The following is a 72,089-nucleotide window of genomic DNA, read 5'->3' on the forward strand; positions in this document are numbered from 1 at the left end:
ACAAATTTCATTCAGCATTCGTTTTGCAACTCATTTTTACATACCAAACGTGATATATGGTTACTCATCAATACGAATTTTCATGTAAGTACATATATAGTATGTAGCTGGAATAAAATCACTTTTGTTTCGTTTGAAATCGCAGTTGTAAAACAAAGAGACCACGCAGGAATATCATGTTCGCATAAAGCATCTACTAATATCAATATTGTACTCGTAAATATATACGTATTATTTATTCGATTTCTTTAACGTGTTGCACGCAACGCGCACGATTTATTCGTAGAGTTTTAACAAAATTGTATTTAACGAAATCTTACCGGTTGTGTCTATGAAAACATGATTATACATATTTTCTTCTATAAAAAAATTAAAAAAATAAAATACAATTTATATATAAATGTGATGAAAACTTATACGTTACTAATAATATTACAGTCGGCGCACTATGATTGGAGTGGTGGTAGTATATATACGCTAATAATGTTACCGACAAGCGGCCGTAAGGTTACGGAACATTAAAAAAAAAAGCCTTTTTGTAATTTAATGAGATCCCATCTCGCTTCGCTCCGATTAGAATGTAAAAAAAAAATATGGATGTATTAGTTGACAATACACTGTTGTGAGTAAACACTACAGTATATGCACAAACCCAATAATTATTTATGTAATAAATTACCACGGTTATATGTATATCGACAGATACGGCCTACTTCCTCCGCCGGTTGTCTGCTGCAGCGGTTCAACACCGTATAATAATATGAGTAATAATAGTACAATACGTGCGGCACGCGTGTACAACGAATCCAGACACCCTAACGCGAGATGGGTTGTAAAACATAATCAAATCGATTTTCAAATCGACATTACTCGTGTGTTGCATTAGGCCCCCACACACGAACGGATTTAATGACGGATCTGGTCTGACGGACTAAGTCCTAAGTTGTGTCAACTAACGTGAAAACAAAAATCCGCTATATTTCGCGAATCGAATCCACCAGCGGACTAAATCCGCTAGTTAGTAACGGAAATCCGTTGACTTTTATGCTAAGGACCAAGTCCTTTGGTCTTTCAAGATGTACTAAAATACCTGTGGATTTATACGATGGAATACAATTGCCTTATCAGTTATTATAGTTATGTTATTAATTTGTGTTAAGTAAATTCTATTTTGTACTTATATATTCTAAATATATAATTGATATTTAATAATATGAATAAACATAAAAATAATAATATGCCTTCGGGAAAAAAAAAATTGATAGCTGCTGCAGGAATGATGGTCATGTACCATTATACCTCGAAAAGAAAAAAGAAGGTTAAGATTATGTGGGTCAAAAACTGGCTCACTAGAAGGGACTTGTTTGGTCATATGTCATTATTAAAAGAGTTGGACGAAATGTAAAGTATTATTCTTTAAAAAAAGAAAATTCAATCAAAAACACTGAGATTTACAAATTAATAAATTTAAAAAAAAATCTTAAACTAATCGTTGATAAGTAAACAGATGATGTATCAATGATAAGGATAAAAGAAAAATTATTATCAATAAATATAAACATTATATTGATGTCCGCCGGACCCGATCTTTTTAATTAGTGGAGAAGCAAGAGACTTAATCCGTCGGAATAAATCTCCCGGATTTTCAGTTTTCAAGGACTCAATCGTTAGAACACCATACACGGTAGGATGCTTTAGAAGATTTAATCCGTCACAGACCAAATCCGTCATAAAATCCGTTCGTGTGTGGCGGGCTATTGTTATCCAAATGAATCTTTGTTTCGGGCGATCAGAAAAATCACTTACATTGCCGTGAACAATGTACGCGATGAATCGATTCGACCGTCGAACCCTCCGCGAAGGGTAACGATGACCGCGGTGCCGCGGGCCCGGTCGCGCCTTGCGGTATTTCGCCGTATTTCGCCCCGTAATCCGCGTTGAAATGTGTGGGCAGACTTGCTCAACACGTTCAAGCTAACCGCGGACAAGCGAATCGCGAACGAATTCGGTCCACGTTTGTTTCCATAATGACGAACGACGACAAACAGGACTATGGCAGGGGCGTATTTTAGGGGGGTGAAGAGGCGATCACATCCCCCCCTGAATCCGTATTTAAGGAATCGATGTGAGATACACATTTCACATTTCTTTTAATGAGGATCATTTTATAACGAAATCAAATCACGCGTGGCTGTGAATACTGAATTAGACTTTTTGTCGGGTCCATACTTAGTTCAAATAAAACACAAGCGTAACTTTCAAAACACAGACAGGTGTTGAAAAAGAACTACACAAAAGTCGATTCTAAATGGATCCGGGCATTAGATTAAAAAAAAAAAAACCACAATTATTAAGGATTCACCAGTTTGAAATATTAACAAAAATTTTCTTGTAAATTTTGAGCCCGAGTTAAAGAAAAATTTGAGTCGGCCCCACCTAGAAGCAAGTCTAAATACGCCCTTGGACTACGGTTTGGCCGCGGGTACGCGCGTGCAGTTTCGACGGTAGGCCCCGGCATTATCTCCGCACAACTTGGCCTGGGCCAAAAGTCGCGTCCTCTTCGAAGAAGACCAAACTACACTCCGAGTGAATCGACGGTTGCACAAACGTCACGACTCACGTGTTCGGTGAAATCGAGATATTAGTAAAAACGTGTATACCGGTCATGCGTTTTTACTAATATCATTCGATTTCGTAAGGCAATGTGACGGACATCGGATACGGGGGTATATCATCACCGGGAGGAAATGCGCGGGTGGACATAACGAGAGGAGCTTTTTCTCGTTAGCACGACCAAATGACTCCGCGATACTCTTGCGCGCGCAACGCAAACGATTCGAACGACCCTGCTCCCGTGGTCCGCCATAAGGAGACGTCACGTAACGTGTGTGTTCACGATAATACCACGAGACTCAGCACGTCGATCGCGAGAAAGAGTCCCGTGTCCGTACCGTCTATTTCGCACGGGCGATAAATCTTCTCGCGGGATCGCGTACAACGCGTCGAAACCGCGCGCATGCGAATCCGTCGGGCGCGCGCAGGTCACGAAATTCATCGAATCTTAATTAATCGTTTAACCAGCACACCGCCCGTTTTCGTAGTCAACTGCAGCACCGACGGTCAAGGGCACCGCGACTCCGAGTTTAGAAGCATATCCACACACACACACACACACACACACACACCGTGGACGAAATTACTATTTTTAAACTTATTCGATACAATACTATATAATAATAATAGTACAATACGCAACGCGCTGTTGTTTCGTCGACTATTCATGTTTGCAACACCCCGTAGCGTATCGTATCGTTGTTGTATGGTATTTCGAATTAGATTTGCGTTGGTTCGGTTTCGGGTCGCAGGGAGAAAACCGACGGTTTTCGTGCACGCGTCTTCTTCCCGGCGGAAAAACGGGGTCGCCGCCATTCGATAGCTATGCACTGTTGGGATCTTATGTTTATAGTTTTGCAATCGACGCATTTTCAAACGACACCGTACCTTGGCACTCAATACCCGCAGAACTAGCACGTCGCGTTATGTGGATATGTACACAATGATACGTACAATAACGAAGAACGCGCGTAAACGTACAGCGGTTATGTACTTCTCTGGGTAATCCGCGCAGTGTTAATGATTTTATAAATTTGGACGAAAACGCAAGCACGGGTGACGGTGGCGTGAACGTTTTAATTTACGATCAATCGGATTCTGAAGGTAACGAAGAGGACAAGTGGAATAAATTATGCTGAAAACCAATTGAAAAAACGCACTTACTCGTATTCGTATCAAGAATCTGGAACGATTTTCGATGAATAAATGTGACAGTTAATTATTGGAAAACGATATTATGGGCAGAAATGCGATTAGGGATAAAACGTTGTTAAAGAAAAAAACGTAACACGTATTTTTCAATTTTGTCATTGTACTTTAACTGTCCGCTTTATTTTGTCATATTATTGTTTTATTATTACCTACTAAACATGTTCTTCGAGTTCTAATTAATTATTATTTTAAAATATATGATTAATACATGCTATTTACTAAAAATTAAAACGAATTGTAGCCTACGATATTTATTAATTAGTCGTGCGAAAAATTGTAACTCTACAACACGGAATTTTCCTTATTATTCAGTTACCTGTATGGAAATCTGCCTGAAACGGAAATCATTATTGATCGCATGGAATTCCGCACAAGGCGGGTTTTACTGTACATACGGTTTTATATCAAATTAAATTCGATATTTTGATTAGTCATACTGAAACAAATCGGCCCAGCGATGTTACCGTGAATCGCTAATTGCGAGATTCATGGTTGCCGCGATTGCCTTCCGAGCTCGGTCGATCAATTGCAGCACTGCTCGGTCGTAAACGTCATAGGAAACACACCGAGCAAACAGATTTTAATTTAATTAAACAGCTGGTGATCGTGAAGCGGACGAAAAATGATTGGCAATTTACGGACACGCGAATATCTCTACGGCGTACGGTGTACCAACACACATTGTATTACACGCACAAACGACGTTGGATGTCAATCGTTCGACGTCCGTATTGAATACACGGCTCGATCAGCAGTCGCATTGCACAGCGTTCGAACACCGACAAAGACCGATCGGACAAAGCGTCTCTGCAACAAACACGCGTGTAAAATACTATTTAATTTCAACATCGATTGCATAAACTCCGCGTTCACCACACTTTTACCGGGACAGTTTTAATTAAAGTCCGTTGCGGTCGCATTACGTTCGTAACCCATGAGTCGAGAAATCCGTTTAAAACCGTACACTTATTGGAAACGGTCAATCGTGTTGTTGACCGTCGAAAACAAGAAGATAAACGTTCTGGCGTACCAACGTGTAAGTCACGTTATACAATACACGGGTTAGTGCACGTCTCGAGTGCGAACTGCAAACGGACACTGCGTCGGTCGTTTGGGCCGCGGCCGCCGGGCGGGCCGTAATCCAAGACCCGCGTACGTAATATTACGTGTAATTGCACTCGTACGCTGACGGGAGGCGCGTGTGAACGGGTCGAAACGCTTGTGCGGCAGCGTGTGGGCCCGTGTAGTATATTATTTCGTACCGGTCGCGATTATCCGACTGTAGTCGGTATTATTTTTTTTTTTAGCCAAGGAAGTTAATATAATTTTGATTATGAAAATTCAAAAGGTTTACGTGTAACGGCTACGGATCGCACTAGATATAATTTTCACAAGTATTTTTTTTTTTCCGACGATAAAATCGCACGAACCGAAATCGTTTAATTTTGCATGTAAATATGTTTGTATCCTGCATGAGCTTGTACATGAGCTTTGAACGGTGCACTTTAGGTATGGGTGTTCTAAACCTCCGTGCATGTACCGTACAAACGTACGGAATTTATGGTCACATTCATGATAGGTATATCTGACTCGTATAGATGTAAACGGCTACAATCCGGAGTACCTTGAAATCGCATTTCTTGTCCAACCATAAGTACGTGAGTAAGTGTAAAACTTTTTAAGATTACCATGAAGTCGGTCCTCCTGACTTGACCGATCGACTTCCGAACACCGTCAAATTATTGCAAATTAATCGCAAAATATTGCAAATCGTGTTTCACTAATAGCAAATCGATCTAAGTATTTTTTAACAATTTTTGGAAATGAGAATCATGCTTCTCTAACTTTGAAGTCAATAATCTTATCAAAAAAAAAAAGATAATAATATAAATAAAGTATAAGATAATAAGTATACACCTAAGTATATACCGATAAAAAGATGTTCAAGCTATCTGAGTTTTCATTAGAACTTACAGTTGAAAAATAAAAGTGAGTTAATTCCCTATTATTAAATATCATGCAAACTGTGATCATATAGCTCTTCTTATTGTATAACGTGTTACCTGTTATATTATGGACAATTTAGTGCATACAATTTACGACAACTAATACGAATGTTTGATTGTTTCAATTATATGCTCTTTTGTGTAATAGAGAATGGTTATGATGGTCGTTATGTTTCACATATCAGAAGGTTTAACTCGGTATGGGAGGCACACAAAGATTTACAAAAAAAAAAAAAAATAAATAAAATAAAAACTCAAATAAATCCTAAGGATACTGATAATAATGCTCATTTTCTGGTATTTCTTCTAAAAGAATAATAAAAAAATCTACATGTTATTTATTATAAATATAATATTCATGTAGGTATAAAAGCTTCATTTCAATAATAATTTTGATTTTTAATTAAAGTTTTTTTAGAACATAAATTAAAACATTAAATAAAACACACATTTTATAATAGGTACATTAAGTTTGTAAATATAAGTTAATATAAGTTAAATATAAATTAGAGACCGTTTTCAATTATTATTAAGATAATGATTTATTTATGGTTTTTATTTCAAAAATATAAGTCGAATCTTTCATTATAAATAATTTATGAAATACATAAAATATATTTCTGTTTATTAGTTTTAAGTAACCATCTACATCTGCGTTAAAGTTAGTATTGTAAAAATTGGTTTATTTTAATTTTTTGCTATTAGTGAAACACTATTTGCAATTTGCAATTATTTGACGGTATTTGAAAGTCAATCGGTCAAGTTAGTGGGCCAACTTTATAGACATTTTTCGAAGGGAGTTCGAACCCTCCCTTACCCCTTGTCGATTAGCGAACGAACTCGATTACCGAGTCGGTATGATGGTCCTCGTACTACTGCATGATAATAATAATAATTATTGCAACAATATTATTATCATTATTATCCGTTATCGTCGTAAAATAAATTGCCGTGCGTATTATAATGACGGATTATAAGCGGGGTTCTCGGTAATAATCGACGATTATCACTGTGAAATTTTCTCCGCTACATTACATACCTATAACAACTATTATGACGGCAGGTATATACGTATATTTTATATATCTTCCCTTGCCTGCAGATGATTACGTTTTTTTTTTTTTAGAAAATTTTATTTTATTTTTTATCGACAGATACGTACGTGCGCATAATATTTTATTATTCCTCTTGCCGTCTTCTTCTGCATCTCTAAATTACCTTACTTCGACGGTAGATTTTACCTAAAAAAAAAAAAAAAAAAGTGTCTCGGCCGTTAAACTTAATACTTATCCGCACACGCACATATATATATATATATGTAATGGTATATTAAATGTATAGCAGAGAACATAAAAAGAACGGTACACGAAGAACGGGAAACGTTCACACGATCGACTATAGTGCAGGGTTCTGCGCTAAAATTAAATATTACGTCACCTCTTTAAAAATATATATGTTTAAAGTTTTTAGTTTTTATTTTTTCAAACCGTCTCCTACACATCCACGGTATATTCATTTGACCTTTAGCATCAGGTGTTTTGTTCGTGCCACCCGATCAGCCGCATTTATTATGATTGTACATTCCATCGATACCTACACGTCTTCCTGGTAGCAATCCGTCCATCGGATTCGTATCGATTTAATCGCAAAGAGAATTATTATAATGTGTGTTGGGACCTGCAGATAACGAGAAGATAATTTATCTGGACAAGATGTTTTTCAATTCGAATCGTAAACATCCACGCTGATGTATGACAAATAAAATGTTTGTCGAAAACGAATACGCGGATACGTACATTGTACCTACGTAGTAGGTCTTAGAGACAGGTTATCCGCATACAATCTGTGTTCATCTGCTATGCGTGGCATAAACTTTAGCGTTCGTGTGCGCCTAGTACGCTGAACGTATACTGAGGTATAAACGATCATTTGATAAAAAAAAAAAAAAACTACTTCAACGTACCTAACGTATAATATGATCTATATTATGTACAATAAAATATATGTTCAATTTCGCTGCAGCTTTCGAAGCAATACGTGTTATGCAATCGGTGTGCGCATTCAAAGTTTTTGAAGTCATATAAGTGCAACCTTTACGCCGTAAAACATGTTTTATGAAATGTTTCCGATCGGAATAAAAATGTATCATTCGTTCCCTCGTGTCCATGCATTTCGCGGGGACTCGAACCACGATTCGAAATTTTGTGCGCCAGAGCCCGTAAATAAATTTTTACAATACGGTACCCGTCTTTTTTGTCGAATCCGGAATCGCCGATGATTTGTTTTCCCGAAAGAAATTATCGTTCACTAATTTTATCATGATACCGAGTTTTTTTGATATCATGTCATTATGAATATGCTATAAGCCAGCGATTATTCTACAAAGCAGAATTACTCTGTTTTATTGGTATTGAGCAAATTTTAGAACTACACAATTATTGTGAGAAGAAAATTATTTTCATTTCAGGAACAAAAATTGTCTGAAAGAATATTTTGAGTTAATGGTCTTTCGGAAAAATTACAATTCAAAAATTTGGATTCGGAAAAAAAAAATGATCTTTTAAAAGAGGGTGATCTTAAGTGCGATCTCTCCTGCCAAACAAACGAAAGCGCGTTTTTTTTTCATACTCAAACGAAATATCAAATGAATATACGTTACCATATGTTAACGGTTAACCGGCCAATCATCAATATATATAAACATATTAGACTGTAAAAAACCTGTGAATAAACTGTGCCTGCATGTGTGGCATCACATAGCACAGGTTTTCGAAAGAGTATAGCAACGTTTAAAAAATTTGATACTTGTAAAATCCGCTGATCGTCTGCCAGGCGTGCCTTTTAATAGTCTGCGTACCCTGTGATTCAAACAGTCTGGTACATAGGCAGTTATCACATGGAGTTACAAACACCGTTAAAATACTGCTCAGAATCTGCCGATTGTATGTCCTAAATATGCGACAGTTCTCTGCGTGTAGTCCGTGAGTTCATTGTTGAATATACTGTCCCGAGTTGTATGATATTAATATGTAACAACCAGTGCCGCAACTACACATTATGGGGCTGGTATGCAAATCTGAATTTGGGGCCTAAATATTTTTTTCAAAAAAGTATTTACCTACTATAAATAAAATATGTTAACTGGTGTTTATATTATGGAAGGTAGTCTGGTGGATCTTTAATTATAAATGACCTGCATTAATGTAGACATCCATTATTTTCTGCTATTTCTGTTCTAAGAATTAATATTAACATAAGATTATAAATACTTTAGTAATATTATAGTATTTATAATAAATGGTATTGCAATTGGTCATTAGCAACTAGTTAGAAGTTGGGTATGTTATTTGATTATAAATATTTAATAATATGATAAATCGGTTTTTTAAATTTATCAATTGACTTCAGTTAAAATATCTATAATAATCCATCGTGTGGGGCCTTTAACGGTTTGGGGGCCGATGTGCAATGCACACTTTGCACACCCGGTAGTTGCGGCACTGGTAAAAACTCTTACACGCACTTCATGTGTACAAACCATTCTATAATCGCAGCGCCATAGACCCGAATTCGGAAATCTTGGTTGTCCGGTCGTGGGAAACTGTTCGATAATAATAAGGCGATAATAATACGTACCTACATAAAACACTGTACACATATTCATATGACGACAATAATAAACAATTCGTATGAACAGAGGCAGTGACGATCGCACTGTGCGGCATTGCAATACATGGGTTAGCAACGTCGTTGTGTGTGTGTGTGTGTATGTATGTGTGGGTATAAAAAAACTTTTCAAAATTACGTATTCTAAAACCGTTTACGGACATGACGAGAAGGAATTGACCGTACGAATTGCATTCGATTGCACACGTCCGTCGGATATAGGACAAACACGGTTGTACGCGACTATGTGCCACTATACGTTGTGTATACACGACGAGGGGGAAAGCCATGTACGGTCCCATAACGTATGTAATTACTATTATATATTCATTATTTGTTTTAACGCAACTTTACTTTTCTCGAGACATTAAGGCGGATCGCATCTTGTCATTATATATATATATATACTTATATGCTAACACCTAAGCGCGTGCACGTATACATTTGCGATTTTAGTCGGTACTAATATTGCATTTTGTAGGAGTAGTATAAACCTTAATATAACTACACATAAGGTATATACCTCGATTAGAGCGTGGGTATACACCTTACGTTGCGTGTAAGTACAGGTGTAATAGATTATAAATTACGCAATCCGCGAATTCGTTGACGTGTCCATTGTATAATAATAATAATAATAATAATATATGTTTTACAATTAAAATGGTCTGTATCGTTTTCGTACTCGGACCAACCATATACATATATATATATATATATATTACGACCATCATTACCGTCGGGATTGAATCGAATGGCCGCAAAGTGTAGGTACACATAAAACGCAGTAATTTATTTTACTTCTAATGGTGGTTTGTGTGTGCGTGAAAATGTGTAAACATACATATTTACCTTGGAAAATTAACGGACATTTCGACACCGGGTGTGTGCGATCGAAACTCGAACTATTACAATGCCGTTTCCTCGAGATTTGTTGTGATGCGATTCCCGCCGTCTGCCAAAATCAAATCTCGCGTTTTAGTAATGAAAACAACATTAAAGGCGTGCTGCAGCAATTATTATATTATTATTTTTTAATTGTTATATTATTATAATTATACGTTTCGTCTGTTGCTGTAAAATTAACAAGTATAAAACATCAAAACGTACTCGCAGCAGAAGATACATGTATATATTGATATACAACGGACTTAAGATAAATATTTCTTCTTTCTACATTCGTATATATTTAGATCTGTTTCCTTTGGTAGGTCAAAAACGAATGGATCACATAAAATGTGTATTTCTTTTTTATCACTATTCGTTTCCGCTACGGTAGTGCTCTCGCTTTTTCAGGTATTAACGGGATCGTACGAGTTTTTATGGTCATATACCTAATGGTTAAAAACGTACCATCGGGAAACTATTTCCCGATAAACACACAAAACGCACCATATTTAATTATGAATTAATGTGCACACCACGCTTGTTACGAGCGTTCTACATATCCGTTTAGACGCGTTTGCATCGTTGATTAAACGATTAGATCGAAACCGTACACAGGTAGTACAAGATCATTCCATGAATTCCCAACATACCGACTCGAATCCAAGTCGAACGAATTCAGTTCGATAGCGGTTTGTTATTGTCGACGTGAATTTATTTTTCATTCGTCTCACGTTACGAAATTGTCAGTGCGTACCTACTTATACGTGTACGGTGTACAAGTGGATAAAAAATGGATTGAAACAAATTGTCTTGAGAATATTTATAAGTCATGTTTATGTATTTACGTATATATTACGTAAAAAAAAAAAAAAGATGGAACATACGTCGAGTGTTGCAGGTATCGATTTTTGCGCTGAACCCGCGTTTCGTATACGGATCTAAGTATTCCATGTACGCGTCGGCACACATCGTATTACGTACTTTTAACACGAGCGTTATTCGCGAACGAACGAAAAATTATTGGTTCGTTTTAGAAAGCGTTTCAATCGTCGTAGAATCGAATAATATTTTATCGCAAACGTTTACGCGGGGTGCTACACGTAATGTACATTATTATTTTACCATAACGAACATTGTCGGAGTGCGAAACGTATCGTAAACTAATCGATAGATCGAAAGTCGCGTACGTCGTCTCCACATATTTATTTATGTACACGGCGCTTTTGTGAATTTTCATGTGCGAACACAATGGGACGACTTTTGCCGGCCAAAATAAGATATATAGTTCACGTGCGATCCACGCGATCATCCGGTAGACCGTTTTATCCGCTATTGTAAAAATGACGTCAAAACGAGCGACATCGTGCAGCCGGGTTCATGTGTTTCTTAATCGTACACAATTATAATTACCACATGATATTATTACGAAGGTAATGCTCATCGTTAAAAACAGCAACGCGCACATCGAAAATAGTGTACTTCAGGTATGTGGTTCTCAAACTGTGAGCACCCCTCCCCTCCAATAGTGCTTCACCAAAATAATCCAATGGATTCTTGGACGTACTTGAATGAAGTCAAAATCAAACATTGTTATAAGTTCGAATGTTACATATAGTTATATTTATATTATTATTAGAACCGTAGCACCGTTAAAGAATACGAGTTTAAAGCGTCGATAATACTCTTACGGTTAACCCATACGTAGTACGTATGTACGTATTACGTACCGTATGAAGACATGGCAAAATTACAAGATCTAACCATCGTCGTGGTTCGATATCGGCATTTTTGTTTTTGTCTTTTTTCTTTGTGGTACCCACTCTGTGGATTCGATTTTTGATTTTTAGTATTTTTACTCCACGAAAAATTTCGATAAAACCGCAGGTCAAACGCATTGTACGTATTATTCGATAATATTAAAACGGTGGGCAACAAAACGTGCACGGCATATACAGCACGTCATGATAACATTGTAATTATTGCGATATTACGAATCATCATCATAATTATTATTATTATTATTACTGTGATGTCCCTAGGGCCGTCCAAAATTTTTCGGGGTCAAGGGCAAATTAATTTAGAGACCCTTCGACCATAACAATAAGACACGAAAAACAAAATACTCACTGTGAATGACAAAATGCTTGCAAACGTACATCAAAACTTTATGGGGGCCCCCTAAAAAATACTCCAACGATGGTGCCCAGGGAAAAATGGCTCCTTTGCCCGCCCCTCTGAACGGCCCTGGACATCCCTGTCCACGAGCGAACCCGGTCGGGGACGCGCGGCGTGTTAGGTTGTTCCGGAGGGATTTCTACGAGATCTGTTTTCGTCCCGTTTAGCGGTTTCGCGCGCGTTTCGGGTGATTTTCGTGCAAGCGACGGTTTCGTTTCGGATGGCTCCCGAGGAGGTGGGGCAGGCGGTGACCTTGTTCGAAAGAGATAGTGACGGTTCCCGACTACCGCGTCGGTCATCCGTTGGACGCGTGCGCGCACAACCGCCGTAGGGTCCGTGCACGTACGTTACCGTGTTTCTCTTACCGACGAGCGATCTCTGTTTACCGCGTACCGTCCGTGGACGGTCTTCGAATCTCAAAAACACTCGGACAACGTAAACCCGCCAGATTCGATCGTGTCACCGCGCACGGCAAACGGACATCGAATCGTAACAACAGTTATATCTCTTAACAGCATCATCCGCTGGAACGTTTTCGTTTCCCATCCTTACCTCGAATCCAAAAAGACTCCGCGATACAGCCGAAAATCTTGACGACCTTATCGATCGGTTACCGTAGGGTTCAACGTGGTTCGCTAGCGCGGTAAATCAGCGTGGAACGGACTACTCATTGAAAATATATTCTTATTAAAAGAACGTTCTGGATAAGCTCGATAACTTTTATCTATACATACATATCAAAATTGGGTTTGTTAAAAAACTATTGTATTTCATTTTCGTTCGACCGATAACAAACGATGATATGACTCTGTCGGACGTCAGTTCCATCGGACACTATTTCGATCCGTGGTGTTATTGCTGATCTACTTTTTCCGTCGTCTGTTAACATTCTCAAACGTTTGACCAACAGCTCTCGCTGAATATACGGCTTACGGTTACAAAACATTGGTTTACGGCCTAATGTGGTCTTAATCTCACTTATCCCAACTGCTTTATATTTCGGATTTTCCAGGCCCGGTTTTCGTGACCAAAAACAGTACAATAATACAACCGTTCCCCGTGCCGATCGGGTACGCGCACCCGTCGGCCACGATCTCGCGGCCCATCAGTCGTATTCGATACTTTGATACTTCGGCATGGGAGTCCATTTAGAAAACAGCCTAAGTCACCTATTTTTGGAAGTCCATGTCGCCCAATAAGATTTATCACGCGGTACACGTGGAAAGTTTACAAAGTCACTACGGGACATTGTATACCTACGGGACGAGATTTTTAAATTCCTACGGAACACGTGACATCCGTTACTGCATAGGATACACTGGCTCGGTATTCGTTGACCGACCCGCTCGACGCGAGAATTTATATCTGTTTAAAGCACCCGCGAGTTTTTGTGCATCGCGAGTAGTTCACAAGTTGCCGCTACTCCGACAGGCCTGCAGCAACGCATTCCTGTTGAAATGGAAACCTAGACAAGAGAACGGACAAACGTACGAGTCGTTTGCAAAAATTAAAAATCACTCGAAGCAATCGAAAATAAACGGCGAAACTGGACGTAGAAAACGTGCCGTAGTAGTGCGACGACGAAAAAAAAATGTTTATCGCGTTACGTATTCAAAATAACGGTCAAAACACATCGTCTCTGATGATCCGAAACCGCGCGCATACGAATAATTAACGAACAACACGCGTACTTGTATATGTAATCCCTTGCCCGTACGCATAAACCACTTACGGCGGACGGTAGTGCGAGTGAGATGGGAAATTGTTATTACCGACGGATTTATATGTATATCGGCAGAACCGGTGACCGGTCGACGGAGGAGTGTACAGTGCCGGCCGGGTAGGAGAAATTCTGAACGACGAATGACCTACAAACGGGTTGTAGAACCGATGCGCCGCGGCTGCGTACGGCTGCAGCAGAGGACGACGCGCGATCGAAATTTCTACCCGCGTGCCGCTCGCACGTCTCTCCGGTGGCGATCGTTTCCCCGTGGTACGACGACACACCCGCTGAACCGGCCGGCGCAAACATTATCACGATAACGGGTTCAACGCGAAAAAGAGAATAGACGGTGTATTTTATATATTTTTTTTTTTATAAATCATTCCGTCGCCCGCGGTTCAACCTTTCGTCACGTGTCGGTGAAATACCGGTGAACACAGTACTCGTAACCCTTTACGTACGCTTCGAATCAAAAACATAACTGACTAACACTCTTGAAAACATCCCTATCCGTTCGGCGCCGTTCCCGTATTCGCGTCAGCCCCGGTAATGTCGTGCCCGTCACTAGACGCAGGTGTGTTTTCACTGCGTCGACGTGCACAGCGCGCGGTGTTTTTCGACCCCGTTAGCAGTCGCACGTTTACGGCCGTCAGTGATCATTGTTTAAACGCGGTACATTTTATGCACCGGTATGACGCGTCGACGTTTTTCCGACACGTTATCGACTACAAACGGTCTCGAATTCCTTCATCTCCATCGGTCGGTACCCATCCGTGCGTTGATCGTCTTGTCGCACCCGACCGCGATGCAACGTGGCCTCAAGTCGGTGTAGTCGTTGTTTACGTCGACGAGACGGAACGTTTAGAAACGTACACCGGGTTCGTGAAATACGTGAATCGATTTACTCGTCCGGACGGTTGACGCAATACGAAATATTATGTACCGATCAAGTTTAAACGTTGACATTTTATTCGGGAACCAGTTTTGTATTCCGTTCATCGGGCAACGATCAAATAATCGAAAACTCGCGAAAATATAAAATATACTGTTTACCGTTGCGATTATCATTCCGATTTGTTTCGACCGTCCATCACGGGCGCGCTCTGATTGGTTACGATTTTCGACGTTTCGACTCTGAGTTTTTTATTTTCACGACGTTATCGCGATTGAAAAATACATCATTCAAACATAACTACACTAATGTTATAGTAAAAATTCGCTTGAGCCGAATTGTACTTTAAACTTTAATCTAAACTGCTACATCGCAACCATCATCACCTTTACTACATAAAAAAAATTTCAGTCGTAAAATTTAAAACATTGTAAAATGCTATAAACGTTTATGTGCGCATTTAAAAATAACATTTGACTTTCCAGTTTTCAGCACAGTCATGCGATACGCCCGTTACCTTGTACACGCGAACCGCAGTAGTAAAAATGTTTAATAATTTAATACACTAAAATATTATACACTGTACATAACCTGTTTCGTTCAGGCCATAAATATTTACCGTTAATTAGTACAAAAGCAAAATATGAAAAAAAATCATTTCATTTTATTGTTCTATCACGACGGAGATATGATATTATGCGATTGTTACGTTGTAAAAAAAAATGTCACCTCGTAATAAGTATTTATAACACATATATTATTACAATCGCACGCGAACGCTGCAATAGTTACAACCGGTCATCTCGAATAATGCATACGTAATACAAATATAATAGAAAATCCAACCCGACAACAAGAACGAGCTTTGTACGTTTGATTTTTTTATCATTACTGTTTTAAAGCTTTAATGCATTTCGGACTTCTAACCTTGCTGATATGTAAATCACAGTGTAGTAGACTGTATTTTTACAGGATCGCTATTTCCAAAAAAAAAAAAAAAATAATGTATGTGCATTAAATTACTGGACGGTCGATTAAATTATAATTGAAATGTAAATCTTAACTAAGTGATAATGTGTTTCAATATGAAAGTTTAACTACGACAGGTTTTTTTTCGTTCAAGAAGTTTATCGTGAAGGCGAGCGTGTTTGAATTGGATTACGATTTTAAAAGATTCGTCTGAATGATTACGAATCGTTATGCTAAATATTTCGGGAAATAATTTGTTCGGATAATTTTATTAGAAAATAATTAATACATTAACATTATGAATGTATAATAATACAATCGATTAACATTTAGAATGTTTATGATGCACGTTTTTACATATTTCAGGATTTGTAGAGCGTATTTTTAATGCATATCGTTCCGACGGAAATTAACACGCATGGATATTTTTAATCGTTTTTAGTGCACTGAATGCACAGCCTCGATGGTGTACATACCTCTGTTTCCGCGTAAAACATTAATCATTTTAACACCGTTTATGCGGATCATGAATATCGTGACGAATGAATGACGAATGACTACTACTTACAAAACGTATATTATATACAACGCAATTTCCATATTTCGGTCGTTGTCCTGTGCGCGCGCGCGCGCGCGCTATGTTTACAATTGTTTTCAGCCTAAGTAGTTCACGATCTGTGAATTAATCTCAAATGAAAACGAAATGGATTTTTTTTCTTTCCCGAACGTGTTTCCGCTTCGCGTGGTCGACGCACACAATACCGCGTACCAATTGCAAATGAAATTGCAATATATAATATAATTAATGCATCGCGGGCCAACAACCGACGGGCACGCGTCGCATACGATTGCTCTGGTAACGCGGTAGCGGTACGAGTAACCGAGCGCGGTATCGGCTTGTTCGTCCAACAATACGGATCACGCGTTTACCCATCTGTTCAATATGCATACAAACGGCATAACTGAGCAATAGTAATTACCGAGAAAATGCAATTAAAGATTTTAAGAATTTTCAAAACGGTCTGACAATATCATTTTTCGTGATATTTTGACTTTTTTAGTTGTCGTTAATCGTTGTTTTCTATTTCCATAGGAGTTTAAGGAATTACCTAATACTCAACACCACAAAAAAAAAAAAATAATTAAATAAATTAAAAATTTAATAATATAAAATCACAAATAGAAAAACAAATTTTTTTTTATATATATTTTTATCACATTCTACTTTGAATTAATCTTAGAATAAGATAGAAAAAAAAAAGATAAGCGCAAATAATAGATATTTATCGCGGGATATCAGCAGTGATGCAAACTCAAAATCAACATTTTTTGAGTTATGCCATTTGTATTTTAGGGGTGCGAATCGTTATCGATAGCATTTCGCCGCGAAACGGTATGTTGACATTACTATTGCTATAAAACTGAAAAATATCGAATCCACTCGATCACATCTAAGGCAGGGGTTTTCAACCATTTTATCATCGAGTACTATCAGATACTTTTATAATCAATACGTGTATAGCTTTAATTCTTAAACTTAATTAGGAGTCAACAATTTTTAAAGTATATTTTTATTACTCATTAATTTATTAATATTTTTTATTATTTGAAATTTATGAAAGTAAAAAAATCTCAATTTTTAGTTAAATCTTAATATTTAAAATACAATAATATTTTTTAAATTTAATGTGATATTTGTTGTTGTTTATTTTGTACAAAAACATTAATATCAGGCTGAATGAATAATTATAAAAATAAATTGCTACAATTACAAAACCGATGTTATCGATATTTATAAGATTAAATCATATCAAATAAACTAAACTAAATAATATTGAATGCAAATAGTAATAAAAATAATTATACCAAAACATTTCTTCGCGTACCACCTACGAGCCTTCCACGTACCACGGGTTGGGAACCCCTGTTCTAAGACATGAGACACGTTATACCTATAGTAATCGTATTTCTGTAGTAAAAAAAAAAAGAAGAAAAATGTGCCTAAGCGCTTTGGGGCCTCTCGATATGCGAGGCGTGTGTACACTAGTCGTTATTTAGTGGGCCGAAAACGTTTTTTTTTTTTTTTTTTTAATACGTCTGCACGTACACACATTAACAATAATCGCGCGTTTAAACAAAACGACATACTTATGATTACTGCATGAAATTGCGCCATTTGTACACTATGTATATTATTACATTCCATCAGTGTTCGCATTGGCGTCATTGAAACGAAAACATAAATTAATTGATAATACTATAGGCTCGTTAAATGATAATTTGCAACCCAAACTGAAATTTCAATATTTGCGGTTGTTCCTTTATGAAACGACACGGTCAAAGTGTTAGAATTCTTTATTTTATATCGTGCATCAAAGCTCATGATGGTTAAATGTAATGTTTGAAACTGTTTTGTTGATAAAAGTTTAAAATTCATGGTTTTGACCAATACACATCCATATAAACTTCTTATGCACGTATTTATCTATACTTTATGGTTATAAGGTTCAGTAGTGTGTTTTTATAGCATTGGGGTGCAGGGCTGCACATGATTGGTAATTTTTGCATCCAATTTTTGACATCACGTTCTTATTACGCAACCACAGGTTGTTTCTGTACGCGAGCATATTACCGAACCGCAGTCGTCTACACGTCGTCCCTGTGTGTTTACGAACGTCATTGTTTCGTGGGTTTTTTTCATCTCTCTCTAATTACCGATGTTGCAATACGTATGTGGTGCCTACACGTGAACACGAATCAAAACGGACCGGTGCAATTAGAAAATAATAAAGCGGGCGGCGGAGGCGACGACGATGTGTTTGCGTTCACCAGCGGTGCGGCCTCGTAATAATAACACAACGATCATTGGCGCACGATTACCATACACGTCGCCCGTGATGCAAGTGTACACCGAAAACGTTTATCCTTTCGAGGATCGAATAAAAGCTCCTGGCCGTTGATTTCAAACGGTCTCGCACTGCTCGTGGTGCACACAAACCAAGCGCCATCGCCAAACACAGTGCTTGTACCGGTCGTGTTCCGCCGCCAATCGATGACAATTTACTGTTATTCCGCCCACACAATATGCGCAACAATACGGATTGTATACGCGCGTACAGCAAAAGGGATGTGCAAATGTTCAAATGTACATCGAAGTACACCCCGAGGGATCCATTTATTTTCGGTTCGTAACGCAATTGATACACGTATATGTACACGGACGGTCGGTAACCCGACCCATCGCAAGTGACTATGTTGTCAGAACAAGGTGGAGGAAACGGGAGAAAAAAAACATTAAGTAGATCGAAAACCAATTTTAAATAGCTATACTTATGTTTTAAGTAACCGCAGCGATATTTTTCCTTAGTCATCGTTTATAGGCAAATTTATTAGTATTGGGTATATTAAAACGCTGAACTTGGTACGAATGTTTATTGATTATACGTGAAAAAACAATGTATCGATAAACACTGGTCACATGACGGTTTTTCGCATGTTCTCATTCCTCGCAAAAAAATTATCAACGATATGTTAAAATATTGTACTACATTTTTCGTATATTATTTTTTATCTGAATAATTCCAAAAGTACTGGCTCAAATGTTGACCGCATGATGTAACATCGAAAAATTTAATCGACATACGTTTATGAATGAAATCTAATAGTGTTCGCATTTAAAAAAACACAATTTGATAATATTACTCCCGAAGAGACATAAAAAATGTATGTATTGGAATATATGGGTTTTTAGTACGATTTCCTAAAATCAGAATTCAAAAAGTGCATAATTTAACAATAAAAAAACAGATTAAGCATAATCAACGAATCACTCTGTGTAGACATGTATATTTATAACATAATATATGATCGCACTTTTACTTTTCATTTGTACGTACGCGCACATTCGACATGATGAAGCCACTACACATATGTATATGGCCACAAGATATCAATACAAAATGTATTGTTTCCGACGGATCATTCCAGTCGATTCGATTTTAAAAATATTACTTTGAATCAAACACACACACACATACGTTTAATTAACGAATCGAATAGTGTATTCAATCGGACTAGTGTATATGTTGATGAGTATAGTTCGTGCGGATGCAATAACAAAAACATTTGACAATTTCGAAAACTGCAGAGCCCAGGCATTCTATTCTCTGTCTCTCTCTCTCTCTGCATAAAATCGATCGAACGATTCCACGTATTATAATTTATTCTCGTTCATGTACACATAAAATACATATTTACAATATAAATATTTCATAAGCTGCAGCGAATAGTACGGCCAGTGTATAATATTAGGTGCTTAAAGTGCGTTGAATAATATTTCGTTTTTTATGTGTGAAGTCCGATCGCCATAAATTAACACGGATATTAACAAAATCTTTTAGCGAAACGAGTCCGGGCTGTATTATTTGTATAATATATACGGTACACGTGATCGTTTTACAGTGTCCGTAAAGCTAGCGACGTTACTAGAATATTATTTACATGTAGATTATCGTTGTTAAGACCAGGAAGTCGTGGATTGCGGAGACGTCCTGAATAAAAGACACCGTCTTTTATGATTGGAGTCGCAGACGAATACGAAAAAAAAAAAATAATAAAATAAAGATAATTACGTAATGTTACATTTTTACGTTATCAAATTGTTACCTTGAATTTTTATTATTTATCCCGGAAGATTTTTTTTTTTCACTCAGTGGTCGCTTTTGCAGTCGTACAATGTCATAGCAGCGCTTTATTTTCACGCCCATACATGCCCGTATCGGCTGTTATCGGTAGGTGGATAAAAATCAACAAAACGAGTCACGTATATACGGTGAAATATACCTTCTTCGCCGTACGAGAATAAAGCGGTAACGATAAAAATAATAAAAACGTTTACGATTCGGTAAAATCGATAGTTTCCTATCTGAATATACACATGTATACTTGTTTCTACGTACAATACGTACTTTAATAACAATAAAATTATGTAGATATATCTTTGCGCGTCGGATACTTCGGACACTCGGGAAGTCGAATCACGCGAGTTATGAACGGTGCAGACGGGCGGCGGCGAAGCGTCGAGTCTAAGGAGATTCAGTATGTACGTAACCATGTGCGCTGGCGTCAAAGTCTCCAGCGACTTATTTTTCGCCTCGCATGACGTGGCGTTTATAATATTATTGTGTTCGTGTTGCGCGTACAGAGATACTTTACGGACGCGATTTCGACTCCGTAAGCCATTCGGTATCCATAGGCACACACACACGCGCGTGCGCACAGAACTTCCGCAACGTATTAAGGCAATTGTTCGACACTTGTTACTATCGTATTGTATACCATTGTATGCGTTGTGTATACTGCACATACATTTGTACGTGTAACGTTATAACCTATAAAACGTGAATATCATCGTCTAGAAGACCCATTCACCGACGCATTATTATATATTATTTCTATATTTCCGTTATTATCATTATTATTATTATTATTATTATCATTATTATTATTATTATTCTTTATTTATTAGCGCGTCTTGAAGATGCCCCAATTGTTACCAAACTCTCCGGGTTTCCGTACACCTTTCTCCGGTGAAATTATAGCTTTCGTTGTTTTACACACGCGCGCTCGCACGCATGCACGCACGCACTCCGTACAAATCCAAGCGCCCGACGGAAACGACCGTGACGACGAATCGTTGTCAGAAAATAATAACTCAACGCTAATCCATTAACCGGCCACCAACTGTATGGTGTTCGCCGGTCGGTACGCAGAATCGATATTCGGATTCGCATGTACCCGTGTACGTCTCATCAGGTATTTTCGTTGCGTAGCGGGTATACGGGTTTAAACGTGTGTTTTCATACGGCAATCGTTATGCGTTCCTCTAGTCTTACCGCGGTGTCTCTAAACTCTTACCGTACGGCTGTGTGCGATGGTGTAGGGACCTCGTGTTCGTGGACGTTGTCGCCCATCGGAATTCCGAACGCCGGAAAGAGCTGTGAAGAGGAAGTGATAATGATGACCGTTTTATATAACGTTTATCTCTATACCCGAGCGCATGTGATACGCCTATACTGTCAAACCGAACGCGCACCATTTATTTTAGAATTTCGTAATGTTGTACCTGATCAGCACTCGTTTCGACTTACGTTTGTGTACCGCACTTATCTGATCGAATCGATTATTTTTTTTTTTTTTTTTTTACTTTTGCCACTAAAAATCAATAACGTTCATATCTACCGGTTTCTAAACGTATACGTGTAGCTTATTTATTCGATTAGATGTAACGAAGTAGTCTTTTTTTAACCCAGAAAAAACAACAATACGCACTTTTTCTTTTCGATTATATCATATTACGTATACATTGAATACTGCAAGTAAAGCCTTACTTTTGAAACTGGATTTATTGTTTCGTCATAAAACATTAACCAGATTAACCGGACTAACGTGCATATTATATTAATATTCCATTGTTATTACTATTATTATTATTATTATTCTTTAATTGTTTTTTATTTTATTTATTTTTTTTGTAATGCGTTTAAATTTATTTTAGTGTTGGCTCAACTATTTTAGTGTTTTATGAACCGTACGATTCTTTATATAATATTACTAATGTAAAATTCCAAGACAGGAGATTAAAATGAAATTGATTTTATTTAGATCTGTCCAATTGCCTAATTACCGTTGATGTAACGTTCAATGTTCATTAAAATGCCGTCAACCTTTCTTTACGATATTATTACATATTTTATGTAATTTTTTTTTTTTTTTAGTTTTTTCTAAATTCGTAGCCTAGCAACGGTGAGTGATATTTTATGAATGTACATTTTTTCATTGGGCGACTTCCTGCACGTATAATACGTTACATCGTACGTTTTCAGACAATCTCGTCAAGAGATCTGCATTTATTTTTTACGATCTTCACTAAAGACTAGCTCATATGCAAACATGTACAGACCTTCGTAGTCGGTTGATGTAATAATCCGGTTGTTAACAGATCGACATTTTTTACTGGCGGACGTGGTTCGCATGACATTGTACGAAAAAAAAAAAAAGGGGGAAAAAAAAGGAAAAATCTAGTGTCGGTTCGGATACTCGCACCGAAAAATGTAATAAAAATCTCACAATGACTGGTATAATGGTTGTATATTTATTTATATATATTTTAGTATTTACACGGCACAACAGCATGCCCGTTAAGTTTTATAAATAAAATAAAAACAATATCGGTCCCGAAAAACACGTGCAAATACAGCAGCGGTGTCGTCCCCTAAATAATATATAAAAAAAAAAAAAAGAAAAAAAAGTTATAATAACGTGATCGATAGATATGATAAGGAAATTAAGTTACTTATGGTCTACAATGATTATGTTGTTTATATAAGTTAACTTAATGTACAATTCAATACGCGTAAATAACAATATAACTAGGAAAAAAAAAAGAGAAAAAAAAGGTAAATAATTTTCGTTTAATGAGCAACAATCTGAAAAGCTTCACTAGAATATAACGTGAACGAATGCCTAACGGGTAAGAGGGCGTAGTGCTCGTGGACGGCTTGTCGATAAATAATAGTAATTGATCGATCACACTGCCGAAACTAGAACACAACACTGACGTAACAACAGTAACCTATATAATACAATTTACCAGACGTACGCACTGTTGTGTCGAGGCAGTTTGAATTTTTATTGGACCTTATTTAATTTTTATTTAACCTGTCGTTTCGGTGCGTTTACTATCTTCCAGTCGAAGATAAAACGATGAAACGATGTTCCAAACGAAAGGAAATCAAGTAAGCGTGTTCAATAATCGGACTGTGCGACGCGTCGTGTCGGTCCCGTAGTTTACAAATGCCTTCAGCGACGAAGACACGAACTCGACCTCCCGAAAACGAAAAAAAAATGCGACGTGAAATCATAACGGAAATCAGATAAAAGCATTGTTGGGTTCACGAGAAGCACGTGTTCGGAGACACGGAACGGGGTAAAAACGAGAGGGCTAAGTACCGGAAGCTTGATTGTTTCCTCGTCCCGCAGCAGTCGATAACACTACGCCCTGTTGCCCGGCAGGCGGTTCACGCGACCAGTTTAAACCTATTTGGTAACACGATGACGACGACGGACGCGAAAACGTTGAGCGACATCATTGTATGGTACGAAGAATTGAGGGGCGCAGGAGCGAAAAGGGACCACACCCTCGGCGCTAGTCGACCACCTGAACGGTGGCGTAAGCGCTGAACGTGACCTTTTTCGGCTCGTCGTATGCGTTTTGATAGGGTTGGCTCTTGTTGTTCTTTTTGATCACCGACTTGAGGTTGCCGCCGTTTTTCGCCTGTTGCCTCTGCTGCTGCTGCTGCTGCTGCTGCATGTGCATATAATGCTGCTGCTGGTATTGGTTGTGATGGTGGTGCTGCTGGTGGTGGTTGTGGTGGTGCTGATGGCCGAAGTACTGATAAAAGTTTGCGGTGACGGACTCACCGACGCTGTTACGACGCCGGAACGTCACCGGCTGCAAGTCCTGGAGCGGCGGCGACTGGTTGCCCGAAGTGATCTCGCGCAGTTTGCCAAAGAACCGCGTGCCGAACGTGGACAGCGGCTGCTGCTGTTGGTCGACGTTCTGATACCGGGTAAACGCCACCGGTGGAGGGTGCTGCGGTGCCGCGGCCGTCAGCTGCTGTTGCCGACGACCCGGTCCCGTGCTCCTGCTCCGGGTCCGACTGCTGGACCGCGAAGAACTCCGGTGCTGCTCGTACCGCCCGTCCAGCCTGTCGTAGTCGGCCGTCGACCACAGTCGGTCGGAACCGGAAGCGTTGGAAGTGGCCAGGGATGCGGCCGGTTTCCCTGACTTTTCCTGGTGCTGCGTGCGCTTCCGTTCCGGCTCCGGACTTACCGGTGGCACAACTGCGCAATGGTTCACGTTCACCCGGATGAACTGTCCTCTTACCACTTTCTGCTGCCGCCTGAAGTCTTCGGCAGCAACGCCACCGCTACCGCTACTACCGGTTTCCGGTTTCGGCTGCTTGTACTTCCTCCGTTCCGGTCTCTGCGGAGGTGACGACTCTCCACCGCCGTCGTCGTCCGTGTCACCATACACCACTCGCAAGCCCTTGGTCATCGGTCTCGGCGACTCGGGTGTGCTAATGCTTATGATGCTGGACGGCGACTCGTCCCTGCCGGTAGCTCTTTCCGTCACCGACGCCACCACCGGTCCCGCGGTCACTTCGATGTGCGTCACGCCGTCCGTGTCGGTCCGCTGCACCAGGTTGTATCGGTTGACCTCGGGCGTAGCCGTGAGGGTGACCCCACCGCTCTGATTGACCGCTTTGCGCCGCGTCGACGACCCGCCGCTGTTATTGACCTGACCCGTCCACGGTTTTGGCTCCAACTTCAGTCGCTTGCTGTGCTCCTGGTACGCTCTACACACGTCCTGCAGCCTGTTGTCCCGGCTCCGGACCACAATGGCCTCCAAGCCCGCGGCCGAAGTTCTCCGCGTCTTTATCACCCACACGGCTATGCCGGGCAGCGTGGCCGCGTCCGTGTGACAGAATGCCACGTCGGCCAGCCCGTACGCCTCACGGCCGCTCCCGTCCGACGTCTCCGCGGCCGCCGGCGCCTGTTCCCTCAGCGAGGCCGCGTCCGCGTCGTCGCTGTCCTCGGACACGCCGCTGCTGTTCGCGCTGTCCGACCCGGCGCCGGCCGCCACCGACGCGGCGGCCAGCGTTCCCGTTTTCCTCTTAGTCGGGTCCTCGTACGAGCCCAGCGATGCCAGGTCTTCGTCTGATTCGAATCCTTCGTCGTCCGGCCGCTTCCGCTGGTACGGCACGATTTCCAGACCGCCGTCCCGGCTACATGTCACTGTGCACCGGCGACCCGGCAACCGGCCGCGTTGTTGCTGCTTGCACAAATGCCTGACCAACGCGGCCAGGCTGTCCGAGTCGGCGGACCCCTGGACGGGCCCGCGGCCCAGTAGCTCGCATTCGGCTGTCGTCGCGCTCATTGTGTCACCTGGAACAAACGCAATCACGCGGACTTTTAATAATCGTATTTGCACATTCGAATGTTACACGCCCTGCCAAAGTGCGTGTTGTATAATCGTGCGTATGTTTTGATGGGCAAGGAGGACGAGGGAAGGATGTGTTACATACCAATCAGTTTGATACCGTTACCGTTTTAAAATTATGACCCTACACGTTCCGCGAGAATTAGTCGTAAGTGTATATTTCTCTTAGATGATTTTTAATTTTCTGACGAGCGCCCGTGCTCAAACTAATCGTTGACATTGTTTTAATTATTGTTAACAGCTCTACCACGAATGCAAGGGAACCGCATTCGATTCGTACCGACGACGGTTTAATAAAGATTGATTTACGGGTCGGTCCTCGGCGGTTAACGAGTGTTTTGTATTCGACAAGAATAAAAGACAGTGTTGCCGTGATATGTAAATAACCTTCGGGTGGGTGATTAATCGGCGAGAAAGCGCTTCGCCAACGAAAAGGACCGTGAAACGAACAACGACCCGCAGACAACAGTTCGTCCGATCGGGCGGGGTTATCTTCTCGTGCCCGCGAAGGATATTGACACTGGAAACTGGCACTGTTTTCCAGTGACCCAGAACAACATAGAGCAATTTGTAAGGCATTTATATTGTCAGTAATGATTTCTTTTAATTTAAGAATGTTTGAAATTCCAAATCGTACCTTAATTGTTATGGTCAACGGATAATTTATGAGTTACGAATGTAAAAGGATGGAATGACCTAGAAATTATAGACAAAACCAATCCCCTTAATGTTAACTATTTAATTGTTTAACGTGCTTGTATAAAAAGCATATAATTATATGCGAACAATAATTCTATTGTGATCATGTTGTGTACATGATTAAATGTTTAATGATTTAGTTTTAATTTATGGATACTATATGGTTAAGATGATTTAGTATTATTAGTTATGATTCCGAGCGCATACATTGTCCTATAGCTAGATTTTTCGTTTTGATTAACGAATACATGTATTTCTTGTGATTAAATCAGAGAGAAAATCGAATCTTATGAATTCATTTTGTAACACTTGAATCAACACTGAGCAATTTGAAAAAAAACCCATAAATTAAACACTCAAATTGCCCACAGCCGATTGTCACGAGAAACAAAGATAAAAATAATTACATATGCAATAAAACTGCGTATTGCAATTATTGAAATGTTTAGATCTTCCTGCACCGTGTTTACTGGTGTTTATATATTTACAAGATTATCGTAGTATGGTTTGATTTACAAATATAATATCTCGATTTCTGGATTTATAATATTTTGATATGATTAAATATGAATTACTTGAAATATTATTAGATTATTTTCAGGTTACCGGTCAAGAGTGCCAACTCATTGAAAACTAACACGTTTGAAATAGATCACGTGGGGACCTGGATCAAAGCAACGGTATCGACTTGAACTTAAAACCCATTGCACCACCGTATATGGGAATAACAGCAATTTGACGATAGGTCACAAAAACGAGTAGATACATTTAGACAACACACACATACGCGGTTATCCTTTTCGGTAGGTACTACTAGCACATCTTCCCGTCCGGTTGACATTTTTACTTCTGTAACTCGGACGGTTTTGTAGTTGTTGTCGTTAAAACGATTTGAAAAAAATAGAATAGATGTAATAGAAAAAACGTGTTTCGAAACACTCGTCGTTGACCGGACGACAGTTTAATTACCGTTTAAGTCGGAACGTTATGCAACGCCGCGGTGGTAGAAAAAAAAAACCAGAACGGACTGATATATCACTCTCTCTCTCTCTCTCTCTCTCTCTCTCTCACGCGCACTCACTCTCTTTCTCTCCGTCTTCGATCGGTCTTCGATCAGTCTTCGTTCGTTTGCAACCCCGACCTAATGTGAACTATCGGTGACTGATGGACACATATCGCCGAAAATCGTTTTACGCGCGTAAACTTCAGACGCGCGCCGACGACGAACGAAAATCGTCGTCAGATGTCAATTATAATATTGCGTACTGCAGTTGCCGCGCGCGCGGGCGGATAACATGTGCACCGCAACCGCTTGATCTAAATATTTCATTTTCGAACACGATCGGAAAGCGCCGTGCACACGGCCACTTGTGTGTGAACCGCCGGAGAAAGTCTACGTGTAACACACGTACGTACCGTGTACACAATCACCGCGGGTTTTCAATTAACGAGCAAAATTGTTTTTGCGCGCGAGAGCAGATAAGTTTTTCGGATGTTGTGCGCGCGCATACTTTCACGGGTTTGGTGTTAACCGTGTTCACACGTGCACGTTCGTTGGTTTTCGGGTGGTCCCCGAAAGTGACGCGAGAAAAAAAAAAAATGAAAAAATGTGAAAGAAATAAAACTATTTTCAATCGCGCACGTTATTCGCTGCGGATCCCGATTCGTCCACTTCACCACGGGCCGCGGTACCCAAAGAGATACACAACGCGGTGCGCGCCTGTGCATGTCGATAGGACGTGGACATTTGTGGCGGCGCACGCGCGCGAATCCAACGCAAAAATCGTCCACCCGCGGAGGTCGATAAACGTATGTAATCTCTCGTCAGATTAAACAAAACGATCCGATCAGGACTCGTACGCCACTTGTTCGCCTGTGCGCTTTCCGTTCGAAAACCCCATTTGTTGCGATAACGCTTCCTTACAAATCATTTCGGGGCACCGATGATGGAGGTCGTACGCTACTTTTGAATGAAAAAAAAAAAAAAAAATCAATCGAAAATCGTGATCACATTTAAATCGGTTACAATAATGCACACCGTTTGTTCGTTAAATAAACGTGTGAAGTATGACATTGGTAACAAACGCATCAGTTCCAGGACACTCCTCGGAGTGCGTTAAGAACGATTACAACGACCGAATGGCGCGATTCGCCGGCAAAAAGCCCGTAGATGATAATATTGTGAGAACGCTGCGCGTAAAATAATTGCCAAACAAATCCGCATTGCCGAGCGGTCGTGTTCCGCACGCGATTCGTACGCAGAACAACACCGCGTAAACGGTGTCGATAATTTTCCAATTGTAAACAATAAAACGCAAACGGATTCCGAGTAATTCGATGACGAAGTGATTATAACGTACACGTTACAGGTGTATCGATAAATAGCGTCCAGTTGATACGGATTTCGAAACGTAAATAACAATCGTTTTTAATTAGAACGGTGAACCGAAAATCGATAAACCGACTGTATACACGCACGTACAAGAACAAAATGTTAAATGATTCAACGTAGTGTTAAAAGCCGTCTGCGGGACTGCTTGTTTTGTTGCTTTATCGACTGTTATTATAAACGCTCGGATAATTCGACGAGATTTCGACACGCCGTACGTGTATATCTTCTTCTTCTCCTCCTTACGTCGTTGCGTCGTGATCCATCCGCTTTCATCGTGTCATCAACCAAATGGATGTCTTCGGAGTGACGTTATACAACGTTACCGGCTGTGTTCTCGTTTTTTATTTTTACTTTTATTATTCCGAGTAATAAATGACCCGTGAACACAGTGCTCACGAAATCGTCACACACACACACACACACACACACACACACACACACACACACTATAGTCCGAAGGTTCGTAAATTACTCATATTATTTATTTATATATTATGTTTTTTTTTTTTTTTTTTCACTCGCAATACGCACACAAAACAGTATCTATAAAAGGCTTATGCGTGTTGTAACGCCGTCGCCGTGTTAGAACATACGTAATTAACCGCCATAATTGTTCGTCGCCCACCCATGTTACGCCATCTGAATAATTACGCGTCGAAAGCCGGCCGATTCGTCGTGTGATAATCTGTAAACGTCACTCGAAACGGGTCGATGACACACGTGCGACTTCCCTCCTGGACTCGTACAATCAATAATATCGATATCCGTGCGTACGCACGTCATTGCACTGCTATAACGTACGTACCAACGGGTTCGAGCGAAAACAATGATTTCGCGGTCCGCTGTGCGTCTCCGTACGAGATTGATTATAATTAACGGGCCGAAATTCGAAGTCGAAAAGTTTATGTCGCAATAATAGATTTTCATCAACTATAATTTTTCCTGGACCATTAAAATATCGAAACGATTGTTACCAGTGCAAACGAGTAACAGATTTTGTTCGACAGTATATGGCCGAGGAACGGAATAATTCCAAAAGTTACTTGCGCTGGAAAGCACATAACGTTTATACAGCGTATTTAAATCCATTTCGATTGTCTTATATTTTTTTTATTTTTTTTTTTTTTTTTTGTGCCGCGGTACGTACAAGTGTACAGACAGCAACTACGATCGAAATAATTACAGTAGGTAAACATTTTACGTAGACGGGAAACAATATATAGTGATAAATTAAAAACTCGTATTCGGAACGGACGATTTAAAAAAAGGCACGGATATAACGTTTTATGTTCGAACACTCGTGTAAACGATATAACAATTGGTTTTGTTAGGTTTGGTAGGATGTAAAAAAAAAATTAGCTACAAGCCCTGAATGGTGTAAAAATGGCAGTAGAAAGTACTACCGATGTCAAAACTAATATAAATAATCACTCGTTGTCAAAGATTCATCAAGATTATTGTGAAATCCGTGCGACTGTGTAGCATATGCATGTGTCGTTTGCCTACGGCTTTTGTACAGCCTTTTACGTACACAATCGTAAACCAATCACGTGAGTTTTATGCATTTTAAATCTATAGTTTATGCACAGTTTCACATTCACGTCCATATAAGCGCATGGATATAAATAAGTTATAAATTAAATATATTATTTATATGATTTATCAATATATACGTGCACACTAAATGCCTTGAACATTCCTTTAGAGTCCTACGTTACCATATATATACAAACAAATCGATCAATTTATGTATATAGGGCGCGTAAAATATAAATGAGTTTACGCTCTCGACAAAGATAATCATTACGAATTCGATTTTAACATAAAATATTTTTATGACTTCGATCGAAAAATGCTCATACAACTGTACGTTCTGTTTTTGAACTTTGCCATTTGTCATTGATTATGGTCACTTTTATTATTCATCAATATTAAATCGATATTATATACAAAATATTTTGACATGTTCAACAAACATCATCTGACTCTATGTTTTTTGTTTTTTTTTCTTTTCAATCATCATAATTGTTTGTAGTACATATTATAATGTTTCTTTTTTTCTTCTACGACTCACTTAAAGTCTTTATGAAATCGAAATATTATATAACATTCCAAGTAGAATTTTTGGCAATGAAATTTACCTTATGAAATACCTCGTTTATTCCTGTTTGAGAAGAAATTTGATCACTAGGCCATGCTCATTACTTGATTTCAACGCTCATCGTTCCGACGTATTCTTTTTTTTTTTCTTGTTGTTATATGCAACGTTGCCGAGATACTACGTCGAATATAATTTGACAACAACACTCGTTTATTCGCATATATTATATACTTTCTGCATGAGCAATCCGTTTTTCGCGTACACAATATTATAATTAAACAAGTGTCTGTATGAAGGAACCGATGACCACCAATACTTTTGCCGTAAACATTTGTTCATCGTAATTGTTCAAATTGTACGTAGAAAAAGAGAAAACAATAAGAAGTTTCAACGAAAATTAGAAATATACGTGTATTGTGAAAGTTCTTTAAAAGTGCTTTTAGTACACGGGCGACCGGCGGCGTGACTGTATACCATATACGTTTACGATACACACGTTTACGATCGAAACGATACCGCAGAGCTTTATTTATTTTTCTTTTACTTCGCCAGTTTATCACAATAATATCGAATGGTTTTCGCGTTTTACGGTTATAACCACCATTTTCGCGACACAGCGAGATATTGTAGATTTATATTACACATAGTATTGTGTGCGTTGTAAATAAAAGATAAACGTCCATCAACACCTGATGTAGTACTAACAACGCACATAAACGTGTACGCGCATAATTGTGTATAAAACGAATTGGGAATTTTCCGCTGAACCGGAAACAATGCGTAGAGTTAATCGTAGTCGCACGCCCAGACCTACATTTCAGGATATACTTTTAAGCCCTATCTTAACAGAAAAGGTATATTTAATAAACTATAATGGATAAATAATTGAATGAACGTAACTTTAATTTTTTATTTGACATTGTGGCGTTTAAGTCCCATAGCTTATGTTTTCCTAGAACCTCGTCTATTTTTCTCACGTAACTTAAATTTATTACGATTTTTTGGTTGTATTTTTTTCTACTACGAAACATCGTTAATTTTTTACCGAATATTTTAAAATGAATTACATTTGATGGGAGCAACACCGGTTAGAACGCGGAACCCTTACTCTCGGACTTACATCGCAGGGCCTAGTTTCGCGGGCGCACCCAGCACTCGCCGTGCTCACGCCAACGGAGTCGATCCCGACCAATTCAGGACGACGTGCGTTTCCGGAGCAAATAACGTGAACGCTGGTAGGTAACAAACAGGTACGGGCAACATGTCGCGCGTCGCCGAAACGGTTTACGACGATCCGTCCGGCACGACCTTGTACCGGTTTCACGGTCGACGAACACACCGCGTCGTCGCGACCGGAAAAGAGGATCCGATGGTCTTCGACGCACAACCTTCGTCGTCGTGTCGTCCGTCTGCGCTGACGCTGACGCACGCGCAGGGACCGACGGTACGGACCGGCCGTAGAAACTTGCCGGAGCGACACGACGGGGTACGGCGACTGGCTCTGTAATTTTTTTTAGTTCACGTTTTCGATCCGCAATCCAGCCTCATCGTAATAAGTCTCATACATCGCCTGAGTCGACTTTGCGGGTTGAAAAAATCGATCGGAAAATTAATTTCTACGTAACATTCGCTCTTGACCGGTCGCACGAAGAGCCCACCCAGACCTTTGGACCGCGGCATCGGTTGTTTTCCCCGTGCGAACGTATTAGGGATATGGTGATTTCCCACACGAAAAAAAAAATTCAATTCGATACATAAATCCCTGCACGAACCAAAGTTTACGTTTCACGGTATGAAAAACCAAATAATAACCAAACAAACGAACTTTGCGGTTCGTTCAGTGACTAATTACATGGAAGAAAATAATACTTTCCCATCTAATTTTTAGCCTAGTTCAACCATGTTTAGTGCTAGTTCTTGTCTTATTACAAATGCTTGTGAAAGTTTTCACTCCGAACTCAAATCTTTCTTATCATCATCATCATCCTAATACATTCAAAATAATAGAGCCTTAGAAATGTTTCAAACGAATACATTTATTAAAATAACAATATCAGATAATAATAGGCCTCAAAAAATAAGCAAAATAAACAAAATTATATAAACAACAAAACTTTAGAATAAAACTTAAAACATACAACGCAGTACGATTACATTAAAATGTTGAGCTTCCGTAATAAGCCACACAAAATTGAATTCATATTATTATTATTATTATAGTTACTATCGTTATAATTATATATACTATTATCGTATTAATTAGGTATATAATATGTAGATGGCCATTATTATTTATATATACGGACAAGATTCAATTAAAAATTCGATTAGATTATTTTTTTTTCACAAAACAAACGAATTTTAATCGCACCGATCACGTGTTCAGTCCTAAGTCTGCTATTTATAATTTTTATCCGTGCAAGAACTTACATAGACATTTAACCAAAAGGTTAAAATCTTCACCCGAACTTACATTCCCCCGTTCCATACACGTATTAAAAAATATTACGATCGCGTCGATTTCGTTTTCAAGTTGTCCACCGCGTGCTACAAGCTTACAAACAATCGCAGAACCGTAGAAAATTGCCATTACCACACGTTTTCTCGGTTGACGCGTCAGTTTTTTAGTAACGCGTCCTTCCCCCGTGAAATAGGACACTCTCTTCGTCGCAGCCCGTTCAGCGCAACTGTTCGAACGTGCACATGCATTTATCTAGCCAATGTTTGAACAACGCATATGTGTTGTGCGCGTTGCACATTATATCTGTTTTGCACTGTTTTACCCGTGTACACGTTTTGTAAAACAATACGCACTTGTTGAAGCGCATGTTTTTATATCGAAGAATTCTATAATACGAACGATATGATGAGATAATGGTAGGACCGTAATTGCACGACGAGACAACGACAGGATAAAAAATGTGCTGTTTTTATGATTCCTTCGCTTCCGTTTTCAAACCATCGTGACCGTTGATGATTCCGTATATTATTTATGCTAACGTTAATAACTTTATACAGCTGTGCCATAAATTTTACATAGAAAGTCACTGCACCCGTAAATACGGCAACTGATAATGGTATATTCTTCTGTAGAATTCAAATTAAAAAAAATGCGCCAAGACCGTACGCAATGTTCTCAGTTTGTATTATTGTGGTGAACACGTTAACAGGTTTATGTATACTTTCTACGAGATTAAACATTTGGTGATAGCTTTTGGTAAAAAACGACTACGTTTCTAGTTTCAATTTTCAACAATGATCTTTGTTTTTTCCATAAATTCGTTAAAACTATTAAAATTACGTTAACGCACTGCTCTGGTGTGAATATTACTGTATTTTACAATACATATATATATATATTAAACTCACAAGGTGTTATCCACCAACGTATAATAACATTAATAACTACTATTGTCCGAGTGATACGCCTATTATTGTGCTCATACGTCAAACAATGGAATACACACAATGGTAGCACAACAATTTGAAAATCAGTATAAAGTTATTCGAAGTAATATTTTTAATTGTTTTAGTTAACAAGGTAATAATTTGCGCTACAAGAACCATAATTGTACGTTTTGAAACAATACAATAGGTAAAAATCACAATCTAAATTATATTATTTCAAACGTTTTGGTGAGATTTGGCCTGTAGTAGTGAAAATAACAACAACAGTTTACATAGAAAAATCCATTGATGCTTCAATTGTCTTATGATGTATTATCCGGTGGAAGCACTGTAGTTGTCAACAATAATTTTATAATGGATTTTTGTGATTTCTGATGTTTGACCGTAATCCACTGAAAAAACGTCGCTCTTGTATTACAGTTTCGATTCATTTGTACCGTGTACAGACAATAAGTATATTGTGTACTGCAGACGATTTACAAGTATATATATGATAATGTCTGGGTCGTCCGTGATTGTTGAATTCCTCGTCATGAAATAAAAATGTTATTAAATTTAATCTTAAGAAAACTACAGTGTTATAAGGATATTTTAAAAAACGAGTGTCAACGTATGACCGAAAAAAAAATTTTTAAATAAATCAGAGCATTAGGAAAAAAAAATAGTTACCGAATTTCGTAAGTACATTTTTTTATTATCAGAACTACATGAATATAAATTACGATGGTGTATAAAAGTATAAGTTAACCATTTTTAAGTTAAAATATGTTAAATTATAATCATCTAATCGAATAAAACATAGATACGCGAAAGTACAGAACCAGTTACTTTGCAAGTTAACTAAATTGAAAACCTTAAACGACTTCCAGTCATAAAAGTAATTAAATATAATATATAAACATGTAGGTTAAGTACGTCTTCTCACAACTAATACGTATTTGAAAATAAAAAAAATGCCATCAATGTAATGCTGTTGTCTCAAACGGTTTTGAAAAGTGTTTCATACGATAACGATTTCGACCGTAAGATGAGAGAACTATTGTTTTGACACTGTATACGGGTATATTACTATTACGTAGCAATGGTATTGAACGGTATTACCAGTATTTCCAGTACAAGACATACAACGACCGATGGTACAGAAAAAACCTATAAAGATAGTACTAAGATCTGATTATCTAATGCTGGATTATTAGCTATTATTATTGTTCAATTTTTTTCAATTGTTTCGATGTTTTTATTTTTTACTTCCGTGGACATGACTGAAACAAGTTATATCTTTTACTCATATTTTATAACAATCAATGAATGTATTTGAAGTCAAATATATATCCAATCGTATACATGGTATTCGCGTGTTGAATAGTGTGAGATTTTATAGATTTGAGCGAGATAATAGTCGTGTCATAAATCATCATGTTTCAATTATCGGTGGTCCCCTTTTAGAAACAAAATTCTCTATTTCCTGTTGACGAAAACGCATTATAATTAAAAAACAACCTATCCGGTGTGTTCTTATTTACGAAACCAGAATGTCCGTTGATCGTTTGACATCGATTGATAGATATTCTATTACGAGTACGTATAGGTTTCTAGGACGTCTGGAACCGATTAACGTTTGATTCTTTTTCAGCGTTACAGGAAGACATTATCTGGTTTTCGTCTTGGTCGCACTAATTGCCATATAAAACTAATTTAATTTAAATAAAAAAAGTACCCCAGTAGCATTATATGTATTTTCAATTGAGTCAAATATGCAATGAAATTATTTAATGAACGACTAATATCGTATCAATACCAATACTTCATATTATTATTGCCTTAAATATACGAAAAATAGCGTGTTTTCAGAAAGTGTACCACATTTCTTATGTGAATATAGATGATATTTAAATTATAAATGTAAATGATGATATAGTTATTTGGTGTCACTAGTTTGACCGTTTCTCAGATAACGTCCAATGACATTATTTTAATTTATTTACAGTGAAATTAGACAAAATTGAAAGTGTATGTTCAATGTCTTGAATATGCATTATTTTAAGAACTACGAATATAATAAATAACTAAATAAATACGCGTACAAATCAGAAATTAATTTTAAAATTATCACGCATCGGTTTTATTTCTTTAAAACATGTTTGGTTAAGGAATCACTGATATTATATTAATGTATTCTTATGTCAGTATATATGATTTTTTTTCGAATAATATTAAATTTTTTCTAATTTTAGCCTGATTAATCAATCGTTTGAAAGTTTTATAATGTACAACTATACACGCTTGTCAACATTATTCTTTTAAAAAATAAGCATTCACTTGCATGTAATTTTATCGTTCAGAAAATAATAAAAGCTTAAACCCAAATTTCGCGATATTATCATACAAACATTTTAATGAGTAATCGTTTGAAAATACTATTCCATTCGGTCGTTCTAATTGGGACTTGTTCTAACTTTTAAAAAATGAACTAATGATTTTATATCGAACAAGTTTTTTTTTTATTGTACTTGACCTGTCAATAGCGTTAACATAGTTTGATCGCAATTGGTTTACGACAATATCCTGACGAACTGTGAATCAGAGGATAATTATATGTATATACTTGTTTTGTGAGTGTTTTGAGTATTAAAATTTTATAATATACCGTACATTTTTTTTATTTAGTGCGTACTTATTATTACAATTTGGTGTATAACAATAATAAAATATATAGAACAGTGTTATTTGTCACGGACCGTTAAAGCATGAGGATTAAGCTGTAATAGAATTTTGGAAAATTATATTGCATACGAAAACATAAAATTTTTCCTTTAAAGTCTTAATGGTGCTCTATAATTGAAGCAATCCGTTTGGATATTATTAATAAATAAACGAGAACTGCTACGGCAAAAAATGAAAGTGACGAATAATTTCTCTCTTGATTACAGAACATCCGTCACGATCAAAGCACTCGTAGTCGTACACGTGTTCAAACAAAAATAGGTCGAGCTAAAGTTCTTTTACGAGTCCTAGTAAAAAAAACAGTATAGATGGATAGCTTTCAGCACCGTTCCTTAGTTACAGGACTTTTGGAACACGGGAAGTCGGTTATATGTTGTATAACTATATTCATTACGTACGTGAAGTTGCCGTACGTGAAATTCAATGAGTAGAAACTTTTTGTTTTTGTGGGGAGTTATAATTTATAATTTTTTTTGATAAATCGTTGTGCTTTTCCTATTGTCCGTTTAAACGTTGAATATCACTCACATAATGTTTGTTACTAAAATCTACAATTCCATTAGATTTATATCAATATAACAAAATAAAAAAAATCATATTTTAAGTTGAAATTATTATGCAATAATAAATTTAAATCTTATGTTTAATTTTTAATATTAATCGTTATTGGAAAATTGGCCATCTCGAATGCACATTTGGATTTTGATTTTCCGATTTCCCTGAAGATTTACAAATACTAAAATTGCATTTATAATTATTTGTCTGAAACCGATAGGACAAAATGGGAGGGGGGAACTTTACGTACGTATATTTATCACGCATATTTTCAACGCATGATGTATTATTATTTACAGAGTCGTCGTGGCCGATTGATAGTATTGATAATGGGAAATGAGAAAAATAAATGAACTACACGTATGTACTCAAGTGACCAACTATGATTATTACGAAACAGAGGTTAAAAAACCGTAGTCTTTGCCCTGCAGTTCGAGATACAGCGATTGCGGGATCGTTCCTCAATAATAATTTTTTTTCGAATGGGAATATACCATAAAACAAAACACTGGACACGACGAGTATATCGAGAGGGAGTTTTCTCAAATGAATCAGGATTAAGGGACGAAGGGTGGTCAGTGGAATCGAAAAAGAGGTGTACGCGAAAGGGAATTAGGTGTTCGAACGATACACTACGGTTGTTCGAAAATCGCGCGTATCGAGTGCTCGGCGTACATAATACAGGTATTGTAATACAATGTAATTCGAGCGCGCGGAACGGTGTAAGGAAAATCAAATACGTGTTGTTGGCAAGCGCAGCAGTGGAAATTTAATATCGTTCTGTTACCATACGAATTGGCCGTGGACGTCGTGTGTTTAGCGATGCGTTTGTGGTGCGTTTCAAAAAGTGAATACGGCAACGGCGGCCGGAAGGAGGCCAGTATGTCCGAAGCCTACATACCGACGACGACGACGACGTAGATCGGCTGCGGCGGCGGTCATTCACCAGAGGCGCATTTTATTTGTTAATTTTTTTTCCCCCGTTTCGTTTTCGTAAAAAATACGTTGCCAGTGAGAGGCTTTTTTTTTGAACTCGGTAATGTGTTTATTATCGCACGACGTGCGCCAAGACCGCTGTCGCCGAATCGTCGGTTAGTTTTTCTTTGGCCGCACACAAGTTTACTATCCGTACGCTATACGTTGTTGTATTCGTGACGTTTCGCCCGTTTTGTTATCAATATTTGCAGTTGAATACATACACACACGCGCGCGCGCACGTATTTGTTAAGACTCGAATCGTTTATTTGTTTATAGGACGTATGCTGTTGGTACAACCAGGGGTGAAAGCAGGAAAAAATTTCGGGAAGGTTTATGAAAAAATGTAATATGTTGATAGAAAGCATGTTTTATTCTTCTTCTTCTTCTTCTTCTTCGCCTTTTTTTCGAATATTTGGGTTCGGTCACACTTGTCCTAAACCTTCACTCGTCTCAATGTTCTACATCCCCTACGCGCACACCAACGACCATCATATCATTGTCAGTCTTATCTAGCCGTCTTTTTTTTTTTTTGGTCCTTCTCCTTCCTTTTTTCCTTTCGACGATCATATTAATAACAAAAAGAATGCTTTATCACTCATTATAATAAATATATATACCATACAAATAAATAAATATAATACATTTATATATTTTATTTGCAAGTCTCACGGGAACTTTGAAATAACTATTAAATTTGTGGGTCAGGTGATTTTTTATAAAACATTTTTGCTGATATTTCGGAGGAGAGGGGTGGTTGAACCGCTTGTCTCCGTGCGTTTGCACGTTGGCATACTCAATAGGGTGCCTTAGCACCCCCGTATTTACGCTTCTTTCAATCAGACACGGGCGTGTTTATGCGCGTACGTGCTATCAGCCGTACGGTAGTGTAGAAAAATGCATTATATACCGTGCACATGAAGTTGCATTTTGAATCGTAATAAATAATAAATAACACGACCGTCCTACTTAACACCGCTGCACTTATTAAGTCGCGGTTTCGAGTGCGCCATTCGATAATCAACCGTGATTGGAATAGTTTGTCATTGTTTATTTTTTTCCGAATAATCGTTGTGCACATCGTTCGATTAACAAAAACGACGTGTTAACAACTAATTAGTGAAAGGCTTATACGAAACATACCTTGAAATTATTTTTGAAAACATTCGTCCTTCGTCAATTCAAATAGTTATCGTTGAAATGTCATGTGAACACCGCGCGTGCAGTACAAACAGTCGATGAAACATAAAATATATAATTGCCAAAATACCGTAATCATCTGCTCATCGTGTGTATCATTGTGTATCTTCGAATGATTACGGTTTGTACAATGTGACATAAAAAAAATTATTTGTTTTTTATCGTGATTCGTGTACAATGACGTAGGCAGTACATTTATACGCAGTGACGGTTAAACGTTTACATTGTCATGTACACATCGTACGAGGGTTTAGTTGGACATTTTAAGTGGGTCGGATTATAATATACGTATATAATTTTCAATATTACTTTTTATTAATCAAACGCGAGGTTGAAATTTATACGTAAAATCTTGTACGAATGATTTACGTAACGCGTCACATTATTATTCATCATATTGCTAAATAGCTTAATTTCAAGCAAACCGATCGGAGGCTGTCGAAAACGAAATTATGAAATGCTGTTATGTTGTTTTGAAAAAATATATATATTATTTAGATATTACCCGTATAATTCATGATGAGCGTTAGATGTATTATTGTTGGGATCAAGTTATGTACTTTTTCGATATTGGCTATGTTAAAATTGTGTGTAGATTATATTAATTAAATTGGTTTTAGCCAGAGGCAAATCGTACGCTCACACCGTTCGTTTCTCCATCGCGAGGGGAAAAAAAACTATGAAAATATATAATTATTTCGTTTTATACGGGTAACACACAAGCACGCACATCATGGTATACTTGTTGCAGCGTTAATTGTAAAAAATCACTCGTGGTATAATTTAATTATAATATATGTTAACAATGTTAATACATATAAATGAGTATATATCGCGTGACCGTCTATAGTTTTCTGTCAACACTGATCGGAAACAAACGACACTGGTCTTTTCACTTATTTTCTGTGTTCTACGTACAATGACGTAACTTTTTCTAATATTTTTTATTAAACTTTTACTTGCTTTGTAATATTATTTGAAAACGCACGGGTATCAGTATAAAAACTGATTACAATATTTCACCGTCGCGCCATTAGAAATGATTAAATTATAAGCTGTAATTCAAATGTTTTAATGCGATTCGTGAGATATAATTATAATGGAGACGAAAGGCAAGCCGCACAATTAGTCGAGAAAAACAATATACCCATGACTACCTGCTATTATGATAAATAGTAGTTCACAATATTACCTACATACATAGGTTGTCATTAGGAGTAAGTGCAAGTAACGAGTAATTGAATTCACATATGAGCAGAAATATAATATGCAATTAATACGTTTATTTTTTCTAGAGAAAAAGAAAAAAGAACGAATATATTTTTTTTAAAAAATAATAATAATGTATATAATAACAAAACGTATTCAGCGTAACGCTTAAAAAATACTAGTGATTTTCATCGTGGTAAGTTTGTTTAAAATTCCATTGTAGATGTATACATATTATAATGATGTTACGAATAATTCATACGCGCGTTGAGACAATATTCACGTTTGTGCGTACAATATAATATTATGTATACTTGTATGCATAACAAGCATGACCAAAAACATTTTTCTAGTTCCGTCGCGATGTGAACGTTTAGAATTGTATTCGTTTAAAAAATAAAATAAATATGTAGAAGGAAGCAAAAACAAATTAAAAAAATTGCATCCAAAATCAACCAGTCAACCGGATACCAGAAACTTTTTCACGATACATTCACCGCTCGTTTTCTACATACACTCCGAAATCCGCATACAAATTTCGTTTCGGAATTGACCGATAAAAACCGAAAGTTACAAATTGAATCATATTATATTATTTCCATAATCCCCGTGCACATTCTGCGGTCCCGTATAATCCTAAGACTTTATTACATTTTAATAGTGGGCTGCAGGCTGCAGCAGTTTATTATACTTCGTGTGGCCATTCAAATTTACATGAGTGTCATTTGTTTATCCCTTGCACTAAGGCGATGAACGCATTTACGACCGTAAACATATTGTAGTATTTTGCGACATATAAAAATCAAGATGAATCGTTTTTCGATGTTCCTTTAATAAGTTTAGTGTCGCATCATCATTTTTGAATGTTTCTTCTGGTTCATTGATTTAAAAATTAAGTAAATCTCAATAATTTAAATTTGTATTTAATATATTACGATCGAATACAGAAAGTAATTGTTTTGCCGCTTTTTTTTTCTTTTTTTTTTAAAAAAAAAAAGGTAATTAAAAATGTATTAAAAATCAAAATACAGGCCGAACGAGCAACCGCTGTAGGTCACGTTTTTACCTACTCTCTTTCTCTCTCTTAATTGACTAGTAATTATATTATTCAATATTTGTGTGTACACCAAGGCTCTCCGCGTGAAGGACTTTACGAATTTGTGACAATCGTTTAATAACACGAATTTAGCGTTAAGCGACAATGACAAACGATGAATGTGTTATATCTACTCTTGTAGTTGTTTATTTTTATTATTTTTTTAATTTTTTTAATTTATTTTTTATTTTTATTACAGTTTTGATTAGTTGATTATATTTATAAAAAAAAAAGTAGCTAACCATGGATCACGCCCATCGTGGGTGTCCGTCGGATTATTTTTGTACACCGTAGTAGCAAGGATACTGTATGCAACATAAAAAATTTATATCCCTCTTTGGAAGGGCAGATATATCGGTTATAGATGTTCCAGAGAAATGAGCAATACAATTTGCGGACAACGTATACTATACATGAATTTCGTAAACTGTTTGATCCGACGCAAGTGTCAGTCGATCATGGATATTTAAATCTTAATGTATTAAAAGAACAAATATAATTTTATTACTCAGATATGTAGGTTCGGTCTGTAACCCTACGTAAAAATAACTAGTTTATACAAAATGTACCTATATTGTATCGAAAATGACTGGGAATTCTCGAAAAGTTCACAGTATTGTGAGATTTCAATTGTTGTTTGGAATGATAATACTTTTATTTTTTTTAAGGAAAAAAAAAACCATAATACCTTCCAAGGACGCCCTTAATAGTTATTACCTGCTTAGAGGTCGATTTTGCGTACTTAATTTAGCATTATTTTAACCTTCAGACTACGTATAATATATTCGAAATACAATTAATTTATGCTGTTGGATCGGAAAAAATTGTTTGTTAAAAAAAAAAAAAAAAAACTATTACTTTTAGCTCGACATTTCAATGATATAGTGTGTAAGTGTGTACCTACTCTATCCTCGTCGTAAACGAATAGAACGTACTCAAACCGACGGTATTGTGGGATTGAAAAACATCGGATATGTATATAACATAAAATCAATAACAATTATCGGTTCAACGTGATATGATTTCGACGGGTAATTTTCTCCATTAGTTTCTAACGCGCGAATCGTAATATCAACAACACATCGCTCTACTGAACTGTAACTCATACAAGTGGAATACGTACAACACCACCTGCTAGTAGTCAAATCGTTCGTTCTCGCACGCGTTTGGTAACGTGGAAAAATGTGTTAAAATATTATAATAATTACTATCGTGCCGGTAATACTATGTACTAAGCGCAACGTTCGGGCCTCGTGAGCGTGTACGAGAACAATATACCACTAATTTCCATGCACACCCAACTAAAATATTTTTGAACCGTTCGGAGGATAAAAAAAAAAAAAATACTCAGCGCACGCATCTCGCGCCATTGTCGACAAATATTCGTACGCTACGATATTGAAAACCGACAGCTCGCCCGTTTTACTGGTCAGTGACTCCGAAGTATTAAAATGAAAATCGATACACTGGCAGCGGTGAGGATGCATAATAATATATCGGAGCCCGTGTGTCCGTGTACCGTGCCGTAAACATCGCGAAACCGCATTCGACCGGAATCGAAGGTTGGACGGTCGGTTTAAGACATTTTTTCCCCTTGCGGTCGACATAGTAAAACGAGAATTTAATTCGACAATGCGCGTATTTCGATCGGTTCCTAAACGCATTATAGATACATACACACGCGCGTATGTCTATATATGTTTTGAGTCGAGATCGTCGTACGTTTGTTACCACAGAGTCGGAGGAATTTATCGTTTTCTCTTAAAACGATAGCGGGCGGCGGCATCATATGGCGTCCAAAGGCCCAACGGTTTAGAAGATAACCCCACTACTTATAACTAAATGCTGAACATACGCATCAAAACGTATTTATATAGTTTTTCTCTCCGGTTTCGGTTTATCGTTTCGATCTAGAAATCGTTCGGCGATTTGTCACGCACGTAAATTGGTCGCGAACATCGCGGCGACGGAACACAGTACCGATATCCGTACGAGTATCGTACACAGTCCACGTAGAATACGCGTACAACAGTCGTAGTAGATGTATAGCGGCGACGGTCCACGCGGTGGACATTTGCATTTCGATTTCATTCGATTATTATATTTTTAATTTTTTTTTTTTTTTACAACGCGGTTGCCGCTATGCTCGCGGCGCAACGGCGTGCATTACGCCGGGTTGTCTAGCGATGTCTTGACGAGACGGTTTTTCGGGTAGCCCACGCTGTAGCAGTTATTCGTCGGGACGCAGTGTTCGCCATCGGCCGGTACCAGCTGTGCGCGTGAACGCAAAACGGATCGAAAACGCAACGGTCGCGATCGCGTACGACAGACGTCGCGAGATGCGCTACACCGTTACCGTGCACGGTCGACGACGGCCGGGAAAGGGAGAACGGGAGCACCTCGGACGCCCGGGCAGGGTCCGCCGACACGCGCGTCCGCACCGCGAACCGGTCTCTCGGAGCTGGTACAAGCGCGCGTCGATCCGGGCGAAAGCAAAAACGACGCTTTGGCATGCCTACGTACGCGTACACGTGTTATCATTACACACCGGAGCACGACCGCCGTCCGGTTTTCGGCGATCTGTTCGAAAGTCAAGGCCGCGATAAAAATGCGCGTTACATTTTCTACGTCCGCCCGATCGCGAACGGTTTCCCTTTTCTTCGCGCGCGTGGGAAACGTTCGGAGCGAAAAAAAATTCTACAAAAAAAAAAAATGTCGAGACCGCAAAACACACGCGCACGTACGCGCATCATTGTGTCATTAGTCACGTCGTCGTATCATGTCTTCGTCGGCGCGTTATGTTCGTTTGTTCAGCGCGGGGGGGGGAACGGCTAACGAGTCCCCGACCTCGATACGATAATAATACAATAACGTACGCTTTTCGTATCTGCATTTAAACGCGCGCGGAGGGACTGTTTATCCGTCTGTGCGTGTGACGAACGAGCACAAACGAAACAACCAATAAGCGACACGCATACGCGACGACGACGGTCCAAATGAAATCGTTCTTCTCCTCTTGCAGTCGCTGCCGTAATCCTATGACTTCGCAACGCGTACATTTGCGAGTCTCACGCATCGTAATAGGCATAGGTGCAATAGGGTTTTTAGCACCCCCGAGTTCAAATGTGGCACTCGTGTTTTTTTTTTTTTTTTTTTTTTTTTTTGTCCCAGATCTACATAATCTATAGTAATCACAGTTAAATATCGTTTAATTTTATTTTCAGCGATCTCCGCACCCCCGATATTTGGGCCCAAATCGCATCCATGGACGAGAACCGACGCGCTTCCGACCGCCGCGGTATATCGTTACCAGTGGTGTATATAGGAGGGCCTAGTAGGCTAAAGCCCCCCCCCCCTGAAATGTTTTAAAAAACTTAAAAATTATTTTGAACGTATGTTACATTTTAATGGTGCTTATTTAGTATTTGCGTCCAACGTCAAATCGTTTCGGGACATTCTGTAAATGAGATAAGTGCCTACTGTATCTTGTTCGTAATTCTTAGATAGCAGTGGTAATTTAACACTGTCCATAGTAGCCCGTCCCGAAAATATTTTCCGTATACGCCACTGACCGTTACAGTCGTACGTCTTACGCGGACGCAGTGCAACATGATCCGCATGGACAAACGAATACGATGCGAACGCGATACGTTCGGTATGCTGCGGCGGAACACGACGACCCCACGGTGGCGCTATAAATATTTTAGAATTTCACCGTCGTGCGGACACGTTTATTCATTATTGTATACCGCACGATATCGGATACACGATTTAATGATATTCATTTTTTAAGGCGTAAACGACTGTGTCACCAGTCATTTCTGTAGCAGGCGAAGTAGTAGGCGGACCACGAATCCATTTTACCGATTTTCTTGATTTTTTTGATTTTTTTTTTTCACCAACCGTCCCCAGACCGTTTCGGCTTATCCTTCGTTAATTATTTCTGCGATCGCATTTTGCGTTTACCGTGCTCCCCCGTGACATATAATATGTGATGCCGACATTTTCGACATTGTCGGCGCACGGTTTTTCACTAACAACAATTCGTGCACTAGTCGGCTACGCTGAACCGATTATTATATTCTTGTGGAGTTTTTCGAAAAAAAAAATGCTGACTCCACGGACATAATGACGTTAAGATCAGAAGACGTTTTTCAACTGCAAATACGGCATCGTAGTATTGCCAACGAGCGGAAAATTCTTGGGTTATATATTTTATTATTACACTATTACCTCTTGTCGTCCGGCGCTGACGAACCTGTAAATCGTTTAGTATAATATTTTATGCTATATATCTATAGTATATTACATCCATCAGAGTACAACGTACCCGTTGTATTTTTATGTGCACCAACCGGCGTGGCGTTAAGATTGCGCAATTTTTTTCACCTAGAGTCGAGTTTTTATTTTTTACTTCTAGTTGCATTCCGGTCGTCTGGACCTCCATATTGAGTATCACGGGGGAGGCAAAAACTTCTCGTGACGTATAATTCCGCCAATAAATTTTACGACACATAGCTCCATAGCAGATAAATAGAATACAATACGATCTCGTAGAAATACAGCCGACACCATAATACTCGTTTGTTTGTACCTCCGTATATATATATATACAATATATACTTATAAATATATGATTTCATATTATTATATTACTTTTTTGCTCCAAGATATTTGAAAACCAAATGGAAAATCTTTTCAGCTGAGACTTATATTTTCTTATTTACAATCGACACACGCTATTACAGACGTATCCGTCCGTTTAAGTGCATTATGATTATACAACTGTTACGGACTGAAATATGTATATTATGATAATCACTTTTTTCCGCACTGACCGTCTTAAAGAGGGTTTCGCCCAACATACCATTGATTCGTTTTGTTGCCTTGTAAAATAAACTTGTTGAAAATAGGTTTTTTGATCGTACCATGCAACTATACACACTGTTTTCTAACGTAGTAATAAGCGTTATCGCTAAAATATTTGTTAGTAACGTTGTCGGAAGACTTAAAATATACAGTAGAACTGTTGAAGACGGAATCGCTTGAAACGTAAGTAATATTTCGTTTTAGACAGGATTCCAACTTGACCCTTCGTAGACAAATTACACTGTACACAATTCTTTTCTTTTCACTACGTTTTTCACATCATTTAACCGAAACGTTAAAAATGTGGTAGATCTACTTTGTATGTTGAAATGTTTTGTTTCTAAATAATATTATAGTTTTTTACGGTATCAATAACACGATTCGATTTCGTAGTTTGAAATTTAATACCTTCATATCGTTATATTACTCATATACTATAGAATTATATTTCCGTAGCTAAAGCCTATAATAATTCACAAAACTATAAGAATATCGTCGAAAAATTGTGAAACCCGATATTCTTGCTCGGTGACAATTATTCAAAATACTTTGTAGCCGATACAGAATCAATGTCAAGGATGTTATCGATCGATACATTCATGCACATGCAATCCAAACAATCATGTTATTATTATTATTGTTGTTATTATTATGATTATTATTATTATTATTATTATTATTATTGTTACACTGTTAATATTAAAAAATACGTTTTTTTTTCATTCTGCTTCTTTGGTTTTTGATTTATAAACAATCGATAAACGTTCACATCATTTTTCATATATACTCGAGTCGTCAACAGAATAGATGGTACCTTAGTGAATTTATTTTGTTGTTTCCCATTTTTTCAGCTGTTTATAGTATTATATTACGAACATGACATAATATACAATGTAAATTTATATTATAATGCTCTGGCAAGGGTGATAATCGAGCGCGTTAATTGTCACAAATGACTGAGGTATTGTTCAGTTTTGGCCATCTGTCGACCATAAAATATCTTACTAAATTAAATTCGAAAAAAGTCACGCGCGCGTACTTATGGGTCTTTACGAATGCGTAAAACGCACCCGAACACGGAGAGGTCGACGTTGACGGTTACGGTTCGTCGGTTTTGTATTTTTTTTTTTTTTTTTTGTTTTAGACCTCATCGGGAGTCCTTAAAAATTAGTTAAGTTGAAAACGCAGAAAAAAATAAAAAAACGACGGTTCAGATGCCCGCGCGTTCCCCCCTCGACGTCAGACACGCAACGTAATGATGGTAGATATGTATGTATACCATATTATAATCATATGAATTGTTCTGCAATACGGTACGCGCGCGCGAGTAGTGGTGTCGAGAGAAATGAAAACAAAAGCGGAACACTGCACTGTATCCGTGTGCTCGGGCGAAATAGCAAACATACGGCCTATTTCCGATATCGTATTATTACATACGGGTACGCATTAATCCGGCAATTCGTATTGAATGTCAAATCACGCGGATGTATATACGCGTGTGCATTATATTATTGTTATTATTATTCTCTCGTCTGTGTCTGCCAACGTTCACGGTCCGACAACGCGTACCGATAATATATTATATTATCGATATGTACGGTTCATATAGGTTTGTACATAGGTACACGTACTATTCCACTAACGGGGCGAAAACGTTTCGAATCATGCGCACAAACGGCTACTGTAACGTATATAACGTACTGTTGTTGAATCACCAAACCGCTGACCCACATATCATCATCGCGTAAACACACGGCGTACTCGATTCCTGTTCTCCGTGGGAACAACGACACTGTACCGCTGTACATGCATAATACATACCATATAACCGGTAGATGCCAATACGATAGCATTGTAAATAATATACGCACGCGTCGTCGATGGCCGTCGTGCGATTCGGGATGGTCTTCGGCAACGATATCGTTGAAACCAAAACAAGCACCGATTTTTGATCGTCGCAGAAACACGCGTTTGCGGGAGATAAACGCGACAAAAAATAATCTACTACTGCAATGTCGAAGGTTTCCTCTCGCTTTTTCCCGTCATCGGAACGCTACCTAGGTGGTCCCCGCTGGCACACGTATGTCACACCCGCACCGTAAAGCGAAACTTTATGTAATTGCTCGTGGCGCTGCGGCTCATGTGGGCAACAACCTTGCTTCGGTTTTCAACAGCAAAACCGTATAATAAATTCACCGAACGCGATCGTGTTTTCGTTACCGTTTTGTGTTCATACAACATAATGCGATATCTCGTGCGTACCATATATTTAAGTATAGTGCCGCAGTGTGAATCATCCCGTTTAATTGACAGCCGGTTGTAAAATGTCTGGTTCGCGTCATTGAACAGCCCATATAAATAAACGAAAGAGAAAGAGTGAAAGAGGTAGTGCGATAAAGTGGAGTGAGGGGAGAGGGAGGACGAAAAAAGAAAACCACTTCTGACCCGATATAATGTTGTTTTATAATTATTATGTTGGCGGACGGGTAAAGTGTTTGATGAGGGCTTTTCAATGAACCAGAAACGTGTCATGGGTCGAAACTTTTAGCCGAACACGCGTGCTGTAATCGTAGCAGTGTTGGCGGAACGAATCGCCACCACGAGACCTCGGGCAACACATCATAAACGTCGAAAATCGAAGCGTTAGAACCTAATGGATCATTTTGCATTTATATTCAGTGATTAAAGTGGGGGGGGGACGGAAGGGGGCCTTCTTATTTAAGGTAAGATTATGCGTCCTCTTTAATTTAAGTCGCCAAAAGTTCGGGTGGACGTTTAATGGCATTGGTCACTAAAATAAAATATTGAATATACAATACTTATTATAATATTACATGAAATTAATTTTTTTGATTAATTTGAACAAACGAAAAAAAGAAATAATATGTAGTTATAATATATAAAGTACTTATATTTATTTGTATTTATATATTACAAAACTAATGTATTTCAATTTATTTTTACTAAGCAGGCATATGTATAGAATTATTTTTCTTTGGGGGAAATTTGTTTTTACACCCTATGAAAATAAATTTTTTAAGAATATATATGTGTAACAGAAGAGTCTTAGACCTCATGGGTTTCCTAAAAAAAGTTGGTAAGATTTAGAATTAGGTAGGGGAACGCACCTCAATTTTTGATGCATACAGTCCCTCCACAACATTTTTCCCACTTTAACCACTGTTTGTATTGTCTCCTGTGCTTCCGTCAAACGCATTCCGTCGAAATCTCAGCGGCCACCTGCACGCGAAACAACGGTAACTCTTGAACAGCAACGGAATAATATGATATTGTACGCGACGTTCTCGTTGCGTAAATTAGACGAGGTTAAACGACGAGACCATAGCGCAGCTTGTACAAAAGAAAAATAAAAGTAATTTTTTTCCTCGCTATTATTATTATTTCTTTTACTTCTCGAGTGTTGACAACTTGTTCGAAACCACGCAGAGCCTACTGCAATACACGTTGCACCCACCAACCACACACACACACACGCACGCACAACGGTCTCCGTTTCGGTCCGAGAACTTCTTCAACAGCACCAAAGATTACGCAACAGACCGACTGTACATCGGCAAAGATCGTGTTTCCATTTTTTTTTTTAATCGGCGTCACCACAAACAACCGCACACGTCACCGCTACGAATGCAATAAGAATAATGTATATATATATAGGTATCATATTAAAATCTCACTCGCTCGCCCGAACGATCGCGACGGTTTCGAAACTGTAACGCGCGGGGCGCATCGAGCCGTTTAAGTAATCGAGTAACGAGAAAAATAAAAACTATCGAGTACACGCACATATTGTTATACACGTGGTTGTACAATAAACATAAATGGCGTTAACCACACCGAGGCATCGGCGTAAAAGACGGTAAAATCCGACGCGAGCGACAAGTACACACGCCTATGTATGTTACAGCTTCGAATGGAAACTCGCTAGCTAAACCGTACCGCACACCGTATGCTCGCAAACCGCTCGTGCTTTCCGCTCGTAACACATTTAAATGCACACGTGTATATACGTATGTGCGCAAGTTGGCGATTTTCGCACAGCCCGTAATCACCGTTTATTCGGAGCAATTTACATGTTTTATTCTCGTGTTTATCTGTTTAACGTTCCCATAGTTCGCGATTGGTCGCGGCTTGTCACGGCGTAAAATGCTGTGCGCTATGTGTGACCCACATCGGCGAGCGCGCGATTGCCCGAAAACGTTATGAGCGTAAACAATAATATTATTGTTAATATTACGAAGGAAGACACACTGCCGATGCCAAGCCGATATTGCTACCCCGCGAGTACGTCTTGCTAATGGGGCGTGGGAAATCGTATTCAATTACACGTTGATAGCAGTCAATATAAATAACAATAAATACGGAATGATGATAACACCGCGGTGGTGTTACGTGCGCGCGTCTTACAACGAAACCGACCGGTAAGAACGCTGTCCGGGAAATCGTGTCCAATCGACGGGCGAACACACGCTTTTTAAATGTATGCAACACCGAAATGATATAGTATTAATTATGAATGCCAATAAGGCCCGGTCCGGTGGAGAAGAAGCGCGAGAACCGGACGGTAAATAACATCATTCAGTCGACGATGTTTACAAAAGATTTTTTTTTTTTTTTTAATTTGCATATCATCGCGTACACGTTTGGTTTACAATATACGAGTGCGAGAAAGTTTTATTTATTATTTTTGTTATTATTATTAATGTAATTCGGTTTTTTCGCCATCGATAATTCAGTCAGTAGGTTATCGAAAATGGAAACTGGTAAATTCACATTATGTAAACCCAATCAAACCCATCGACACCATCGAACGTAAAAACGAATTTATACTTTCATTCCTTCGCTGCGACAAACTGCAACGAGATCAAACCCGTTTCGAGTGTCGCAAACCAATTTCAATTTTTTTTTCGCACGCCACGTACGAGTTGTGAAGGATTATATCGTTTTCGTGTACACTGTTCACTTTCAGATGACCACGGGAAGGAAACATGTACGCTTTTCCGTTAACGGTTTGAATTCGTTGTTGCCGCGATGCACAAGCGGAGCAGATAATACCCGTAATGAATGCGTGCAATATTGCGATAGTTGATGGAATCGCATGTCCATTTAAGACATACTTGGAGTAGTTCGAGTTCGAAAACGCGGTGATGCGATAGTACAATAATATTATAACGTACCAAAAAATTTGATTTACGACCGATTATTATTTCGTGTCCAATACATCGACGACTCCCATGGTCCTTAATTCGCGTGATATTATTATTACTACCTAGGTATCCACGGATCTTCATGCGCGAGTTGGAAAAAAAAAAAAAAAACAAAATTTCGAAAATTCCAATACGTAATGACATATAATTTCGTAAAAAAATAAAAAATAAAATATCATAATATTTCGGCCGTGGATGCAGCTGCAGTCGGTCCACGGCTTTCATTCCGACTCGCGTTTCACAAAAGCGGTCGGGAGGGGTTACGGTGACGGTAAATAATTGCCACCCACGCGGTAAATGTGTTTGGCGCGCGTGTGTGCCGGCGCAGTGCGAAACGTTATTTTTTTTCCTCCCCTCGTTTTGCGCTCCGACAAAAAGCGCAAAGAAAAACGCAAACGCTTACCGACCAACGGCGGCGGCGTCGCCGTAGTCGGATCTTATCGTAATTGCACGATTCATTTCGTTTTTCTCGGCAATTATCAAATGTCGGCCCGCGGCGATCACTGTTCTCCGTGCCCGGGACGAAGCGAGCCGGATTCGCGGACCGGAAGACCGTCGCTCGTTTCCACATTGTTTACACGCGGCAAAACCGAATGCAATTACATCGGCCAGTGAGCAGCCATGCGCGCGCTGGCAAACAATACGGACGCCGCCGACGAAACGAGAAGCAACCGCAGGGATTGCCCGCGCCGGTGTCTCTGTTCAGTTTCCAAAAACCCGACCGACAATAATAACAGTGTAGGCCTACGACGGTTTCGACGTTCAAATTGAAAATTACCCGCGGTCGTCGCACGTTTACTCTCATTCCAGGTCCTAGGTTATATACGTGAATATTACAAACATCGAACGCAAGCCACGCCGGCGTGTCTGTGGATTCACACGAACACGAGTTGAAAATAGGTAAACATAAAATAATGTTTACCGAGTGTGTGCGCGTTCAAACATAATAGATTTTTTTCCACGACGGGGAACGAGCCCAGGGGGCGCGCGAACGGTAGGTAAAAATACCGTTTTCCATAAAAATATAGACCTTGCGTGCTGTTGTTCGTGTGTTCGTCGCCGTCGTCTCCCCGCGAACGAATAGAGAGTATACAGTACAAACACGCTCGACATTGAGATTGCGGCGCGGTCTCGTTGGAATCTGAGGACGCCGCCGACGGCTTCTCATTTATCTGCGTCGTATACGTGAACAACGTTTATAATACCGTACATGCTGTACACCCGGTGCGGTGTACACGACTTACGTGATCGAAAGTGCCTTGTCGGATGAGATATATAAAACGAACGTGTGAGAAAACGACAACGAAACTGCGTTATTGAAATCCGCGCTATGTACGCGTATACGTGTGTACGAATCTGGAGTGCGTAAATGAACGATGCGGTTTTGCGGGCTTACTACAGCGGCAGCAACAGCAACATTTCACTCAGTTCTGCTGCTGGTACTGCAGTGCGCAGGAACGTTCTTGAAAACACGAACGTACCGCGGTATGGCGAAATTTTCGTGTTTCATATTGGTATTTAACGTAACAAAATAATATGTACGTATAGAAGGTATGATAAGATAGAAAAATAAAACCAGAATAAAATAAATGGACATTTTTTCGATAAGTTACGCGGTTTTTATTTTCGTTTCTGTTTTTACAGTCCAATTGTAGTATGTACTTGGCCTATGTACACCAAATAATGAGTTATATTTGTTTTAACTGGGTGCCGCCGGATACGATTGTTATAAATCATAAAACTCACGCCCTTTAAGCATTATTGTAATCATATGTTGTTGTCCACGTAAACTACACGACATAATAATATTATACAATTATATTATAATTGTAAACGCTCAAAATTATGATCTTATGAACCGTCGTCCGAGTTCAATACGATTTGACGCAAACATGGATTGTACAAAAACTATATTTTCCTGCCTACATTCAATCATCGTTTTATTCGATTTGCGTGAAATTTAATATTTTCATTCTATGTATGTAATTTAAATAATAATTTAAAAAAAAAAAAAAAGAAAACCTAATGAAATTAATTAGAGCAATTAAAAGTGTAGGTTAGTAGAATAACACTAATAATAGGGAACTATAACAAAAATTTGAATTAAAAATATTATTAAAACATATAATTATCGCATACAACGCCTACCTAATTATTTTTTTTTTTTTTTTGGAATCTTGAATATATCATATAACTTTATATTCTTAATTGAACTTAAGTGCTGTAACATGGACTTTGTTTTTTCTAAGTAAATTAAGGGTAATAACTCAAATAGTTGTCTGCAACATATTTATAGGCTGAAAATGTTAACACAATATTTGTTCCTAAAAATAATCGTTATTTAAGTTTTTAATATTTTTTAAAAACTATATTGAAAACTAATTTGAGGTCAAAGAGTAGAAATTTTAACAATTTTTGGATCAATCATTAATTCAATAGCTACATGTAAAACTGTATTTCGAAAGTGATAGTAGTGTCACATTTAAATTGAAAAATTTTAATACGTGTATACCGGCACTGTTTTGTGCTGAAGTGGGTGAAGCGAAACGAGTGCCAAACATAGTAATCATTGACCAACACATTATTTTGATATTAACTACTTTAAATTAAAATAAAGTTAACTGTAGTAATATGCTGTATTTACCTACTTATTTTTTTTTTTTTTTTTTTTTTAGTTTTATTTGAATTTTTATAATAAAATACGTATAAAATCAACGCCTTATATAATTTTCAATAATAACGTATAGTTTATTTTTATTTTTATTTATTCATCCAGATTACAGAGAGAAAATTATGGATAACTTCAAAAGTTATGTAAACCATTGCGCACGCCCACGACGATAATATTCGATATCTAATAATTATTGTAAAACCATTTCTCGTCTTGTTTGCTCGTCATAGACTTAATACAATTGTCTTACGAGAAAAAAAAAATGAATAAATAAAATAAATATATTTTACCTGTTGAGATTTATCACATTAGCCCCGCGATCTTCGTTTACCGCGGAAGCGGAGACTTCAAGTGTTTTGTATAAGTATACTTTAAGTGGCGATAAACACTAAGATTTCATCCGAGGCGCCGATCACCGAACACTGTTCATCCGCGCGCACAGACTTAAAGCGCGAACGAGGGGAAAATATCAATTTCTACGAACAGACTAAACGGATAAGTCGAAACTTATCCTTTTAAACGGGACCTTTTAAAACGATAAACCCGTCAACACCCCGAGCTCGGAAAAAAAAAAAAAATTATAACGATCTCACGACGATAGAAAACGATCGCGTCGTCTTACGAACAATTATCGTTACGTTATGCCGTCGGGCCCGAGCGCACGTAATACACACAACGGTGGACGAACCCTCGCGAGTCGACACCTGTACGAAAACTGAGAACGTCTCCGGCGGTTCTTTCACTGGCCGCCGCAGCGCCGGCACTCTCTCCGCGGCGCAACCTGTTCCGCGCTCGTGCGCGCCCGCCGCCGACGGTGTATCCGAACGTGCGAGCGCACGCGCATACGGTTGCCGGTCGAGTCCCAACGAAAACGGTTCGAGTCCGAAACGCTCTAAAGTGTACAAAAAATAAACTTATCGGCAATATCGATTGTTCGTTGTCGTCATTTGCAGAGAAGGACCCGAGATACCTTGTGTACGTATACGCCGTACAGTGAAACCTGTATGTAACGGACAGCCGTGCGACTAAAATAATCGTCCGTCATAGACAGGTGTCCGTTGCGGATAGGCTTCGGTGTTTTTAAAGTCAAACCAATCTAAAAACGTATCTTTTTAATTTGAAACATTTAAATGTTATATAATTTAAATATACTTCGTCGTTATTATAATATTGTTCGTATAAAAAACGTTGATTTAATTTTAATATTTCTAACAAAATTATACTATCGATGTTGATTTTTTTAATTTCGGTTTGGTCATTTTCAACTCGTGATAAATATTTAATTTTCTCACGTGTTAAATCCCTTTTTCGTCACCTTTTTTCAAATAAAACTCCTTCAGTTCAAGTTCCTTTCCTTCGGTCCCTTCGAGCTATTCAAGAGCTTTTAAATAATTTTCAAACGTCTTCATTTCAGAATTTTCTGGTTGGTTATCAGCTTGTTGCTGATCATCGACATTATTTAATCCAGGGCAAATGTTATCTAAAATCAATCATATGATATTACTTATTATTATAATTGGATTTTCATTAAGATTTTTGTGCGTTATGAAATCACTGAGGTAAAATATTAGTATCCGTGTCCATAATATAAAGTGTCCGTTATAGACGGTCAGAATACATTGGAATACATATATTTTGGTAATTTTTTCCATTGAGAGAGATGTTCGTAAAATCACCTTTCAATGTACATCAATTTTATTTTCTACATCATCTTTTTTTTGGTTTAATACTCCTCTTGTGATACATCATGTCTTATTGAAATCTAATAAATGTAGAATGCCTACTATAGATATTTAATTTCGATTTTTTCAAACAAAACAAAATGTAAAAAAATATAATTCTAATCAAATTTAAATTAATGGAATATTATTTTATTCATAGATAAGTGGTTATATACTTACACAATTAATATACATTTTGAAATAGGTGAAAAATGTTATTTTTCATTGCAATACAAACCTTGATAAGACAAAATTCTTAATACACAATCAAAATTGACACACAATGCACAAAATACTAAAAATATCTGATTTTAGATGGTTTAAAAATATATTATTATTAGATGTTTAAATTCTATAAAAAGTGTGATATTTTTCTGGAAAAAATTCATTTTCATTGGTTGTTTATGTATTTAAAATTTAAGAATCCGTTATAATATCTTAGTATCTTGTTGAATATTGTTTAATGTAATAAATAGACAATGTGAAATAAAATATCTGGAGCACGTGACGCTTAGATGGCGGTAACAGGATTACAAAATATGAATATTTTTTTTCGAAGTATTAACATTTGTAACGTTATAAACTTTGAACTGTTATACTTAAAATAAATTGAACCCACGGAGTATTCGACTCATTTCACACGGATTCGATTTCGCCATACAAAATTTATAAAAATGTATATTCACAACGAAATCTTTGCGCCTTTCTTAAACACGCAATTATTAGTTATTATTATTAATTATTAATTATTAGAGCTTATTTTAAAATCTAAGAAAACAGTTGCATGATTCCGCTGCCAGCTGCAACAGTATTTCGGAGTTGTACACTAACTTTTGCTAAATATTATATTTTATTTTCTACGTTCTACTATGTATACTAAACAGAGTATGATGTGTTGCCGAGAAGCTCGCTGTGACTAATTTGATGTTTTGTTTTCAGACATTTAAATGTCGATAGTTTATTTTAATTATTATAATAAAAAATTATAAAACGTAGTTTACTATTGATAGTATTTTTCGATTCAGGTTATAATATATCTTATAAGACTGTGTATAGCCATAATTGGCTTAAGTCCCGTTTTCAGAACTTCACACATTTGCATTTATAAAATATAATTATAATAGAATATCGTTTTAAAATTATAAAACAGATCGACTGTAATATATCATATCGCTGTCAGTACAAAAAGAAGGTATTATAGTTAACACTAGCTGCTGGTGTACTATTTTCTAGTAAATATTATGCGCAATAGTCTCATAATAGTAACCGATTAGCCGGATCTAAAAATTAGTAATGATTATTACAGTGATTAAGTTTTCTGTATGGAACAAAAATGTAATTAGTAATATTATTATTAAGAACAACAATCAATGGGAACTGCAAGCCCTTTCCTTGAAAAAATGAGGTATTTTCATTGATATAACCAATAAATTCGAATTTCAATCGGTAGTGTAATATTATTAAGTTTTGTATTTTTTATCATAACTATTTTACTATGAGTATATATTTGATATAAGCTGAATTAACCCTGCCACATCCGAAAAATGTTTTAATTTTTTAACTGGGGTAATAACAATATCGATGCGAAAAAAGCAAATAATAGTTGTAGATTTTAATAATATTTACTTTTAATTAATTTATATAAATCTTTACCTCAATTGGTAATTTCAAAATTCAATTTACTAAACAAAGTAAAACAATAGTTCCTAGTTCCTAGCTAATTAATATAGGAAAAAATTAAACATCTAGCTAAATGCAATTTTTTGAAAAATAATATCCTATAGCACATCTCGAGTATTAGAGAAATCGAAGAATCACTAAGTCTAATACTGAATTAACTACTTGACTAAGTCAATACATATATATATAAAACTATGTATTCAAAGAATTAAAACGATTTAAACTTGTTAAAGAAAAAAACATTCTCGTCCAATAGAAAATGTGTTAATAATAATTTAAATTCGATACAAATAAAACGAATTAATTTTTGCTATAAAGACGAACGCGTCGTTATTAAAAAAATAATTTCAAAACAAGATATAGATATGTACATCATATAGCATGTGTCTATAGCCTACATACGAAATTAAAGCTTTTTAGCTCGACACGATGTTTTGTAAACACAACTATAGATTACTATATATATATATATATATAGTATTCATTTAGGTACATTTAAAGGTATATTTATAATTACTGATATTCTCAACCATCGATCATTTACATAACGTATTTGCAATGGACAAAAATCGTTCCCAAACGTTCCGTGAACGATTCAACAACAGAGAAATTTTAGACTGTTGTTATTATTTGTGCAGCCTAATCAGGAAATACAATAATAATAAAGGATGGTTCGTGACAGCGCGTATTAAAAAAAAAAAAAAAAAAAAAAAAAAAAAAACGAAATTTAAATTACGTAAAATTAAATGTTTTTTCCGAGGGGATAAAATAGCGACCGAATTATAATTATTACCAACTAGTAAATGTAAACATCGTCAACAAGAATGTCACCAGTTTCGCCGTTAATTTCCACTTTTCAGTGACGTTGCACTCGCACCAAACGATGCAGGAAGACTGTAGAAGACACAATTGATACTATCAATATTATGCATATTATACATTACACCAGCGGTTCCCAAACTTAAAAGACTGCGGCATCCTTAGAAAATATTTCGTGTTCCGTCGAACCCCGATGTCTCTGGTACAACACCAATTTTTCACTCATTTACCGAACACCTAATGTTAAACAAATTTGTTCACAAAAAAACGTTCCTTGTACGTTGCTTAAGATTATTGTTTCTTACGATGACCGAACAAAAGTAATGTTGAATCAAAATATTATTTATTTATAAATAACAAAAATGTATTATTTAATTATGAAATAAATCGCGGAACCCTCGAGAAACCCTTTAGCTCGGCGGAACACACTTTATAAAGCGCTGGCCTACATGACCTTCGAGCGTTTACCTATATTTCCTCGTGTCGGCATCTTACCGGACTTTGGCGACGAGAAATATTTGACAAACTGCTTGGACGGCTGCCCGCGCTACAAAAACGCATTGTGCATTAATAGTATTGTTATTGTTATTATACGGACACAACGTTTACGTTTCCATTGCATTCCAGCTGTAAACTTACATACGTACGTCTACGGTACGTCGAAAGACTAAGGTTGCAGCCAAGGCACGAACGGTATCAATGCCATCGGACAAAATGTTCTGACCGACATTGTCACGGGCGAATTCGATATTCGACCGACCAAGTATGTAGGTATAACCTATGTACGCATAACACATATTTATCAATGTGTATATTATATAGGTACAGATTGTATTTATGTCACTCGGCTGTTCGGTGATTCGAACACGATGAAAATATTTTGTTCGCGTGACACGTGCGCGCGCGCTAGTCGTCGTTTTTCGTAAATTTTAATCTGCGAAAATGTTCAGACCACACCTTAGGTGTACGTATATTAAATTATAATCCACGGTGGGGTTTCGATGAGATTATTCGAGTTTTTGAGTTCACGGTACAAAACGCAATCGATTTGAATTCGTGTACGTCATACTTGAACGTGTCGCACTGTTGTTATTAGTTATTACAATACAACGTAGACGTGCACGCGACGGATAGGCGTTAACAACTGAATTAGTTAATAAACGAGAACCCGACGACGGTTTTCTAATTTTCATTTCCTACGGTGTAGTTACAGCACGACCGTCAATTATTTGTATTGTATGGTGCGCGATCAGTTTCGTGAAAACTCAACGGAAGTTTGTTTTCGGTATGACCGCGAACCGTTAAATTATCGCTCCGTCGACTGCAGTGTACCGTTATTACACGGGACGAACCCTCATCGTCAAACGTTTCGGACCTCGTTCAATATTAATCGTTTGTGCACAAATGCTGTATCTACTGTATTACTTAGCGAAAACGTTTGCGCATTCAACGTGTACATTTCATTCGGTTTGGTATTACAGCTTTATATACGACTCTCGATGGATAACATTGCGAAAAATCTAAACACGCGTCAATAGGTTTTACAACGATATCGCTTAGGCAGTTTTTTTCTCAGCCTAAGAAATGGACCGTTGCAAGTTGGTACACACCGCTTTGAGAATAAGTCGGATTTCCGACAACTTCACGAATCGCTATTTTACCACGATCGATTTGTTTCTTTCCAAATGTTGTATTGACGTTTACTCGATTTTTCGATTTTGTATATTTGACGCCAATCTTTTGGCCCGTTCGATTTCGATTTATCTACGTGTCCAGCACGTCGTTCAACGGATAATGAAAAAATACGTATCGCCCGATAACCGGTCGTCCGTAGCTTATTCATTATCGACAACAGAATAATATGCATGTACAAATTTACTTTATGTTTATGTGTACACACCTTTTACTGTAATGTATAGGTGTACCTACGTCATGTTAACTGGCAGCTCGCATTTTAGTGTAAATACATAAACACATTTATACATGTGTACTTTCATAAATACATTGGGCGTATTATTGAGTTGTACCTGAAAATAACATTTTTCCTAAACCTATGTTTTTGCAATCTGACAGTTTTTATGTTATTATGTTTCTGTTGGCAATTTAAAATATTTGCACGTTAAGACATCTGGATTTAAAAAAATTATAATGCTATACCATTTATCGCTTCATTATGTTTTATCATAATATTAAAATCGTTAAATTTTCCATGAACATAATTTATATATAACTATAATATATTATTTCATTAATTTTTATATTGTTTTAATTACAGTCATATTCATTTCAATATTGTTATTGCATATTTTTATTAAACGACACGATATTATACGATGTAAAGTACTTCCTAGTGAACACGAACTGTTTGTATTAGAAAAGTTTGTACAAGCCGATGCGCTAAACACGAATTTGTTCGCGTTGAGCGAATTATACTCAAAACGAACGAATTCGCGTTATCGGAGGAAGTTAAATCGTATACGTTAATTAAAATACATGATCAAATACATATACGTATATACCAAATTGTATGAAGCGTATAATTAATTTATATATCCATAGAGATACTTTAACATTATTACTATATTGCTTTGATTTGTAATAATTTTCATTTAGCAGTTCCAGGTCGCCAATAATATTATGAGCACCGCAACTATTAAAAGAAAATTTCTGTCCTGAAGTGGCCGTTCTCCGTTGAAATTCAACTAACCAAAAAAATGATGAACCTACCCACGAGTCGACTACTGTAGGTGACGAGATATAAATACGCGTAAATGACTGTATTCATTCTGCGGATCAACACAGATTCTATATTCTCTATGCAAATCTTTTAAGTTTTTAAACGAATTTGATTTTTCGGCTGCATCCGAGTTGGATCCGAAAATAATACTAGTTTTAAATTTTGTAGGAATTGAGTCCGTGTGAATAAAATGTTTTGTCTGAATTAGGGTCCTGGTGTATCAAATGATGCGTTTGAATTGGGTCCATGGTTCACGTATTAGTAATATTATAAAGTACGAATATGGATTAAGGACGTACGTTTTGGCAATAAAATGATTTCTTATCGTAGTAATATACAGTATGAAAATAATATTTTAGATTAGGTATTTTTTGCCATTTAAACAATAATCGATGAACTATTATTAATATTATTAATCATTAAAAATCAGATGGACGACAAACGATTGAAAACGATTTAAAAAATTAGAAAAAAAAAACATTTTTAACCATACCTGCAGTAACTATAGATGTTATTATAGACGGTCCTAAGTCTGTAAAAATGGGAAGGAAAATGTTTTTTATGGGACCCAACTCGTACAATAAACTGGTTTATACGGGACCCAATTCGTACTGTAGGCTATTTTACACAGGACCCAATTAGTGAACAATCAGAATCATGGGACTCAACTAGTATGCGCCGGATTTTTCAACATTTCAATTAACACATTGTTGAACTATCAACTTTCACCAAACGCGTATAAAATACACGTATAAATTGTGAAACTGTTTTTTGAAGAAAAATGAAAATAAAAAAATATATAACGATGTACAAAGTTCAGATTTAAAAAATGAGTTATTTCACGGAAAACGGTTATCGACGGGACGGGGGCGAACACACCGCGCGGACACCTGTACACGCACACCCTTTTGAACGCATACGTAACGACTCTAAAACGGAACCCTAACCCGACTGGTGGTGGAATCATCAACGTTACTGCGGAGTTCGCTGTCGACATTGTGTTGGAAAAGGACTGCATGGTCTATCGACGCGCGCGTTATGTGCCCAATGAACTAAATAACTTAATAGATGTACATGTGTACACTAGTACACTGCACGGTCCGGTACGCGTCCGGATTGTTGTCGTACAGTGCAATACTTCCAAAGTTTTCACTATTATAATTATTATTATTACTAAGCATATGTATGTAGTACGGTCAACAGTATTATATGTAATACGGTTGAGCACGCTCGAGTTCCATTGACTTTGTCAAACACCTCTATCCCTCCATTTTCACGGTCCGTAAATATGAGATCCCCTCTCGCCCACGAACTCCCTTATAAATACCTATTGTCGAGTTGATAATATCAAAAGTTTCGCAACGCTATAAATCGTATACAAGGTTTTATGTATTTTTTGAACTCTCAATTGGGATATTATTTTTGAGGGACAACTTTTGATTCGTTTGGATTTCGTCGACTTCAAAGCTAAATGAAAAATACTAATGAAAAGATTACTAATGTTTTGATTCGGTGTTCAATGTTGAGACATCGATTGGATGGTTTAAGAACATTAGGTTGTCGTTAGAAAAACCTATTTTGAAATTTGAATAAGCCATGCGAAACATACGAATAATCAATGGTTTTTTCCATTTTCTCGTAATTGTGTAGATTAGAACATAGTTTATCATTTGATTTACTCGTTTAACTATTACAGATAAAACGTCCTAACAGGATACGCAGGTTTTAATATTTTCTGCGTAGAATCCTGACAAATAAAAACAATATAAAGTTAGGACGAATTTCAAATGCACCTAGCGTACAAGCTATGTGTGGGCTTAGTTGGCCAAGCTTCGAATCAATCTGTGTTAGTACACAGATGCTGGTGCCGCATTCAATGCTACAAAGTCTTTGTGCGCGATCGATTGATGTTGTACATTGTTTCGAATGATTCGAGACCCCAGGGCTCGGAAGATGTTTACGTTGTTGCGTTATGAACTGCCGACAACCCGCGATCGTGGTTCGTATGTCGTTAGTAAAATGGTTATTCCGATTATTCACGGCCGTGTAGACGGATGGGTAACCGTGAAAAATCGTTTTGATTAAAATCTATATTATACCGAAAGTCTTATAATGACTGCACGGGACGATTACATGTTTCGCGGTTAGATAATACGTCCTAAAGCGCTTTTCACGCTTTGAATCGAAATCCGATTTTTGAAAATTAACATATACCGACGCCAAAAGCGAAATAACGATGAAGCTTATACTGACCGTTTACGGTTATATATCCATTATTACCGTAATTATAATCCACTGTAATAGACCCACAATGCCATGTAAATGAATTATTTTTCAATTGATTAATGAAACATTTTTATTTCTAATTTCATTCCGATAGTACATTATTCTTGTAAGCAGTGATTATGGGTTCATGGATTGATTTTATTTTACTTTAAACTAAATACAATATATTAAGCGTATGAAAAAACTAAAATCACTTTTTAAATAGAGTAGTTAACAATAAATAAACTTTTTTAAATAACGATGTTAAAAATTTCAAAGTTAATGCTACAACATGCATAATAATTTTGATTCAGTGATTTAATTTAAGGCATTGAATATGTGTTGACTTTACAAAATATATCTATTACTCCGTCATAATTTATTTCTATACTGTAGTTACATAACAAATTATCATAATAGAATATAAATCTTGAAGTCTTTGCTATAATGTTCAAACAAAGCGAATTAAAAAAAAAAAAAAAATCTTGGGGTGACTTCTTAAGCCCTGACACAAATTACAAACACCATCAACATTATTGTAGTTATCTATATTAGTTATTATATATTTATATTTATTTGCATATTTGGCACTACCAATTCTTTACGTTTTATTCAACGATCTTAGGATCCAGATGAATAGTTATACATTTATAGTGTTCGCTCCAGAGTCTAGAGTGGGCCCCCAAATGCTCAGGGACCCACGAGAAACCAGTGCAAATGCACTACTTGGTACCCTACGTGGGAATTACTGCTTCAATGTAAAAATATCAAAAATATACAAAAGAACAGTTTCTTTTTTTTTTATATATACCCTTATTTTCATTCGACAAAAGTAAGTTATGTTCACTTGGTTTAGATTTAAAAAGAAATATAACACTCCAATATTTATGAAGTAAAACAAATAAAACACAATAAGTTTATCTGTATAATAAATTAAATATATAATTATGTAAGATTACTTAATAAACCGTACGCTTTCCTTTAAATAAGAGATCGTACCTGATAACTATCGTTGGCTCTTTAATATGGTTAACGATACAAAGTTAGTTGAATATAATTGCTTAATGTTGTATAATTTTTATCGTAATTTATGAATATGATAAATTGTTTAAGCAATAAACGCTAACGACTTACTATAGCATTCAATAAGTAGTTCAAATTGAAAATGACTTAATAATGAAATATAACTACAAGTATTATTTATACATTTCGAGAGCAAAATTGTAAATCAATACGAACCATTAAGTATTCTACTCAAATATCATTATTTATTGTATATTAAATGTAAGTGTATGGATACCTAAATAATATCTTGGATTATCACATAATCATTTCCCTCTAGTAATGCCTATGTATTTATATATATATAACGGATACTTACTTATTCATCAGATTGAAGGACTTTTCCTTGATCTATCGTTATTTCATGATTAATGAAAGTTTAATTACATTATAAGCTATTACTTTCCATAGGCACACAATTTTATTCAACCGACAATGCAATTAAATAACTTATTTTATAAAAAAAAAAAAAAAAAACATAATACTATAATATTGATAAAAATGAAAATAATAATAGCAATGTAAATGTCAAATAAAATTAAAAACTCGATTGTTATAACAGGAAAATGTATTTACTGTATAATAATACTATTAAAGTAGATTTATTTTATACGATTTGTCACTTTTATTAACCATAAAAAAGTATAAATTATACTCAATAAGTAGGTACATGGTATTATATTGTTGCTATCATTATAGTGAAATTCATATACAATACACAAGTAAATTTTAATGAGAATTAAGCTTGGAGATTTCAGAAAAATCGATTTTTGTATTTTAACAAATCAACTTTAAGTATGAACTAAGATAATTGTTATTTAAATTTTTTGTGAACTTAGAAAGTATAATGGTGAATGTATTTTCTCTTATTTTTTAAATCATTAAAATATTAATAACTGTCGTATTTTATTTACAATGAAACAGAAAATGCTATCCAGTGAAGTATGGAAATTAGGTAACTCATTAGACCGGGAATTTTTTTAAATCAATTGCAATTTCATAGCATCAATAGTATCATGGTAGCACTGGTATAATTTATCATGCCATTTATCTACACGTCATTAAAAAAAAAAAAATCTCAGAACATTTAACTTATTTTAAGTACAGCAATGTTAGAATGCGAAAGAAACACTCTTATAATATAGTTTTGAATTAACCAAAAATTAATTCAATCAAAGAAGTTTAAACATTTTATTAGTATAAATAAAATATTTTTAAACGAAATATAACGCATAACATAACGTGTTCATCATACGGATCAAATGCTTGATTTTAACAGTTATCACATACTAAGTTTAATGAATTCTTATCATCTAAAAGTATGTCAACTGTAAATATTCAAATTAAAACGTCATAATAACTGTATTTATGAGTGATACAAACTAATACACATATGAATGGACGATCTGCGCAGTAAAAAAATTCAAACTGAACTCCATTACAATTTATATGTGACATAATAGATAACCTTGACCGTAAGTCTCTTTTTTCTGTGTGTACACATTTACAACCGACCGGAACCGTATGAGTACGTCCTGTGACCACAGACTGCCCGGTTTCCGCTTTTCTTTCTTAATCCACTTTTCACAGTGTATGATACCGGAACACTTTTATAAAAGCTGAAATTTAACAGACCCAAACGCATACACATACTTATCTAATTTCATTATACCATTTACATGATATCGAACGACTGTAACAGCAATTAACTCGCAAACCATAATTTACACTTCCGTGGAAAAAATTCGAGCACACTGTATAATGTTATAGAATAGGTATATTAAATAATAATTTCATAAACAGTATAAATACATGTTTGTTTTGTATAAAATAATATTTATATGACGTATGAGAAGACGCACCACGAGCCCGCATTTATTGTACGCACGTGGTTTATAAACGCAAAAATAGGAGCTGCATTAAAAGTGGTGGTTTTATTATAATTGATATCCGAGTGAATTTATAAAATACCAAACCATTTATACATTTAAAAAACGTGTAACGACTATGTACCCACCATTACTTACCCGTTTTAAGGTCAACAAATGTTTGAAACTCCTCGAAGGAGAACGCTTAAATACCAAAACGAATTTTATTTAACAAAATGCTGTGCTTTCGTTTCCTCGTATATTCTGTTATTATAAGTTCGTATTACACATAAACATAATCAGACTTCTGGAAACGTGTTTTAAATATTTGCGAGAGACTTCCTGAAAAAAAAAAATTAATGTTTTCCTTACCTACAAGTATATGTATATGTAAATAAGAAACTATCTAATATGGGCGACTCGCATAGTCGTCATTATTGAGCTCCAATTGACGATAACCATGAAATTGCACTTAATAATACAATATTTAATAATATATACTGTTTTGTGCATATAATTTTAGCGGAAAAATATAACGTTAGATTATTAGTAAAACGATGAATATTTTTCACGTTTGATTGAGCGCAGCTATACCACCCCATCTATTTTTCATGATTATAACTCTTTAATAATAATGTTATGCATGTATGTTGTTAGCATACGTACATGACAAATATTTCTAGCCAAAATCTGTATGAAATTAGTAATGATATGTATATATCCAGTTCGGACGGCAACGCGTACTGCCCGTGATATGGTTATCGAAACGCAGTTAACTAAAACATTCGGGATCTAAAAAAATATTCTAATAATAATATTTAAAAGACCTAATTAATAATAATAAATAATACGATGAATGCACATACGTGCATATTGAAGGGTTAAGTACAACCATGTCTATGCCGAATTTACGGTTGTAATCATTCGACAGTATGTACTTATAACGCCTGAGATCATATACTAAACAATGTACTATGACGATAAAACCATATCGTTCCACGGCGCTAAAAACTGCTGCTTCTCAAAATAAAAATACAATTGGTTATGGATACAGGTTAGATAAGATTGGCTACATAAACAAGACCATTTAGGCGTGCAAAACTGTTCTTAAGTTTGACCCCTTGTAATAAAAAAAAAATCCAAATAAAATAATTTATTTTGAATGTAATGTTTTTTATGTGATCGATGACCGGATAATAAAAAATAAAATAAAACAATGACATTATAGAGATTATATGAAATACATTACTGTCGTTTTAAAAACAAAACGCGTCCGTCCTATTTAAACAGAAATATTTTTAATATTTAAACTCTTCGTTGTTTTCATCATAGCAGGTGCCTGGCCAACGCGTTTTGGTTGACATTTCTTCATTGAGCTCTCTGCAGGAATTCTCTCCGCGCGTTGTTTTAAGCGCATCTCATTACGGCCACATCTCATTAGTTGTACACAACCTGTGCACATATTATACGTAGTACATGTCGTATATGTGTAATAAACACATGCGTGCGGGAACCGCGGTCCCCTAGTACCTTGTATAATAATTTTATCATATTATAGTGGTTCTTTTGAGATAATGTTACGATCGTAAAATCGATAAAGTCCGTTGAATAGTGAAGTTTAAAGTGATCGTCAAGGGCTAGGTCATCCTGCTCTCGAGGCGATATCGTCCAACGGAGTATGTGCGTGTAAACGTGGAGCGAAGCTAATGCGATGATTGGCGCGCAAACAATACAAGCACAATATTAATATTGTCTATCAATTAGGCGCTCCTCTGTCCGGCAGAGACTGCAGAGAGCGTCGCGCGTGTACGTTGCTATTGTTTCATTTTTTTTTCTAACCATGTACGTACAGGAACGCTACACCTCACCACCGTATTCTCTCTGTCGTCTCGTCGTTGCCGTTACTGTTCAATTATATTTTTTTTCTCCGATTTTGACAATGTACACGCAAACTTACAACAATATACGTGCTGAACGTGGTATATGGTACGTGGGGGGGGGGGGGGTAAAAATATCCTAGAAAAATCATATCCACCTCGAGATACAATACTCTTAGTAAATTCTTACCGGGGGACAAAACCTTCTTAGGATAATCGTAACCACTGAAAGTGGTATAATTAACCTAGGATAATTTTACCGGAGGTAAAGATAACCTAGAATAATTATACTGGAGGTAAAATATGTCTAGGAAAATCTTACCCCCCTCTGCCGGTAATATTATCATATTATAATATGATTTGACTGGAACACCCGCACTGTATAAATATATACATATATATATTATTTACAATATATAATGAGGTCTTTTATTACATAAATGTTTGATTTATATACATTATATAAAATTATATTTATACATTTGCGAAACTAATGACCCTGGTTAGGTAAGAACCTGACCTAACCTGGTAAGCTTAGAAAAAAAATTTTTTAACCAATTAAAATTTGACGTATGAAATTTTTTTAACTTTTAATTTTCTAATTTTTCTAAGTATACAATTTATATTTATAAGTTATTATTACATCACTGATAAATTCATCGATAATTTCTTCATATGACATTTTTTATTTAAATGTCACCCACCGAAATTTTCCATGCGTCTAATTAGTAATTTATACACGTTGATATGCTGTAATCTATTTTTTAAACATATAAATGTCATCAAAATCAATGAATCAAAGCGGCTACTAAATCTATTCAATTAGGAAGTATCTATATAATTTGTAATTGTTTGGCCAACGCGTTCAAGATGAACCGGTTGCATCGTCTAGCGGTTCTACTGAAAAGTCCATTCTAAATGCTCAGGATCTAAAGTAAGTATTGTGTTTTGAGTCATATTATTATTACTATATTAAACTATTATTTATTTTCTAGCCACGAAATTGACCATACAGCAACAACATCAAAAAATGCCTGCAATTCTTCATCGGACATGGTCTGTGAGCCAAAGTTAATACATAACACATACACATTTAGTTCTTGTAATATCATTTCTTATCCAAGTTAGATGTATCCATAAGACAAAGATTGCTATCTGTAAAATCATATTTAATTTTTATATATCATATTAATATTTTTATTATATAATATAATTTAATGCTTTAGATCAATTTTAGAACGTCACCGTGTGATTGATGTCAATTATATATTTAATAAAATCGCAAAAGTTAGTCATCAACCTTTTGGTTGTACTTTTAGTAGTTTTATTCTAACTGGTGAACGAAAAATTGGGTGTTATAGTGAATTTCTCTATACTTGTGGAATGTGTGGCATGAATGAAAAAATAAAATATGAAGACCCTCATTCATCATTGATGGAGGTCAATATAGCAGCTGTAACAGGGGCTGTGAATTCAGGCCAAGGCTATACATAAATTGACATTTTAACTGCAATATTGAATTTGCCTAATATGAGTAGCTACCTCTACCAAAAACTGCACGCAGAAATCGAAGATTTTACTTATACTACAGCATGGGAATCGATTAGTTCTGCGGCAAAAGAAGAAACTGGGTTAACTATAAGGAATGGAGAAGTAAATGATGATGGGGTACCACTGATATCGGTCATAGTGAATGGTGCCTGGTCAAAACGAAACTATAAGAGTACATACAACGCTCTTTCAGGGGTAGTAAGTAAAAATACACCACATTATAATTGTTCATCTTCTACCTATAACAATGATACTATAATAAAACTATTCTTTAGGGGTGCATTATTGAAGCAAGGACGAAAAAAGTTATTTTCTTGGGAGTCCGAAATAAATATTTTTTTGTCTGCGCAAAAGCACAATAGATGTCCAAAGAACCAAACACACACAAGTGTTTTAAAAACTGGCTTGGAGCGTCAACATGTATGAAGTCCGATATCAACCTGGAGGGTTTTAAAGAAAGTGCTTCCATGCACAACTTTATTTATTACAGGTAAACTTACATGAAAAAAATTACAAGTAAAACAAACACAACATAATGATCCTAATGATTTATACTAAACAGACTTATTGGTGACAGTGACAGATCTGTCATCAGAAAATTGAATATGGCGTAACCCTATAGACCAACACTTTCAGTTAACAAAATTAAATGTAAAAAACACTTTTTAAGAAATTATATCAACCGGATAAAAGAAATGACATCAAAACGTAAGAGTACAAAAGGTGTAATAGTTCCTGGTTATCTCCGAAAATTGCTGAGTGACAATAAGCTGAAGATTCGGTAAATATATTATTTTCGGGCATGGGCACCCACAGGAACATTATAAACTGGATTTAAATCAATTAACATATTATTATAATTTTGAAATCGTATTATATTTTTCTGTGAAGCGAAGATAAATATATTACTCTGCTAAAATCTATATATTTATCTGTTCAGTTAATTTTCTACTAAAATAAAAATAAAACATCCTGTTACGAGTACAGGTATGCATAACGTTTCGGTGGACCACGATTAAAATACTACACGGTTAAGGATTATTATTTTGTTCTTCTTAAACCGATTCTTATACGATTTTATTCGCACTTAAGACATCTCCCCGTAGATTTTTAACGTTTTATATACCCATACATAGGTGCAGATACAAGGGGGACTATGGGGATTGAAGCCCCCCCCC

At 36.9% G+C, this 72,089-nt stretch overlaps 1 protein-coding gene across 1 annotated transcript; it reads right to left on the minus strand.

Annotated features, from left to right (window-relative positions):
* Positions 1-23,274: 23,274 nt before the first annotated feature.
* LOC112680869 lies at positions 23,275-56,134 on the minus strand. The gene is made up of 2 exons (XM_025551092.1): positions 55,622-56,134; positions 23,275-26,152 (listed from the first exon to the last, which is right to left on the minus strand). Exon 2 carries the CDS (start codon positions 26,142-26,144, stop codon positions 24,351-24,353), a length of 1,794 nt encoding a protein of 597 aa, XP_025406877.1. The 5' UTR covers positions 26,145-26,152; positions 55,622-56,134; the 3' UTR covers positions 23,275-24,350.
* Between the last annotated feature and the right edge of the window lie 15,955 nt (positions 56,135-72,089).

Source organism: Sipha flava, unplaced genomic scaffold, assembly GCF_003268045.1.
Source record: "Sipha flava isolate LNK unplaced genomic scaffold, YSA_version1 181_pilon_pilon, whole genome shotgun sequence".
NCBI classification, from domain to species: Eukaryota; Metazoa; Arthropoda; class Insecta; order Hemiptera; family Aphididae; genus Sipha; species Sipha flava.

Excerpts from the sequence above, each read along its gene's own strand:
- LOC112680869 (XM_025551092.1), bottom strand. The coding sequence starts at position 26,144 with ATGAGCGCGACGACAGCCGAATGCGAGCTACTGGGCCGCGGGCCCGTC.